The sequence below is a fragment of the Oryctolagus cuniculus genome, chromosome 16 (assembly GCF_051225735.1).
Source record: "Oryctolagus cuniculus isolate XC-2025 breed Fujian yellow rabbit chromosome 16, ASM5122573v1, whole genome shotgun sequence".
In the NCBI taxonomy this organism is placed as follows: domain Eukaryota; kingdom Metazoa; phylum Chordata; class Mammalia; order Lagomorpha; family Leporidae; genus Oryctolagus; species Oryctolagus cuniculus.
Window position 1 is genome coordinate 59,013,148 of NC_142882.1, and position 72,089 is coordinate 59,085,236.

Sequence of the window (72,089 nt, forward strand, 5' to 3'; positions counted from 1 at the left end):
GTAGTGTTTTCATAACACACATTTTCCATGAATTTTATGAAAGGGCCTCTTATTCTGTGACACTCTTGGCCAGCAGCTGACAGATAGGTTTTCTTTTTTTTCTTTTCTTTTCTCTCTCTCTCTCTTTTTTTTTTTTTTTTTTTTTTTTTTTTTTTTGGACAGGCAGAGTGGACAGTGAGAGAGAGAGAGAGAGACAGAGAGAAAGGTCTTCCTTTGCCGTTGGTTCACCCTCCAATGGCTGCTGCGGCCAGCACACCGCGCCGATCTGAAGCCAGGAGCCAGGTGCTTCTCCTGGTCTCTCATGCGGGTGCAGAGCCTAAGCACTTGGGCCATCCTCCACTGCCTTTCCGGGCCACAGCAGAGAGCTGGCCTGGAAGAGGAGCAACCGGGACAGAATCCGGCACCCCAACCGGGACTAGAACCCAATGTGCCGGCGCCGCAGGTAGAGGATTAGCCTATTGAGCCATGGCGCCGCCGACAGATAGGTTTTCACCTGTTTTTTATTTTCATGGGAATTTGCAGAGCTGGGACACATAATCTGAATCAGTAAACCTCTGTGAGGGACATGAAGAGACACACACACACAAAAAAAACCCCATGGAAGAGCCTGTGTTAGTGTACAGGACACAGACATATCTAAAGGCATGATTCAGTCAATCACTGTGACACGTCACCTCTGTGATGTGACCCAGTCACCATCTGTGCGCTGGAGATGGAGGCTTCTCACCTTCTTGATGTTTGGTATCATACAAATATACAAATCCATGGATCCTGAGCTCAAATAACGCTTTTCCACAGATCCTCAGATCTTTCAGCAAGAGCTGCCTTTCATGTGGTTGGATTGTCTCTGAGACCTGAGACTCTCTCCTGGGTGTTCGTTGAAGTCCCAGAAAGAGTTTTGCTCTCACTCCCACCTCCCTTGCTAAGACACAAGCTGAGCTTTACAGTTCAGAAGTTAAGCACATTAGAATATTTATTTAAAGGCAATTGCACTTCCTGCTCTTTCTGGGTAGCTGGGCTCACCATGTCACTAGACCCCCACAGGTGCATTCACATTAAGGTGGCCTAGCCTGCGGAGATACGGTCTCCCTGTGGTTAGCAAATGGTTTCCTCCATAAACCTTTTAGCTCCACAAGTTTGCAACCATTAATTCTTAAGGGTTTTGACAAATCTCCCCGGTTAAATATTAAATAATAAATATGGCCCGGATGGTAACAGCGCTTTGTGAGGTCTGTTTGAAGTGTCCTTTAAAATATTAAATTCAAATAAATGATTGAATCAGAACAAAGGCTATATCTTAAGACAAATTCAGCCAAGTCTCTTTAACCTTTGAGCTTTCGACATAGATTAGAAAGCCAGGGCAACACATGCTTTCATAGCAAATTGAAATGGGATTTTTGAAACAGTTCCTGCAAACACAGGTAACCCAAACCTAGGCTTGATCTGCCTTTGCCATTTTGGGAGAGAGATTTTTGCCATTCGTTGTTTGATAAGAATGGGATTTTTAAAAAATGCTTATGTTCAAAGAAGCAAATCCCTGAAAACACTAGCTTTGGGTGTTATGTTTATTCCTTGTCGATGTCTTCCATATGAAATCTGTTCTGCTTATAATGTCTACCACAGTTGGAGCCTTGAAAAAAATCTGTTTAGTATCTGCCCTTTGCACTCAGCTTATTTTGTTTGATGCTTCCCCTGAGCGATTTGTCTGTCAGCAGTCTTGTTTCTAAGCAGGGAGCCCTGGGGAAGGAGAGACTGGGGAGAACGCCTTGCATTTTAGAAGGTTCTGGACTCCCGACACTTGGCAGGACTTCAGGTAAAGGGTAAATGCAGGAGGAGGACTTGGCTTCCCCAGCTGTGGACAAAGCGTGGAAAGCAGGTCCTGCCTCTGCTCACTTCCACACCCTGTACAAGTGGGGCCATGCCTGCCAGCTTGCCTTCGGGTTTGACACCTTAATCTGATCCACCTGCCTCCATGATGCTGTAGGGTCTCTGGGAGCTCTTGATCCAAACTGCCTTGGACAGTGACTCTAAACCCCACGTTTCTCAGAAGTAAGGTGTGACACAGCTAGCCACAAGGTTTGCAGAATAAAGAAACCATGTCCGAGTGTATGATTGGCTTCATAAGGGCTGAGGAGTATGAGCAGGTCAAAGGCAGATGCCTGTCAAACAGTTCTTGAGTGAACACTTGGTGCATGCAAAGGCTTCAGGAACAAGAAATAGGGCCCCCCCCCCCAAATTTGCTGCAGGCCTTTGTGTCCATCAGGTGGGAGGATGCTCCAAGGAAGGCGGGGTCCTCTTTTGATACACACCCATCCCTGCTCCTCTGCCCCTGCATGCTCCACCTGCTGAACAGGCATTTTCCTGATGGCTCACATAGGAGAGGTAGAAATTACCCAAACTCATCAAGGGATCTTGAGATCTAGAAAGAGAAGCTGTCCTGGAAACTTGGGAATATGATGGTCATCTTCCCTTTACAAGAGAGAGCTGACATCTTATGGGGCTGCCCTTGATGGAGCCTCATTTGGAGCCCATTGCTGGCGTGTGCTGGGCTGAACTTCTCCTGGAACCAGGGACTGACTTGGGTGTGCACTTCCTTTCTGAACGGTGGCATTGTCCAAAGGCATGGCATTTGGTTTCTGCATGTCCATCTTGTTCGTGCCACTAGGGGTCCTCAGTGGTTTGCTCAGGACAGAGCAAAAGGCAGTTTTTGAGATAGAAACTGCCCAGAAAGAGGGTTCTTCTGAATTCTCTGTTTCAGGCTGTGTATTTGGGGCAAGTTAGGTGAGGACAACATGAAACAAAGTCAGGCCTATGTAGGGGTGTGTCAAGGAGGGGTTGCAGATGACTGCAGGGACTCCAGTCCCATGAGGCCTTCTCAGCAGGGTCCAGAGCTCCTCGCCTCTGGAGGGCTGGGCCGCAGATCCCCTGGCTCCACTGGCTCCCACCCTATGGAGTGACAGTGCATCTGAGGCTGATTGATGCCTTTTCCCACAGAGGGAAGGCCCTGGGACAGGCAGTGGGGACGCATGGTGCACACTCAAGGTGGATGAGTCTGAAATCAGATGTGGGCAGAGGGGGTATGAATCAAATATGTGAGTTACAGGGCTCAGTACACACATACACAAGTAGTCCTGTGTTGCTGAATGCTGAGGACATGTTCTGAGAACCGTGTCACTGAAGTGACTGCATTGTGGTGTCAATGTCACACCTGGACAGTACTCACACAAATTGAGACAGTCTCTGTGACCATCACTGCATATGTAGCCCATCACTGGCAGAAATAATATGCACACAGCTCATGGCTGTATACGTACATTTACCTGTGCAGACTGCCAGTTCATTTGATTCAAGTGATGTAAGGACCTCATGTTTTCTTCCCAGAACTCAGAAGAGCATGGAGTGTAATCTTGGTGACTGTGACTAATACAAGACTGTTACAAATGGCACTTGCTGTTACCTTGGGAGTGGGTGGGTATAGGGAATAGTGTAGCTCAAATACATCCACTACCAAAGAACAGCTCCCTCCACTGGGGGCCCTGAGTTGTAGAAGAGAGAGGATGTGTAGAAGAAAGGGACCCGCCACTGATGAGTCCTTTGGGAGCGATTTAGCAAATCCTCCAGATGTTAAGATCGTTCTGAAAGGGTGCTTGTTAAATGAATGGATGTAGTTGATAGGATTTCTCTTGACTTACCCGGGCAGGTGCAAGATCCTAGGAAGTTTTGAGATGGTTAATTGAAATGCCAATAGGCTGATAATCTTCTACAGCATAGACCTCACAGAGGGTGACTAGCACACATTCGGGTGTGTGTAAACCTTTTTTTTAAATATAATTGTTGCTACATTCCACAAAAAATAGGTATCCAAATGGAGATAAGTAAATTAATACATCTGTATTCAATGGATAAGAACTTGTTAACATACCTGTAGAGAAGATTTTTTCCCCTGGCAGAAAATGTTGTGAGTCTAAGAACAGAGCCAAATTTGAGTTGGTGGCCAGGGCACAGACATAGCCTCATTACAATAGATAAATGCCAGAGTGCTTCTTCCTTAGGGCCTGCCTTTACCCTGACAGTAGAATATCTTTGTGTTTCTACTTAAAGTTACATAAACTGGAAACTGAGACAGATTGCATTGAATTCTTATTAAGGTTTTTACAGAGTTTGCCAAAATCAGATCATCATTAGCCAAGTCCTGCTGAGCTTACTTCCCACTGGAGTTTGCAACCATGAGAAGGTACTTTAGGTCAAGGGAAGCACACACTCTGTGCTAAAATGTGCCCTCCTTGCTGTCTGCCTGGGCACATTTTCACTTAACATTCTCTCAGCTTTCACTAGGTTATTGTCACCTTCTCTGGGGCTGTGTGTCTGTCTCTCTGCTTCCAGGCCAAAATCCTTGCTGCTCCTTCCAAGGAGAGGGATCCTTTCAAGTCACAAATCTAAACTTATGTGGGAACTTCAAAAATTTATGGAAAAATGGAATTAACAGATGAGTTTATGCTGCTACAAAAAGTTTTGAAATCACACATAATTTTTTCATAATTATCATTTCCCATGAACTTTTGAAGACTTCTTGTATGTATGGATTTCAAATTATTTTGTACCAACATAAATTAATATTTAATTCATTTTCATGAACTTTTTGAAGTACCCTCATATCTATTACCATTTTGTCTAAAATTTTTCAATGGTTCCAATATTTTCAGAACAAGATTAAAACATAGTAACTCACAAAATCATGCCATGTTTCCTTTTCTAATCCTCGTATTTTTATGAGGCCAACCAACCATTGAACACCTGAAGGCTGTGCACTTCTTCATCTTCTGGCAAGTCTCTCCTCACCTGTACCAGCTCAACACTTTCTGGTCTCCCCTCCTTTCCTTTGTAAAGATTTATTTATTTATTTGAAAGTCAGAGTTACATAGAGAGAGGAGAGGCAGAGAGATATGTCTTCCATCCACTGATTCACTCCCCAATTGGCCGCAATGGCTGGAGCTACGCTGATCCAAAGACAGGAGCTTTTTCTGGGTCTCCCATGTGGGTTCAGGGGCCCGAGGACTTGGGCCATCTTCTACTGTTTTCCCAGGCCATAACAGAGAGCTGGATCGGAAGTGGAGTAGCCGGGACTCAAACCGGCGCCCATATGGGATGCCGGCACTTCAGGCACAGCGCCGGCCCCTGGTCTCCCCTCCTTCAGGGCAGAGATTTTGCCTTATTCATCTGTGACTGCCTACAACCAAGTCCATTGTTCAATAAACATGGAGTGTGCTCAGCTGAACCACATGTGAAATTTAAATTTTTTTTTTTTAATTTTTTTTTTTTTTTTTTTGACAGGCAGAGTGGACAGTGAGAGAGAGAGAGACAGAGAGAAAGGTCTTCCTTTGCCGTTGGTTCACCCTCCAATGGCCGCCGCGGCCGGCGCGCTGCGGCCGGCGCACCGCGCTGATCCGATGGCAGGAGCCAGGAGCCAGGTGCTTTTCCTGGTCTCCCATGGGGTGCAGGGCCCAAGCACCTGGGCCATCCTCCACATGTGAAATTTAAAAACAAAAACAAAACAAAACAAAAAAAAAACCTCTCTAAGAGCTGTTAGACCAAACTCTCTCATGGCAAAGAGAGGCGGGTGAATGCTGCAGGCACTGCTAAGAAAGCAAGTGACATAAATTCCCGACTCTTCCTGCACCAGATCTTCACCTTGAGTTTCAGCTATTTTGTTCAAACTGACTTATAAGAGCACCAGACCTAATATATATGAACTTGGGTGTTCATTTGGCACAGCAGTTAAGCCGCTGCTTGGAATGCCCACATTCCATATTGAAGTGTCTGGGTTCAAGTCCTGGCTCCACTTCCAATTCTTACTTCCTGCTAATGTGCACCCTGGTAGGCAACAGTGATGGCTCAAGTATTTGAGTTCCTTCTGTCCACATGGGAGACCTCCACTGAGTTCTGGCTTCTGGCTTCAGACTGGTCCCAGCCATTGTGGGCATTTGAGAAGTAAACCAGTGAATGGAAGAGCTCTGCCTGTCTCTTTCTGTCTGTAAGCCTTTCAAATAAACATAAACAAACAATACATGAATGAACTTTATGTGTTTATGCAAATACTGAGTGGTTCTTGGGTTTTGCACCATTTAAAATTGACAGGTACCCTTTATTATAAAGAATTGCACTTGGCTGGCTATCATGACATAACTATGTCTGTGTTCTATCTAGTGAACTGATGAACTGACACAGGCATTGCCTCTTTAACTTCCAGTATACTAACATTTGACCAGTTTTCAAAGCACAGAAGAAAACTGACCAGATTTTTGGTTGGATAGAATATCCTGACACCAAGTTCTTACAATTCCATGGATATAAAAATCAGTTGGCCTACAATTTAATTTGCTATTAAAAATACCTCTTCCCTCTGAAGAAGTAAAATTATCCTACTTCATCCCCACATTAAAAAGCAACACAGTCACTAAAACTGTTACATATTATATTTGTCTTGTATGAGAAGTTGAAGAGCACTTTGTGTTGAACTGTGTCACCAGCTGCAGTTTTCATTTCCATTATGGTGGCCTACAGCAGGAGACACTGCACTGAACTGCCTTTCTTGAGATGTCTCAGGCCCCGGTGGAAGGAACATCCATTAAGGAGCTCAGTAGATCCTCCTCTTCATCAGGGCACAAATAATACTAACACACCTTGACTCATTCATTCATTCATTCCATCCTAAAAAATAGGTATCAAAATTTATTTTTATTTCAAGCACACCATGACAAGGAACAATTTTCTCAGAGCTCATATGGTATGTTGATTATTTACTCTACCAAAGAGCCTTGTTCAAACTACCCTTGAGCCAGAGGCAGTAGGCAGGGGGCAGGCAGAAGTAGTTTCTATAAATGATGTTTGGAATAGCAGTCATCAGCAGTGTCAGGACTTGGGAGGCAAGTGAGGCATTCAACTCAGGCTCGATTTTAAGGGAGGCTTCACTATCCATGATGAACAAAATGTTAAAATTTATTTGATTTATTTTGATTACTGATTTTTGTGCTCCTTTAATTTTTATTTTTAATTTTATTTTTTGTTTCATTTTTAATTGGAAAAGTGACTGTATACATTGACAGGACACAGTGTGATGTTTTGATACATGTATACATAATGGAATGATCAAATCAAGCTAATCAACAAATTTGTTACTCTCACACACTTTCTTTTGTGGAACAAACATTTAAAATCTACCCTTTTGGTAATTTTGGAATATATAGTTGGACAGTGGATCTCAGCATAACTTACTCCTCCTAAGTGAAAGTTTATTCCCTCTGACCAGCCTGATCCCCTCCCTGCTTCCTCATGGCCTCCAGTACCCTCCGCTCCAATCCCTACTTCTGGGAGTTTGACTTCTTGGATTCCACATACAAGTGAGCTCATGCCATATGAGTCTTTATGTCTTTCAAGTGAGCTCATGCCATGATGTCTTTCAGTTTCATCCGGTAAAGTCACAAATGGCAGGATTTTGTTCTTTTTTTTAAGGCTCTGTATGTATATCCTTGTATTCCACATTTAAAAAATCCATTCATCTGTTGATGGTCATTTATAAGTACAGAGTAAGGGGCCGGTGCCGTGGCTCACTTGGTTAATCCTCTGCCTGCGGTGACGGCATCCCATATGGGTGCTGGGTTCTAGTCCCAGTTGCTCCTCTTCCAGTCTAGCTCCTGCTGTGGCCTGGGAAGGCAGTGGAGGATGGCCCAGGTGCTTGGGCCCCTGCACCTGCATGGGAAACCAGAAAGAAGCACCTGGCTCCTGGCTTCGGATTGGCATAGTTGTGGCTGTGGCGGCTATTTGGGGGTGAACCAACGGAAGGAAGACCTTTCTCTCTCTCTCACTAACTCTATCTGTCAAAAAAAATAAAATAAAATAAAAGGAAGTACAGAATAAGGCCGGTGCCGTGGCACAGTGGGTTAAAGTCCTGGCCTGAAGCGCTGGCATCCCATATGGGCGCCGGTTCTAGTCCCGGCTGCTCCACTTCTGATCCAGCTCTCTGCTATGACCTGGGAAAGCAGTAGGGGATGGCCCAAGTCCTTGGGCCCCTGCACCCATGTGGGAAGCCTGGAGAAAGCTCCTGCCATTGCGGCCATCTGGGGAGTGAACCAGCAGATGGAAGACCTCTCTGTTTCTACCTCTCTCTCTGTTTTCTACCTCTCTCTGTAACTCTGTCTTTCAAAGAAATAAAATCTTTAAATCTTTTAAAAAAAAAAGAAGTACAAAGAGTCGTAAGTACCTATTATGAACAGCCACTTGCTAACAAGTTTGATTAACCACATCCTTTAAACTTTACACCTGAGGCTGGTGTCTCATTCTTCTTTCCCAGTCCTGACCTTGCCAGCAGGCAGACCTTGGGACTGGCTGAAGATGGTGGAAACCCTGGGATGGCTTCTCTCTTCCTGATCTCCTGGGCTCCTGTTTGAATGAATTTTATCTATCCAGGAATAAAGCAATTTGTTCCACAATAAGAGTCTAGGCTTAATATGTCAAGAGAAAGAAGAGTGATTTAATTTACACTAATGAGCAAATGACTAGTGTCAGTTTTTTCCAAGGATCAGATTTAGGATAAAGATGATGAGCAAAGAGACCATGTAAATGTGTGTGCTCTAATGGGGAGAGCTGGCGGCAAATAAGACAGACACAGACTTGTTACAATCCAGGTCACTCCCAGGTGGCAGAAGTAGCCAATCTTCAGCTCACAGAGGCGGAGGCTAATCACTGCCACATTTTTGGAATAAATACAGATGCCCCTCAACTCACAATGGGGCTGCATTCCCCATACACCCATCGTAAGCTGAGTGTATCATACATTGAAAATGCACTTAACATGCTTGACCTACTAAATATCGCAGCTCAGGAACACAGCACACCATAGAGTGTTGGTTGCTTCCCCTCATGATTGTGGGCTGCTTGGGGATCCTGCCACATATCACTAGCACAGGAAGAAATCACAATTCAAACTTCAGAGCAAGGTTTCTACTGAGTGCCTATGACCTTTGCGCCATTACAAAGTCAAAAAATCCTGAGTTGAGTCGTCATCAGTCAGGCACTGTCTGTATATGTGATCTTCTTCAGGAGGGGTGCCATGAGCACACCTTTGTCTGTCCTTCATAATAAAGCCAGTTTCCGAGGACAAGAACAGAGAATTTTAGAGTTAATGGTGCATATCTGTCCATGACCAACCCTAGCTGTACTTAGAAATCAGAGCCCATCATACCATTTTGAAATCACAGTGTTGCCTTGAAGTGAAACTGATCAGCCTCAGATCTTTACCTTCAAAGAAATGCTAGTACTCTGTGTAAAACTCTCAGATTTTTGAAAGATAATTCCTTATAAATATAGTGATTATGCCCTTAAAAATTGAGTTTGTCATATTTGTCCCCACAAAATGTTTTTAAAATTTCATCTTATTGCCCCCATAGTTTGATCAAGAGAGTATTAAGGCAATCCAATTGTACATTGTTTATTCTAAATATACTGTATTTTAGGCAAACTGAAATGGACTTTTTTGTAATATCCAGCAACCCCGAACATACACACCAATGTCCAATGTTGGCCAAGTCAGGAAAGCTGAGCCCTTACCTCAAGACTAATACCCATCTAAATCCCAAGAATAAGTAGCTGACAAAGATAATTTTCATAGATTAACATTTTTCACCTGGGTTTTATATTTCTGGAAGAAATATACACTGCATTGGTTATGCATTGATCAAACTTTTATTGTGCCAGCTGTACTTCATAGACCTGAAAAAGTGATTCAAGCAAAACAAAAGAGAACATAAAAGCACAACTATAATGGTTTTAAATCCCAAAGAGGCAATTACAAGTTTGATTCCAGTGATGCAGCTGGACTCCATTGGAAAACTAAACACCTTATCCATATTAAGTAGTTATGAAGGCTACGGCTCAGGATGTAAATAATAAATTTGCACTGCAGTCAGATTTGCAAAGTACAGCCCTTTTAATAAGTGGAAAGAATATGGTAATAAATTTCACACTAATTCATGTGCAAAGGAGAATTTTAAAGAGTTCAAATGAGTTAAGACAGGTAAAGAATGTGAGGTATGAAATAACTAATCATTGGGATAAAACAAATGAAGAAAAATTAGAATGATGTGCACAGGATTGGACTGTAACTCTCACCACTTGGAGCTGGGTACAGCCTAATGCAGCCTTTTGTATGCATGATGTTTCTTTGCCTCTCTTTAAAAGAAAAATGAAAGTAAATGGGGCATTGTGCTGCTTCCCAAATTATTCACAAAAGCCTAGGACAAGACACTTATGGAACTGATTATTGCATGGTTTAGAATATCTCTCATCCCAAATTTTTATACCTAGAAATGAGAAAAGTGTGGTATCCATACAAAATTTCATCCTGCTTTAAGCAAGGAAGCTGGGCCCTTCCAAGCTCCCCTCTGAGTATTCCAAAGATGCTCATTAATTTATTAACCTGCCGAATGTTCAGCATTTATTACATCAGGTACCATAGGTGCAAACATCAGAACACACTGCCTTAAACCTCAAATGCCATGAATTAATGGGAAGATAAAAGGGAATATAATTAATCCCAGTAAAAAATACTAAGTACAGAAATTGAGAGTATGAGGTTGCATAGAGAAAATCTACTCCACTCTTCAAATTATTAAAGGACTTCAGACAAAATCTTACTAGAAGAATGACACTTGAGTAGTTTAAAAATAATATTAAGTTGTTTTTGTTACAAAATTTGCTGTTTGTAGCTAATTATCAAAGACTGCTCAATGTTGTCTGTTTCCTTGATGTGCCATTCACAAAAATTGAACCCAATTCTTACCAAGTGATGAGTACCTATGGCCTTTCAAATAAATAAATAAAAATTTATTAGAATAAAATATAAAATTGGATTCCTTCTTCATGCCAAATGTAATGTGAATTTAAGATTTAATATAACAAAGCAAAAATTTAAATGAAGCAAATACAGGGCAGTATGTTATAAAGTTGGAGTAGGAAAAATATTCTTTTCAAAAAATATTTATTTATTTGGAAGTCAGAGTTACAAAGAAAGACAGAGATCTTCTATCTGCTGGTTCACTCCCCAGATGGTCACAATGGCTGAGGTTAACCCAGGACAAAGCCAGGAGCCAGGGGTTTCATCTGGGTCTCCTACATAGGTGGAAGAGGTCCAAACACTTGGGCCATCTTCTGCTACTTTTCCCAGGCCATTAGCAGGGAACTGGATTGGAAATGGAGCAGCCAGGACACAGACCTTTGCCCATAAGGGCTGGCATTGCAGATGGAGGGCAGCTTTAACCTACTGCACCACAATGTTGGCCTCATGAAAAATATTCTTAATTCCTAAAAAAAGCCACAAGCCCTGTAGGAAAAATACAGACAATTTTCATATTAAAAGTTTAAAAAAATTATGAAAAGACAGCCACAGATTGCAGAAGATGTTTCTCACTTGTATAACCAATACCGGATTAACATCCAGAATATGTGGTATTTACAATTCATTTTAAGAAGAAAATTTAAAAATAGGAAAATGGGTAAAGAAATCAAAGAGTAAATAAACACACAAAAAGATGTTCAACCTGTTCAGTAATCAGGAAAACAAAAATAAGACTGCAGATTTCACACCTGTCAGACTGGCAAAGAGAGGAGAAGATTAACAAGAGCGTGAGAACACAGACATGTTCTTGTACTGTTGCTGGGGTTGTAAACTGGTAGAACCACTTTGAAAAGCAATGTGGCAAAATCTAGAAAGGGGGAAGATGAGCACACTTTGTGAGCAAGCAGTTCCACTTCTTGGCATAAATCCTAGAGAAACTCTCACATGTACACTTTTCATGTCCAAGGGGGACAGATCTTGGCTATGAAAGAGAGTGTCCATTAATAGAAGAATGGGTATATAAGTTGTGGCCTGTTTGTATAATAAGACACTGTACAGCATGAACAGTAATGAAATAGTAGATGATGTGTGAAAAGGGACGCTAACAAAAATGACAAGAGAAAGGAAATGTAAGAAGCTGACCCTGGAGCAGCCATGGATATGGGCTAGGCAGGGAGTGAACAAGGGAGCTAAGAGGCTTCCAGAAGTGTCATGCCATAGCCCTGTGTTGCTAAACCTCCATCTCCTTACACATGCCCACTTCCCTGTGATGTACCTGCACCCCTCATCATGTTGAAGACACCATGATGAACACCTGTATGTTGTGCTCCACGTGGAGATGCCACAAGACCCTCCCAGAGGTCACGACACACACAGAGCCCTGTCCAAACTCTGCCCTGTTTGTATATTCAGTTAGGGCCCTGCCCCATCCATGATAGAGGGGGCAACGAACTGGAGTGGGCCTGATTCTCCTCCCGAAGCTGCCCATATTCACTTTTGAGTGTGAACTATCTCTTTTATCTCTTTAAATGAATTCTGCTCCTATCCTTGCACTTTATCTATGTCTCTGCTTTGAATTTATCTCTTATTCCAAGACAAGAACTTGGGAATACATTCAGCTGGGGACCCCTACTATGCCCTCACAACAGAATTATCAGAAGGAATGGAAGTTCCAGGGGTTAGGATCTGGAGTTTGATGAATGCACAGGCAGGATATGAGCTACAGCTCACACAGAGAAAGGAAGCAAGACCCAAGCTCCATGTATAAAGCTTCCAGCTTCCAAGTCTTTCCTGTCCTCATCATTTGGAAAAACTCCATATACTGGCCTGTCAAAGTGACGGCAAAGGTTTCTTCTGAGAGGGAAGAAGGCAAGCGTTTGAAGTTTTATGCCTGAACCACTCCTGGAAGGGGTCATATGTAAATTAAAAACACAGGGAGAGGGGATTGCATTGCAGCATAACAAGTTAAGCTATTGTCTGCAATGCCAGCATCCCATATGGGAGCAGGATTGAGTCCCAGCTGCTCCATTTGTGATCCAGCTCCCTGCTAATAATCCTGGGAAAGCAGTAGAAGATGGCCCAATTCCATGGGCTCCTGCACCCATATGGGAGACCCGGATGAAGCTCCTGGCTCCTGGCTTCTGCCCTGGCCATCCCTGGCTATCGTGGCCATTGGAAAGTGAATCAGTGCATAGAAAAATCTCTCTCTCTCTTTCTCTCTCTCTCTCTGTAACTCTGCCTTTCAAATAAAATAAATCTGAATTTAAAAAAGAACTAAAAAAAAAAAAACACAGTGGGGAAACTCCATGTTGAACAAGCAACATATAAATTATCATTCCAGAGTGAGGAGGAAATCATGAGAATTTTAGTGAATGAGTCCGTTTACCAGTCACAGACACTCAGTGAAGGAGATACTATAGGCTGAACTTTAGAATGAAGGACACTGGAACCATAAAGACCCCGAAGAATGATGAAGTGGTGAGGGGAAATGTAAAGGTAAAGCTAAATGTAAAAATGACCATAAAACAAAACTCTAACAGTAACTAAATGAGAGATGGGATAGTTAAAAACAAACTAGAACATGAGGTTGGGATACCATGGAGAGCTGGGAATGAGAAATTGGATTTAAAGCTTCCCAAAGCCACAGATAAACAATGAGACATATCCCTGAGCTTCAGACTTCACAATGTGATGTAGACTTGTTAACTATGCCAGCAAGTCACAAATAATCTAAGCTCATTTGGCCCATTTGAATGTACTGTTTTATGTCATTATTCATTTTTATACAAACTTCCATATTGATATTAGAAACTAAGAGAGCGTCTCAGTCCATTTTGTGTTTCTAAAATAAAATACTTGAGATTGGGTATTTAAAAAAAAGTGGTTGATTTGCCTCCTGAATCTGGTGGCTGGAAAATTCAAATCATCACACTGGTATCTTGCATGGGCTGTGTCACAACATGGCAGTGGCATCGCCATTGTGGGAGTGTGTGCAAGAGTGCTCGCATAGTGATAGAGGAAGCAAGAGAGCAGAGAGGGGTGGGCTTGCTCTTTCATAGCCACCTGCCCTCTCGGGGACTGGTCCCCTTCTGCAAGCTCAGCAGGAGTCCTCCACAAGGGTGCTCTTGACTCAGTCATCTCCCGTTTTGTCTCACTGTCTCTCAATACTGTTGCACCTGGGACCAAGCTTCAGCGTAACAGTGACACATCACATCCAAACCAGAGAAGGAAGGCTATGAACACAGGAACTAAGGTTTCAACCCAAAATGTAAATCCAAGGAAAGAATTAATAAGCTAGTGAAAGGGAGAACAAAAATTAATATACGGAAGATAAATATGCAGAGAATTAATGAAATCAACAAAAACCCAGTTCTGAGAAAATGAGAAAAAAGGGAAAGAAATAAATAATACTACAAAGGCAGAAAGGCCATGATCACAATGTAAATAGGTATATCATAAGAGAATATCTTGAAAATATTTATGACAATAAAGGCATTTAAAAATTGTAGACAAATTTGGAAAATTTGAAAAATCACTAATCAGCTTGAAATTTTTAGGAAACTCATATTCTCAAAGGATTTACATCTTAACTTTTTGAGAGACAGCAACTCATTTTGATTAATACTCATCAAAGGCACCATACCCAGCCCTATCTAGAGTCAAGGGAAGGAAAACAATTATTTTATCCAGTTGTTCCAGAAACCAAAACAAGAGGAAGAGTGCCTCCCCCCTCTTGTCTCTATTAGTCTGCAACAATTCTAAATTTGTGTGATATAAAATATATCAAAATTTATAAAGCAAAAATAAGATAAATAAAGCTAACCAGGGCAAGGCTACATTAACCTGTTCATTGAACAGGCTCAACTTATTTATATAGACAGTATTTGCTAAAAGAAGGCAGGTGTCCCAGGTTTGAAGATAAGGGTAAAAAAAGTCTGTCACATTACTTCAACAGTGCTGGGATGTTACACGTGGAGATATGATCCTTTCAGAATTTTTAATCATGGGTTTTTTGGACATCTGAAAGCAGAGCCCTATTACCACTGAGGACAACATGGAGGTGGGGGCTGAGAAGTGAAGGGCATTCAGGGAGGTGGAACTAATTTTCTCTTCAATCTCTTTGTGTACAGGTTGTCAGGTTATACCTAGAATCTACACAGTTTTCCATACTCATATTTGTCCATGCTTTGTCATGTTTGACTTACAAATCCACATACACTTTTTTTTTTTTTTTTTTGGACAGGCAGAGTTAAACAGTGAGAGAGAGAGAAAAGTCTTCCTTTTCTGTTGGTTTACCCCTCAAGTGGCTGCTAAGGCTGGTGTGCTGCGGCCGGTGCGCTGTGCTGATCCTAAGCCAGGAGCCAGATGCTTCCTCCTAGTCTCCCATGCGGGTGCAGGGCCCAAGCACTTGGGCCATCCTCCACCACACCCCCGGGCCACAGCAGAGAGCTGAACTGGAAGAGGAGCAACCGGGACAGAATCCGGCACCCCGACCGGGACTAGAACCCAGGGTGCTGGTGCCACAGGCGGAGGATTCGCCAAGTGAGCCGCGGCGCCAGCCCACGTACACTATTACACTTGCCTAGTCATTCCCAAACACCGGGTAGAATGATTGTTCTTTGCTGTCACACTTAGGGTCTTCTGGGCCATGGAATTAACATTTACAACGGTTTCTACTCTATCAGGCAACATCCAGCAATGACACCTCATATCCTATGGACAGCTAATTGTCTAATAAAACTAAAATATCAAGAAAAACCCTTTCCTGCCATTATTGTATACTACTGCCTTTTGAAAATACACATTGCAGGTGTGCATGCATTGAGCTAATGAAAACCTTGGGGACTTTCAGACTCAGAAAGCTACTTCCTGAAGTATTATCTAGTGTAGTTAAGACTAAAGTATTATCTAGTGTAGTTAAGACCGGTCTGTAGGAATCAAAAGTTGCTAACAAATACCACAAGCTCCGAGACAGAATAAATTATTTTACCATGTCTCCTTTCTTCAGTACTGCTTGGAAGTAGTGTAGGAGCTTTAAACTCAGGCAAGGAGTCTGCCCTTCAGCCCATCTCCATGCATGAGAAACTTGCCTGATGCGTGCTATCCCTGGAAAGTACAGTCTAGCCATCAAGAGGTTTGTTCTTGGAGTATAGAAGACCTGAGTGCAAATCTTGACTCTGCCGTTCACTGGTTGTGAGCTGTTGCATGAGGCATTGAACTCTGAGGCTCAGTTTCCCTCATGTGTAATGAGAGGAAATTATTTCCATTCCAAAGGGTCCTTGGTTAGAATAACTCCTGTGAAATCCAGGGCTGGCAAGCAGTGAGTTCAAAGTCAGGTAGGTGTTACTATCTAGAGCTCCCCTGCGGGGCCTGGATGAAGGCTTTCCTGGGGAGGAGAGGTGTCTGAGGTCAATTCGAGGTAGTGCTTTAGGGCACAGGTGGTTCTGTCTACAGCATGGTGATTGTCACACAGCCTTCTGGCTGCTGCTTAAGTCTCAAGAAGAGACTTGTTTACAACCCATTGTACCAAGAAGGGGAGAGGGAGGGAGGGAGAAAAAGAGAGAGAGAGAGAAACACTCACATGCACTGGCTCACTCAAATCCCTGCCACATTTGGCAAGGTCAAAGGAAGTAGGCAGAATTCAATCCAAGTCTCCCACATGAATGTCAAGGACCTATCTACTGAAGCTATCTGCTATCTCCCAGGAACTGTGTTAACAAGAAGCTAAGATTGGGAGCAGAACTGGGACTCTAACCCAGGTCCTCTGATACGGGATGGGGCATCCCAAACAACATCTTAACCACTGGCCCAAGATCCACCTACACCATTTATTTTTTTCCCCTTCCCTATATTTGTCTCTCATCTATGTCATTCTTAGTATATGACTGGCCACCTAATGTAAGTCATAGGTCACTTAATGATGGAGACACATTCTCAGAAATGTGTTTTCAGCTGATTTTATTGTTGTACAAACATCACAGAGTGTAAGATGACTGTGTCACTAGGAAATACGATTCTATGGGACTGAAATGTTATGCAATGCATGGCTATGTTTGGATTTAGCATTAGTTGGGCTTTGCCCAACTTTTATAGGGTATAACACATAGAATAGACCTTTTGTACTTTTGTGTCGTCTTTTTTGTCTTCCATTATCCAGAATTTCTCCTTGGATATCTCTACCCAAACCTTCTTATTTTTTGTGTAATGCTTACTGTTTGCTATAGTTGTTGCTGATGTATGTCTAATCACCTGCTATCTTCTTTTTTAAAAATATTTATTTATTTATTTGAAATTCAGAGTTACACAGCAAGAAGGAGAGGCAGAGAGAGAAAGAGAGAGCGAGGTCTTCCATCTGCTGGTTCACTCCCCAATTGGCTGCAATGGCTGGAGCTATGCTGATCTGAAGCCAGGAGCCAGGAGTTTCCTCTGGGTCTCCCACATGGGTGCAGGGGCCCAAGGATTTGGGCCATCTTCCACTGCTTTCCCAGACCATAGCAGAGAGCTATAAATAAATAAATAAATCAGAAGTGGAGCAGCCGGGACTCAAACTGGTGCCCATATTGGATGCCAGCACTGCAGGCAGCAGCTTTACCTGCTACGCCACAGCGTCGGCCCCGTCATATGCTATTTTCTTTTGTTTGGCTCACCAATATATGTTCTATTTTTTCACCTTTTATTTAATAAATATAAATTTCCAAAGTACACCTTTTGAATTATAGCGGCTTTTCCCCCCATAACCACCCTCCTTCCTGCAACATCCCATCTCCCACTCCTTCTCCCATCCCATTCTTCATCATGATTCATTTTCAATTATCTTTATATATAAAAGATCAACTTTGTATATACTAAGTAAAGATTTCAACAGACTGCACCCACACAAACACACAAAATATAAAGTACTGTTGGAATAGTAGTTTTACCGTTAATTCACATAGTACAACACATTAAGGACAGAGGTCCTACATGGGGAGCAGGTGCACAGTGACTCCCGTAACATCAGTAATCACCCGAGGCTCTTGTCATGAACTGCCAAGGCTATGGGAGCCTCTTGAGTTTACCAATTCTGATCTCATTTAGACAAATCCATAGTCAAAGTGGAAGTTCTCTCCTACCTTCAGATAAAGGTACCTCCTTCTTTGATGGCCCATTCTTTCCACTGAGATCTCACTCACAGAGATCTTTCATGTAGGTCATTTTTTTTTCTGCCACAGTGTCTTGGCTTTCCATGCCTGCGAAACTCTCATGGGCTTTTAGCCAGATGCGAATGCCTTAAGGGCTGATTCTGAGGCCAGAGTCACATGCTGTTTTCTTAACCATGACGGCTTTGCAGATCTAACAGTCAACATCAGCTCTAATGGAGTGAGGCTTTTGCATCCACTGTTCACTTCTCTTCCCTGCTGATGTAGTCTTGAAAATCATTGTAAGAGTTGTGGCACAGCAGGTTAAGGATTAAGCCACCATTTGGGGCCCTACATCCCATATAGAAGTGTCTGGGATGAAGTCCTGTCACCACTTGCACTCCAGCTTTCTGCTTATGTGCACTCAATAAGGGCATCAGGCGACAGCTCTCTCTTCCATTCATAAATTTATATTTTAATTTCATTTTCTATGAAATTTAAAAAATTCTTATTTTTATTTATTTGAAAGGTAGAGATACAGAGAGAGAGATAGAGAGACAGACAGACAGACAGAGACACAGACAGAGTGAGATCTTCCATCTGCTAGTTCCTTTCTCAAATGCCCAGGCCAGGATAAAGTCAGGAGTCGGGAACTGCATCCAGGTCTCCTACATGTGTGGCAGGGACCCAACTACTTCAGCCATCACAGGCTGCCTCCCAGGGTGCATGTTAGTAGGAAGCTTGACAGGCATCAGAAATGTTGGAACTCAAACCAGGCACCCTGCAAGAAGTTTGAATTTGGAGTGGAAATGAGGCCCAAACCCATGGGCAAGGCACTATTTTACATATTTTATTTTACATATTGTCTTATTAATGGGATTCAGGCAACAGAGTCAGTTTTTTAGGTTTATTTATTTATTTGAAAGTCAGAGTTACAGAGAGAGAGAGAGTGAGACAAACACATACACACACAGATACAGAGATCTTCCATCCAGCAGTTCACTCCCCTATTGGCCATAATGGCCAGGGCTGGGCCAGGCCAAAGCCATGATCTGGGAGCTTTATCCTGGTCACTCTAATTCTTAACCATTCTTTCTATTTACTTTATTTTTATTAGTGTTGTTTTAAGTAGAAAAATCATAATTTATATGTATTTATGTGCAAATATGATGTATTGATCTATGTACACAACTTGTAAAGATTGAATTGAGCTCATTAACATATCCATCATCTGATGTATTATCCACCTATTTTTGTGGTGAGACATTTGAAATTTTTTCTCAACAAATTTGAAATATACAATATATTATGGTGGTCACTCTGATGCATGTTACATCTGAAAAACTTATTCCAGCTGTCTACCTGAGAGTATGTGTCCTTTCACAATATTATATGAGACATTCTTTACATTAAACCATAAACTTGAACTACTCAAGCTGAACTAGCAGTATTACTATTATTCCTTTGCTTTCTTTCTCACCAAGGTTTTCTGTCTTTTAAGGTATCTTTTGAAATTCTTAAAGAAACAGAATTTTAAAAATCAATTTGTGCATGCAGTGCATTTAGGAATGTATTTGGAAATGAAAAGTCATGCAGATAATTATCAAGGGTCACAGATCTGAAGATGATTATAAAAACACCACCTCATGACTATGATGCAGCAAGTGAGAGCAGCTGGTGAGGGAGAGACATTTGTTTTCCTTTCCTGCTTGAAATCTAAGGATATTTATTTATCTATTGACTTGTTTGTTCATTTATAGCCAGACTGAGAATTTTCATTCAAATTTGTGGTATTTAATTTAGGAATTGGATGGGTGGGATCACAAAATAATCACAGTCTTTAAAAGCAAATTTCCCTTTGTCAGACGACCAAATTAACTGGCGTGAATGAATGACAAATTGTGAAACAGTTGATGACACCAGTTGCCAAATAGAGCTCCATTCAGATAATAACTTAGTGTTCAACACATTTGAGCACAGATTATATGAAGTCTTTATTTAGCCAAAGCAGAGATCAAGATTGTTATCCTACTTTTATTTTCTTGAGGATAATGCGATTATTATAATAATTTGACAATAGTGGTGTGAACAGCTTCTGGGCTCCGCTCTCTAGGAAGTGCATGCATTTTGCCTGTGAATGATAGGACTGTATGGTAGAACACGATGCAAGGTTAGAGGCCCTTCCTTCTCTCTTCTCTGCTGGTGTTTGTTCCTATTTCCTTTTCAAGACCCATTGTGGGACAAATGGTGAACGCAAAAGTAAAGTGATGTTTGCAAGGCTGCGCAGTGAAGGCAGAGCCAGCTTCTAGGATTCTCCACTTTTCTGGTTTTTTCATTAAAAAATAGCTAGAGGTTAAAGGTTTTATTCAATTGATGTTTTTTAAAGGAAGATCTAGGGAAGAAATAACTTACCAGCAGGATTGAAGTTTATAGAAGAGATTGTAGTTTATATAGGGTATGTGGCTGTTGTGTGTTCTAGGTTGTTGTCTTCTGTCTTTTTAAATTTATAATAGTTTTAAATTTACAAAACAAAAATTGTGAAGTCATGCAAAGAATTCTCATATATTCCACACCCAGATTCCCCTATTATTAATACCTCATATCAGTGTATTTGTCCCAATCTAGAAACCAATCCACCTTTCCCTATTGTTAGCATCTCATATTAAAATCTATCTGCCACAACTGATGGACCACATACAGCTTCCACTCCTTTCATCCCTCCAGCCCCTCCCAGCCACTAATAATCAACACTCTGTGTTCAGACTTTTTAAGAACTCCCACATATGAGGGAGAACGTGCAGTATTTGCCTTTCTGTGTCTGGCTTATCTCACATAGGGTCCTCTAGTTGTCCCAACTTTGTTGTGAACAAGCTGTCATTTTTTGTGACTGAACAGTATTCCATTGTGAATGTATACTGCATTTTCTTTATCCATCCATCTGATGGATGGATCTTGGTTAATTCCATTCTTGGCTATTGTGAACAGTTCTTATTCTTTCAGTGATGATCAATTGCTTCCTTGTGTTTTCTAGATATTTCTCATGCCTCATAAGTACATAATCCCTTGTAAATATACACCAATGGTGATACTTTGGGGCTAGTCGGTGCTGTCAGTGCTTATTCCTGAAGAAGAAAGAGTGGGATGTGATCACTGCTTCCGCCTGTTGGCCTCTGCCTTTATGCTATTGGAGACTTTTGCTTACCATAGTCCTGATAATTCAAGCGAAGCAGCTTTGTTAGAAATGTCTGCAATATGGCAGTTCACACAGCAGATTTGAGTGGTTAAAGGAGAGCAGGAACATACGTGGTGGATCAGCCCCTTAGCATTGAGAGGAAGGCCACCACTGGGCTTCAGCCAGCTCCGCCTAAAGCTACCTCCACCTGACAGCAAGAAGCAACAATGGTGAAAACCATCTGCCATTCATAAAGAGTCTGGCCATGTATGGAAAGGGTTCTCTTTTATTCTCTTTTATTACCTAGGAATTTCTTTGATTCATTTTTCTTTTTAAAACATGGGTGCATGTTTTCCCCATTTTGCAAGATGAGTATATGCTTTTTCCCATTTGGCTGTTACTTCCATGGACTATATTAATTTCTTTTTTTACTATTATTATTTATTTGACAGTAGAGTTATAGACAGAGAGAAAGGTCTTCCTTCCATTGGTTCACCCTGCAAATGGCCATTACAGCTGGCACTGTGCCAATCCGAAGCCAGGAGCCAGGTGGCTCCTCCTGGTCTCCCATGTGGGTGCAGGGGCCCAAGCACCTGGGCCATCCTCCACTGTCCTCCTGGGCCACAGCAGAGAGCTGGACTGGAAGAGGAGCAACCGGGACTAGAACCTGGTGCCCATATGGGATGCGGGCACCACAGGCAGAGGATTAATCAAGTGAGCCACAGTGCCAGCCCCAGTCTATATTAATTTCAAAATGTTAAATCACCCTTAAGTTTCTGGCTGAACTAATTTTTTGGCTAAGGTTTGGAGACTCATAATTGTTATTTTTATTTAGGATTTTTAAAGTCCATATTAGCAAGTAATATTTACTTTCAACATTCATGGAACTATAATTTAAGATTGTGTTTTAGTGTCAAAGTTTTGCTAACTTATATCACTAAGGGATTTTCATGTCTTACTATGCACTAGAATTTTAAATTACAAAAAATTTCTGTACATATATAGTCTTGCTTACGAAACCACCTGAGCTGAGGAATATGTTTTTGATTTTGTCCATAACTGTTGATATATTCAAATCTTCCTGTTTTCCAGTTAGATTTGCCAATTTACATTTTCCTAGAAAATTATTCATTTCATCTGTATCTTCAAATTGTTTCAAAGATAACAGTGTAAATATTATCATAATATTATATTAATGTTCATTAATAGATGTTAAAGTAAAGCAAAAATAAAGAGATCAAGCCCAAAGAATCCCTGAGCAGATAAAGCCATCAGGGTGTAAGAAGTTACCTCAACCTTACTTGATTTGTAAACATAAGGAAAAACTAACTTGATCTATTTTTTATATATGAATATATTAAAGAAAAACAGAGTTTGAGCTCATCCTGTCAGAATCAGCCAAAACTTATCACTACACAACTAGCAACTTTCCTATGGTTTTATGTAAGCAATCTAGTGCATTCTTGGTTTTCTTCTATGCTCCTTCTGGAAAAATCTCCCCGTTGTTCCTTTTGGTAGAACTCCTGAACCACTCTTGGTTTGGAGCTGTCTGCCTTACTTGTGAATTGTTTGCTTAAAAAAACTCTTTAAAAATTTTATTATGCCTCCATTTACTTTTTTTTTTTTGACAGGCAGAGTGGACAGTGAGAGAGAGACAGAGAGAAAGGTCTTCCTTTGCCGTTGGTTCACCCTCCAATGGCCGCCGCGGCTGGCGCGCTGCGGCCGGCGCACCGCGCTGATCCGATGGCAGGAGCCAGGAGCCAGGTGCTTTTCCTGGTCTCCCATGGGGTGCAGGGCCCAAGCACCTGGGCCATCCTCCACTGCACTCCCTGGCCACAGCAGAGGGCTGGCCTGGAAGAGGGGCAACCGGGACAGAATCCAGCGCCCCGACCGGGACTAGAACCCGGTGTGCCGGCGCCGCTAGGCGGAGGATTAGCCTAGTGAGCCGCGGCGCCGGCTCCATTTACTTTTAACAGTTGCTATATTTTCTTATCTATTCTAATTCTAAATGTTGTATACTTATATTTTTATTTTTCATTATTTTTACAAATGTTAGAATCACTCATTTCATTGGTCTTTGCAAAGAAAAAGCCATAGGATTAATTTGTTAATTCTGTTGCTTTGTTTAGCTTTTCGCTGTTACCTATGCTATTCTTAATGTTGTGCTTTCCATACTTTACTAGACACCCATAGTTTAATACCAGCACTCAGGAATCTGAGTACATTTCTTTGGCTACATCAAATTCTAAATTCTTCCAAGATTTTCTAGCATTGTAATCCATTTCAAAAATATCTTTTGTTTTAATTTCCTCATTGATTCATATTATTTGAGTGGTTTTTTTAACTTCCAAGTAATTCTTTATTGTCTTATAAGTTTTTTTCATTGCTTTTATGCTTTTAAGTGAGCATGAAAATAAATCTTTATTTCATTTTTACCCACCAATAAGAGAAAGTTAGGTTCACAGTTTTAGCTCTTGACAAAGTGAACTAGGAGGCAAACTTACACCCATCATATACAATTAAGTTTTTTGCATAATAACCAAAATGAATTATTTTTGACTATTGAGATTTTTATTTGTGGACTATTTTGTGATTTTCTTTTTATTGTCCAAGGGAATTGGAAGGAAGATATATTCACTGCTGGTACCCAATTTAATATATATCTAATTTTTTTGTAAAATGAAAATACAGTGTCTTTTTTCTTGTAATACTAGAGATACGTGGCTGTTTTAATAAAATTCAAGTACTATAGAATAGCATATTATATAAAGATGCACCCATTTTAAATTATCCGTGAAAAACATATTGTAGACATCTTTACATTTCTTTAAAAGTCTGTAACTATCACTTAGCATTCCATTACATGGATAGTTATGGTTTATTTGACCATTTAATGCTCTATTACTTACATCATGTGTTTTGACTAACTTTCCCCAAATGAAATTATTTAGGCCAAAGGAAAAGCATATTTACTATTTTGTAACATGTTACCAAGGTATCCTCCACAGTTTGCTCTTCCATACTCTTTTTTTTTTTTTTTTTTTGACAGGCAGAGTGGACAGTGAGAGAGAGAGACAGAGAGAAAGGTCTTCCTTTGCGGTTGGTTCACCCTCCAATGGCCGCCGCGGCCGGCGCGCTGTAGCCAGTGCACCACGCCTATCCGAAGCCAGGAGCCAGGTGCTTCTCCTGGTCTCCCATGGGGTGCAGGGCCCAAGCACTTGGGCCATCCTCCACTGCACTCCCTGGCCACAGCAGAGAGCTGGCCTGGAAGAGGGGCAACCGGGACAGAATCCGGTGCCCCAACCGGGACTAGAACCCGGTGTGCCGGCGCCGCAAAGTGGAGGATTAGCCTACTGAGCCGCGGCGCCGGCCTTCCATACTCTTACTGTAGTAGTTAGGGGTGGCACTGGGATTTGGCTGCTGAGACAGGAAAGCAGGCAGGCAGCTTTGGGCTCCATGCTGATTAGACGCCCAGCATCCGCTGTGTCTGCTCTGCACTCAGGCAGCTGTCCCGGGCCCTCCCATTGATCAAGATGGGCTCCTGGACCTTCAGTTGCCATGCAAGCTGAGGGCACAGGAAGAGAAGTGAAACAGGCAGAGCGCTGCTGCTCCAGCTGAGGGACTCCGGGGAGTCAACTCCCCCCAGATTCCACAAGTACTTGTGTCCCTGCCATCCACATGGGTGGACTGGATGGCCTTCCAGGCTCTCGGCTTCCAGCTGGTCCAGCCCAGGTTGTTGAAGGCATTTAGGGGAGTGAATCAGTAGATGGGCGTTCTCTCTCTCTCTTGAATAAATAAAAATACATTTAAGTATATTAGCATATAATTATTTTGTTTCTTCTAATGTTTATTGTTAATGGACTCACTGTGTGTGCCCCAGCCCTTTCATATAAGTGTATTCCAGCTCTAATCCCCAATGTAACTGCATTGAGAACTAGCGCTTTGAGAAGACAATAAAGGGTAAGTGAAGTAATAAGGGGAGGCCCTAATCTGAGAGGAGGGATGTGCTTATATGAAGAGAAAGAGACACCAGAGTTCTCTCTGTCATTCGTCCTGCTCTGTCTAGCGTTGCTTTCCTTCTACATGCCCTGGGATCTTCTTTAGCAATATTCATTTATATGTACTTTGGTTTCACCTTTTTTCTCCTTTATGTTTTCCTTCTTCTTTCTTCCTCCTATGTTCCTTGACTTCAGAGAGAACATAGGAAGACTAACTGTTCCCAAGTGCATTAGCAGAAATCTAGATTGGAAGTGGAGCAGTCAAGACTTGAACAACTGGCTGTCTGATGAGGGGATGAAAGTGTCCCAAGCAGTGGCTTAACCTGCTGCTTTGCAATGCTTGCCCCTAGCGTCAGTCTTGCTGGGTGTCTGTCCTGTCTGCATGGTAGACAGTTTGCTCATACATGTGTCAATCATCTTGGACACCAAGATACAGTTACTTTTCAGGCTAAGCTTTGTTGCTATGATAAGTTGTTATCCATGTTGAACTTTAGCTGCAAACCAGGTGCTGTTTGTATGGAAAGTCTCTATTAGATGGGACATAAAATCCTGTCATTGCTGCTGCTTCTGACTGTAATGAGTAATTTCATTTAATAATTATTTTGATTTTCCTTCTGCGTGGATTTTCCCTGAGAGGTTAGGCTCATTGGGAGAATTCATTCTCTCAGGTTGTTAAGGTTCCAGTTAGTGCTCTGCAGCTATAGTTAATTAAAATACACTCAAGGTCCCTAAAAATGAAATTTCTTATATCTCAAGTGGAATTTGAGGATCTTACTGAGTAGACCCAGGCATGAACATTCACAAGCCTGGGTCTTTCTGAAGGCTCACATTTTCTGTTTTTAAACTCCAGCTGGTGAGGTAGCTTGTGAATGAGGGCATGAAAAAGTGGATATTTCATTTCCACTTTTATAGTCTAAATTTTTTTGTTGATCTAACAGTATTATCTGGTAATAATATCTGAGAAGAGAGTGATGGATAGCAAAAAGGAGATGTATTCTTTATTTTAATTAAAATGCTAACATAAGGCATGATCATTGAGTGATTGCATTACAAAACAGCTACTTGTTCTGCCATAGTTAAGTGTGATTTGATGCGTCCATTAGAAGCCTCTGTTCTCAGGGGTTTATATCTTGGCCAAAATAGTCCCTTCAGGCTCAAACTTGGCAGACATCTCAGCCTAATTATAGTCATTTTCCTTTTTGGATTAAGAAAACGGAATTATTATAGTGCTTTAATCCCACCCACCCTCACAATTGTAAAAGTTTTTTATTTATATCCACACGAATTGTGGGCCCTGGATCTTTTTAAATAAAACGGCAACTTAGCAAGAACCAAATGGTTTCTTTAGTTGCTGTGAGCTCCTTGACCCAGTGATTCCATGAACAGGGATACATCCTAACCCTAGCCGTCGCAACAAGGCATCAAGGAAATCATTGAATTCACAATGAGCTGTGTGGGTGGTGGAGAAGGCTGGTGCTAGGGGTTTTGCTGTCTTCAGTAAGTAGGTGAGCTGGGTCATCTGTTTCCAGGTCTCAGGGCCACAGACATCATCACATTCCCTTCTGGACTTCAGGCTGCTTGCCTGGAGTCATCCCACCACACACTCAGCCACCCTCTTCATTTGTCTTTACCCACCAACGGAGCAGACAAAATCCAAAGGAGATAGGGGTGATGAAAGGGGTCTCTGCTACCATAGGAGAGATCTTTGGTTAGCATTTTCTCTGCAGGTGTTTGTTGAGCCATCCTCTTGGAGACTTTGAGTAGGTTCATTCACCTTGCTGGCATCCAGAGTCACTCCATGGCTGGCTTGCTTGCTCCCCCAAATTATCAACCTATTCATTTGCCAGCTACTGGGAACATTGACAGCTATGGGGATATTCAGATTTTCATCATAGCTGTTGTGATAGGTGAGATTTGATTTAAAATTTTTCATCCCTTTTATGTCCCCTCTTTCATGTTATTATTTGGAGCATGTCATATCCTTTTTCAAGTGAAAGTATTGTGGACAGTGGATAGAATGTTCTTTGCAATATTTAGTTGGTTTCCCTGACTAAAGCCACCATCTACAATTTGCAACGTTTTGTGAAGAAACAAGTGAGGCTTCTGCAATTTATCGCCTGGAATTCCCTGAGATCTGGCTTATAAATCTATCTAGATATAAATCATAAATATGCAATAGGCAGACTGATACTGAATGCAGCATCATAATATAAATAGGCTACATGGAGGGCTTTTTTTAAGAGCTGGTAAAAAAAATGTCCTCAATTTTGTATACAGCGAAGTTCATGAAAGAATGTGAAATCAAAATGTTGAAGATGCTAGAAAGTAAATTTTGCTGAATCAGTTCCTTCCACGAGGCTGGCATGAATGAGTCACACTATATAAAGGGAGAAGAAACTCAAGCCCATCCTTAGCTGTCAAGGATTTCATTTCCTTAGAAGGTTTGGTATTTGTGTGAGTACGGTGAATAAATAAGATATGTTAGTGGTACCTAAAAATGAAGCCTACAGCAATTAAATTAAAGCTGAAGAGGGTTTGAATGGTAAAACTGAATACATTTTAATTGGACATAATTCTATTGAAGACTATTAAATTACCACCCTGGAACAGAAACACAAACAATGTGATAATGAGCTACAGAACCAAAATTTAGAGCAGATAAACTGAAAAAAATTACAGGTACCTTGGTGTAGGAAATTCACAGTGCTGATGATATGAAAATATGAATTATTTATATCTTCTTTAAATGTAGAATGTAAATTTGTTTGGAATTAATTTCTGTTGGGAAATCACTGCTCAGTAAACATAGTTGTCTCTTAGGGTGAGAGTTTTCCTTCTAAATGTTGCTATTATTATTATTTTATTGTTGTTGTCATGTGGGGAAGAAGAAAAGATGGAAAATATTCAGAGTTTAAGACTGCAAATTACAATTACACTGTGAAATTGTTTTTTATTTCTAAGAAACACATAATGTGTGCAGTTCCAAGTGATTTTACCCCAAACTCTTCAAAGAATAGCCAAACTGAGTGTTATGGACTGAATTATAACCTCTAAATTTATATACTGAAACCCTCATCCCCAATGTGACTATACGTGGAGATAGGGTCTTTAGAGGGTACTTAGAAATTAAATGAAGTTATGAGAGTGCAGTCCTAATCTAATAGACGTGTGGCCTTATGTAAAGAGGCTCCTGGTGGGACACAGAGGAAAGCCATGCGGCCATGATCATCTGCAAGCCAGAAAAAGATCATCGCTAGAAATGCAGTTGACTAATACATTGACTTGGGATTTTCTGCCTCTGGACTTCGGAGAAATAAGTTTCTGTTGTTTAAAGCACCTAGTCTATGGTGCTTTGCTGTGGCTGCCAGAGCAGATTAAGACAGAATCTGGCACGGGAAACAGGCTGATGCTGTAACAGACACCTAAAACATGTGGACGTGGCATTGGAACGGGGTGACGGGTAGAAGCTGAAAGAGTTTGTGCTAGGAAACAACAGGTTGTTGTGCAGAGACTGCTGGTAGGTACATGGATGTCAGGATAATGCTGATGAGGGCTAAGAAATAAAGCAGGAGAGCTGCAGAGAAAGTGTTTAGTACACAGATGAACAGAATGTTGGTAGAAAGGTGGACTTCCTGGTGAGGAATCAGGTGGAAGTAAGTCACAAGTTACCGTGAACTACGGAAGAGGTGATACTTGTACAGTGGTGAGGAACTTGCCTGAATTGTGTTTTAGTGTTTTGTGGGAGGCAGAACTTGTGAGCGATATCACTGGACATTTAGCTGAGATTTCTTTTTTTTTCTTTTTTTCTTTTTGACAGGCAGAGTGGACAGTGAGAGAGAGAGACAGAGAGAAAGGTCTTCCTTTGCCATTGGTTCACCCTCCAATGGCCACCGTGGCCGGCGCGCTGTGGCCGGTGCATAGCGCTGATCTGAAGCTGGGAGCCAGGTGTTTCTCTTGGTCTCCCATGCGGGTGCAGGGCCCAAGCACTTGGGCCATCCTGCTGAGGAGATTTCTAAGCACAGTATCAGAGATGTGGCATAAGTCCTCCTTACTATTTAAGCAAAATGCAAGATGAGAGAGAGGAGTCAGGAATTGTTAAACACAAAGGAACAAAAACTTAAATCCACCCATATTGTAAAAAATAGGAAAGCTGGTTCCAAAGCAAACATTAGGGGATTAACTGATTTGATAAAGAGGTCATGACTAGGACTCGTGGACTTAATCAGCCATTTTTGCAGAAGGCAGGAACAGAGATGGGGTCATGTTGGCAATGTACTGCCAGTTTGAACTAAAGGGGTAGAGAGAGAGGCAGAGTGAAGGAAAACTGAGACTTCTGGATCCTACAGGACTAGACTATGGGGCTATTTTGCTGTGAACCTGTGCAACTGTTCAAGAAAAGGGGATAATGACCCTGAAGGTGGTTTAAAGGTCCTCAGGGATGACCACTCCCACCACTGGCTCAGGAGTAAGACTATTTCCTCCTTGTTTCCTTTCGGAGGGCCAGAATATCTGCTCCTAGTGCTCTGGTGGCAGGGCTGCCCTTGCAGAGAGCTTCATGGTCAGGACCCTCGTGGACAGAAGAGACATTGGCCACCCCACTGAGCCACCAAGATGGTGTTGCCACCCTAGTGCGGCTGCACCAGGATGTGGTACTAGGTGTGATAGGAAGCATCACAGCAGACAGGACTATCCTCAAGCCCACACATCTAAAGGAACTTGTCTCATTGGGCTTTGGACTCTGTTGGAAGCTTTCGTCCCTTTCTTCCTTCCAGTTTCTCACACTGGGAATGGGAATGTTCATCCTATGCTAGTTCCACCAGTGCACTGCAGAAGCACTTAACTTGCTTGGCTTCATAGGTTCATAACTGGAGAAGAGTTCTGCCTTGGGATGAATCATACTTTTGATATGTCTCACTCATATCTGATTTAGATGATATTTAGATGAGAGTTTGGCCTTTAGACTTTAAAGTTGATGCTGGACCTATTGAATGGGGAAAAGTTGGAAGCATTTCCACTGAAATCTGGCACCAGGCAGGGATGCCCACTCTCACCACTGCTATTTAACATAGTTCTGGAAGTTTTGGCCAGAGCCATCAGACAAGAAAAAGAAATCAAAGGAATACAAATCAAGAAGGAAGAAGTCAAACTATCCCTCTTTGCAGACGATATGATTCTGTACTTAGAGGATCCAAAGAACTCTACTAAGAGACTATTGGAACTCATAGAGGAGTTTGGCAAAGTGGCAGGATATAAAATCAATGCACAAAAATCAACAGCCTTTGTATACACAAGCAATGCCATGACTGAGAAAGAGCTGCTAAGATCAATCCCATTCACAATAGCTACAAAAACAATCAGATACCTTGGAATAAACTTAACCAAGGACGTTAAAGATCTCTCTGATGAAAACTACAAAACCTTAAAGAAAGAAATAGAAGAGGATACCAAAAAATGGAAAAATCTTCCATGCTCATGGATTGGAAGAATCAACATCATCAAAATGTCCATTCTCCCAAAAGCAATTTATAGATTCAATGCAATCCCAATCAAGATACCAAAGACATTCTTCGCAGATCTAGAAAAAATGATGCTGAAATTCATATGGAGGCACAAGAGACCTCGAATAGCTAAAGCAATCTTGTACAACAAAAACAAAGCCGGAGGCATCACAATACCAGACTTCAGGACATACTACAGGGCAGTTGTAATCAAAACAGCATGGTACTGGTACAGAAACAGATGGATAGACCAATGGAACAGAATTGAAACACCAGAAATCAACCCAAACATCTACAGCCAACTTATATTTGATCAAGGATCTAAAACTAATTCCTGGAGCAAGGGCAGTCTATTCAATAAATGGTGCTGGGAAAACTGGATTTCCACGTGCAGAAGCATGAAACAAGACCCCTACCTTACACCTTACACAAAAATCCACTCAACGTGGATTAAAGACCTAAATCTACGTCCTGACACCATTAAGTTATTAGAGAACATTGGAGAAACCCTTCAAGATATTGGCACAGGCAAAGAATTTCTGGAAAAGACCCGGGAGGCACAGACAGTCAAAGCCAAAATCAACTATTGGGATTGCATCAAATTGAGAAGTTTCTGTACTGCAAAAGAAACAGTCAGGAGAGTGAAGAGACAACCGACAGAATGGGAAAAAATATTTGCAAACTATGCAACAGATAAAGGGTTAATAACCAGAATCTACAAAGAGATCAAGAAACTCCACAAAAACAAAACCAACAACCCACTTAAGAGATGGGCTAAGGACTTCAACAGACATTTTTCAAAAGAGGAAATCCAAATGGCCAACAGGCACATGAAAAAATGTTCAAGGTCACTAGCAATCAGGGAAATGCAAATCAAAACCACAATGAGGTTTCACCTCACCCCGGTTAGAATGGCTCACATACAGAAATCTACCAACAACAGATGCTGGCGAGGATGTGGGGGAAAAGGGACACTAACCCACTGTTGGTGGGAATGCAAACTGGTCAAGCCACTATGGAAATCAGTCTGGAGATTCCTCAGAAACCTGAATATAACCCTACCGTTCGACCCAGCCATCCCACTCCTTGGAATTTACCCAAAGGAGTTTAAATTGATAAACAAAAAAGCGGTCTGCACCCTAATGTTTATTGCAGCACAATTCACAATAGCCAAGACTTGGAACCAACCTAAATGCCCATCAACGGTAGACTGGATAAAGAAATTATGGGATATGTATTCTTTAGAGTACTATACCGCAGTAAGAAACAACGAAATCCAGTCATTTGCAACAAAATGGAGGAATCTGGAACACATCATGCTGAGTGAAGTAAGCCAGTCCCAAAGGGACAAATACCATATGTTCTCCCTGATCGGTGACAACTGACTGAACACCAAAAAGGAAACCTCCTGAAGTGAAATGGACACTATGAGAAATGGTGACTTGATCAGCATAGCCCTGACTGCTAATGGACAACTTAATACATTATCCCTCATAGTATTTTTTTTTGTCTGTTCTACTTAATATGACTGGTTTAATTCTGTAATTATCACACAGTTATTCTTAAGTGTTGAAAATTAACTGAAATGTGATCCCTGTTAAACATAAGAGTGGGAATAAGAGAGGGAAGAGATGTATAATTTGGGGCATGCTCGGGCTGACTTGCCCCAATTGGTAGAGTTGGAAACATACCAGGGGATTCCAATTCAATCCCATCAAGGTGGCATGTGCCAATGCCATCTCACTACTCCAAGTGATCAATTTCTGTTCACAATTGATCATAATGAAAGGACTAAGAGTCAAAGGGAGCACATAAACAAGTCTAGTATCTGCTAACAGCAACCGATAGAATAAATAAAGGGGAGAGTGATCCAACATGGGAAGTGAGATACTCAGCAGACTCATAGAATGGCGGATGTCCTAAATAGCACTCTGGCCTCAGAATCAGCCCTAAAGGCACTCGGATCTGGCTGAAAAGCCCATGAGAGTATTTCAGGCATGGAAAGCCAAGACACTCTGGCAAAAAGATCTCTGTGAGTGAGATCCCAGTGGAAAGAACAGGTCTTCAAAGAGGGAGGTGCCTTTCTCTGAAGGGAGGAGAGAACCTCCACTTTGACTATGACCGTGTCTGAACAAGATAAGAGTCGGAGAACTCAAGGGGCTTCCATAGCCTTGGAAACTCATAACTGGTGCATAGGGAGATTACTGATGCCATAAACAGGAGTGTCAATTGGTAAAGTCAACAACAGGAGTCACTGTGCACTTACTCCTCATGTAGGATCTCTGTCCTTAACGTGCTGTACACTGAGGCTTAATGCTATAACGAGTACTCAAACAGTATATTTCACTTTGTGTTTCTATGGGGGTGCAAACGACTGAAATCTTTGCTTAATGTACACTAAACTGATCTTCTGTAAAAAAAAAAAAAAAAAAAAAAAAGAAAGAAATTATCAATTCCCAACTTGACTCTCACTGGGATTAAACATGACAATAGGTCTGATCTGATTTCATCATCATTTAAAAAAAATCATCTATTATTTTTCACTTTATGTTTCTGTGTGGGAGCAAACTGTTGAAATCCTTACTTAAGGTATACTAAGCTGATCTTCTGTATATTAAGATAATCGAAAATGAATCTTGATGTGAATGGAAGGGGAGAGGGAGTGGGAAAGGGGAGGGTTGTGGGTGGGAGGGACGGTATGGGGGCTGGGGAAGCCATTGTAACCCATGAGTCGTACTTTGGAAATTTATATTCATTAAATAAAAGATAAAAAATAAAAAAAAGAAAAAAAAAGAAAGTAAATGTTAGCTTGTGAACGAAAAGCACAATAAATATAACTGCCTTTATTGATAAAAAAAAAAAAAGACCTTGGGGGGCTCTTGGAATGGAGCAAATGCATTTTGCATGTCATAAAGGAATGAATGGGGGAAGGGACATAATGCTATGGACCGGCCAGTGTCCCCTCCAAAATCTGTATGTTGAAGCCCTGTGTGAGTATGTTTGGAGACAGGATCTTTAGAAAATACATAAGAGTAGATGACATCATAAGGGAGGAACTCTAGCCTGGTAGGAATGGCGGCTTCATAAGAAGAGGATCTAAGAGAGATTGTCCTCTCTCCTCAAGAACACAGAGCAAAAGGCCCTGTGACAATGCAGTCAGAAGGCTGTCTATAAGGAAGGCAGAGGACCCTTACCAGAAACCAGCCCTGATGGTACCTTGATCTTGAACCATGAGAACTGGATTTTGGTTGCTTATCTATGGTGTTTTTTATGCATCGTGAGTAGTGTAAGATACTGAGTAAGTAGAGTTTACATGTAAGTTGAATTTGAATAATATTTTCCTATTTACTGTTGTTCATACACTAAAGACCAGAAAGATTTTTCTAGTTTCAAGCCTCTGAACTACGTGCACATTAAATATCAGTGGGCACCACCCCTCTGCTCCTGTTGTTTACCAACTCCTTTTGAATGTCTAGTGTTATTGCATCTGACTGGAAAATCAATGCAGATTTGCTGTTTTGAGAAAGATCATACTCAGTCCAGCACCTCCAATAAAAACATCTACATTTAAACATTTTCTGATAGTCACATTAAGAAAGATGAAAATAATTTTATAAAATATTTTCTTTTTTATTTATTTTTTGACAGGCAGAGTGGACAGTGAGAGAGAGAGACAGAGAGAAAGGTCTCCCTTTGCCGTTTGTTCACCCTCCAATGGCCGCTATGGCTGGCATGCTGTGGCCGGCGCACCACGCCAATCCGAAGCCAGGAGCCAGGTGCTTCTCCTGGTCTCCCATGCGGGTGCAAGGCCCAAGCACTTGGGCCATCTTCCACCACACCCCCGGGCCACAGAAGAGAGCTGGACTGGAAGAGGGGCAACAGGGACAGAACCGGCACCCCGACTGGGACAAGAAGAATTGTATGTTACTGTACCAATGTAATTGAGGTAATCAGCACTTGGTAAATATTTGTATGAAAGACAGGGGCAAAGGAGGGAGGGTAGAAGGGGGAAACTATCAGAGGGACCATGGAGGGGGAGAAAAGAGGGAAAGGATGGGAAGGAGGGAGGGAAGGCAAGAAAGGAAGGGAAGAAAAGGATGGAGGAAGGGAGGGAGGGGCAGAGTGAAGGAGGAAGGAAAGAAGGAAGGAAGGAGGGAGGGAAGCAGGGAGGTAAGAAAGAAGGAGGGAAGGAGGAAGGAGGGAATGAACAAAGGAAAGAAGGAAAGAAGTAGGGAGGGAGGAAGGGAGGGAGGGAGGGAAGGAGGGAAGGAGGGAGGGAGACAGACAAGCGGGAAGGCCCTTCATGACTCCCCTCAGCCAGCTGTCCTTGTGAACAGCTAACCAGAAAATGGTGACGTGACTGAGATATCTGCAAAGCTTAATTCTTCATTATTAAATTATTTTTGTGTATTTGGTGGAGACTTTCCTCATTTAAACACACTAAGGCATTAGCAAAAATTGGTTGATTGATCTATTTTATCCTCTTATTGACTAGACAAGAGCAAGCCTCAATGAAACCCAGCCCAGAGGAGGAAACCTGGGAAGGGGCAGGGACTAGTGGGCTCTGGATCAAGGGGTGGCTGTGCAGTTTTCAGGCAATCATGGAGCTGCCAGGATCCAAAGGATTGGGACAAATGTTTCCTACTAACCAATTTTGCATTATTTGTGTGTGTATGTTTTAAATAATCCTTGATTGTCTGACCTCACTTCCTAACATTCAGGAATGATATAGAGCTTCAAGCCACAAGAATGTGTGTGGTTAGGCTTAGGGTCTGCCCCCAAGCAGTGCCAGGGTTACGTGTTGTCTAGAGGAGGGCAAGTGCCCCTCCCCTTGGCTGATCTTCTCTCATGGGGTCTGGGCATTGTGCAAAGTGTGCCCTCCACTCCCTGTCCATGATACTTTGCCACGGGTGGAACTGAAGGTGAAAGGAAGACAGGAAGTGCTGGCATGGGCCAGGAGATAGGAAGGGAGGAAACTGGGGAGCAAGGCTGGTATCTTGGAAGGGAAGAGATTTACCTCCCCAGGAAGCCCAGCACCGGGTACCCCAGCCTGCCAGCTTACCCGCCTCACTTCCTCCTGGGACCTGCTCATCTTCTCTTTCCTGCTTTCTCCCTCTCCACTTGATTCTGCCCAGCAGCATTCGCAGCTGCTCAGTGGCTTTTCTCCACAACACAGTGCCCAGGCATTGCCTGTGGGTCGTTGGCACAGGTTCCTAGTCACATGGCTCAAAGCATTTGCCTATTCAAACTGAGCTGAGACAGTGTAGGCAGCACAGCATGGCGATTCAAAGGAGGCTCTGGGGCCCTTTGACCTGGGTCCAATTCTCAACTTGACCCTTATTAGCTTTGTTTCTTTGAGTTAGTTAACAACCACTTGGTTTTCTCAACTTTGAATACTGGGAAAGAACAGTTTCTCTCTCATAGAGTAGATGTCAAGATTAAATGAATTTGTACATGGAAGAATTTAGAATAGAGCCTGACAAATCAGAAGTACTGCATAAGCGTTCACTTTTCCACTGTACTGAAAAATAGTTCCTGGAAATACACATTTCCAGGTCATTTTCATTTCTACTAATCTCTGTGTGTTCAGTCCTGTACTTCAGGCATCACAAACATATTGCTATATTTTAAATAAATTGTTAATTAATTGATTCTTCTTTTTTTTTTGACCGGCAGAGTTATAGACAGAGAAAGAGAGAGACAGAGAAAAAGGTCTTCCTTCCGTTGGTTCACCCCCCAAATGGCTGCTACGGCCGGCACACTGTGCCGAGCTGAAGCCAGGGGCCAGGTGCTTCTTCCTGGTCTCCCATGCGGGTGCAGGGGCCCAGGCACTTGGGCCATCCTCCACTGCCTTCCCGGACCACAGCATAGAGCTGGACTGGAAGAGGAACAACCGGGACTAGAACCCAGCACCCATATGGGATGCCGGTGCCACAGGCGGAGGATTAACCAAGTGAGCCACGGCGCCGGCTGATTCTTGCTTCTTAATAGATACTGGTATCTGCCAAGTCATGGCTGTTCTGAGCAAGGGGGAGAATTCGCAGCATTGTTTGGAATCATGTGCATCCTGAGTTCAAATGCTGGTTATACCAGTTTTCAGGTGTGACATGCTATGGAAGCACTGAAACTTTCTCATTTGTTTAGTGGGCATAGTTTTGTAGCAAAGAGTAAATGAGATGGGTTGTAGCCCAATGCCTGGTCCCTGGTAAGAACTTAATGAATGCAAGCTATTCTTGATCCCTTGTTACACCATGATGAGGTCTTAGAGTCTCTGTCTCTGAATGCAGAATTAGAACTGAAGACTGATTTTAGAAATTGTAGCTTCTGGAGTGTGGTGGGCAAGGCTTGGATGCAGGGTACTGATTTGCTCTGGCCTCTGGGACTTCACTTAGCCTCCTCCTCCTGCCTGCTCACCCTGGGAACTCTCTGAATATCCCTGCTGAGGTTAAAATTGCTTTTGTACGCAAGGAACTCAAGGATGGCTCTAGAATTCCTAGTGTCTGAGTTGGTTGGCACCCCAGCAACCACCCACCCATCTCCAATTCACAGGAGTGGAAACTGAACAAAAAAAGAAAGCAATAGGTTTGACTAAATCATAGTTAACAGTAGTGGAACTAAGACTAAAACTCAGGTCTTCCCCCTCTCTATCCATTGATCTTAATTCAGCCATGCCTGTCTGAACTGATGCTACAAGGCCTTGATAATCCTTATCAAAATAACATCTAAGAAAAGAACATATAAACTACATATGTGACCGATTAAGGATTTCACCTTCAGAAGGGGCAGGAATCTGGATGCATAAACTTCTTTAATTAACATCTTGGGTGCTCAGGTGTCATTCACTCCTCTACTCCATCCTAGCATATAGCAGAGCTATGTTCTGCAATGGTTGAGAATAAAGATTCTGGGGGCTGGCATTTGGCATAGCAGTTAAGATGCCAACTAGGACAGCCACAGCCCATATCAGAGTGCCTGTGTTTGAGTCCCATCTCCACTTCCAATTCCAGCTTCCTGCTAATAGGTGCTGTGGGAAGCAGCAGGTGATGGCTCAAGTGCTTGGATCCCTGTGGGAGATTTGGATTGAATTCCAGCTCCTGGCTTTGGACTGATCCCGCCCCAGCTGTTGTGGCCATTTGGAGAGTGAACCAGCAGATGAGAGCACTCTATCTTTGCCTCTCAAATAAAGGAAAATTGATCACTACACTTATTTTGTGGAGGCCTAGAGACCATCATGCACTAACTGTGAGGTCCTATGCATGTAAATGCTCTGTGAATCGGTTTTCCCAATGTATAAAACAAGAAGGAAGGTGATACCTACCTCATCGAGTGGCTGAAGGGATTTAACAATTCAATTAAAAAACATAGTAGAATCCGCTATATGTGAGATATTTAATACAAGCCAATGCTTATGGGTGGATAAAATCTCCTCATAATGAATTTCAGAGGATGAAGATGTTTATTACTTCATATTCCCTTCTAGTAAGAAATTGCTTCTGTCTAGAACACCTTCCCTTCTTCCCTTTGAGAATACGGATAGGTGGCATATGTAATGGAATTGAGTTCTATAGGCCAAAAGGCAGTAAGTGCTGTCTCTCAGAACACTGTGAGCCTCACACTCTAAAAGTACCTGGAGGGCAGTGTTCTGGGGCCTTTGTCACTAGTGTGGGGCTTCTGGAGCCAATCAGAGATGAATGGAGTGTAAGTCCCCCTGCTATCTCCTTGCATCCTGACCCCTCCTGCCCCCCCAAGTAAGCACCCCTTTTTGGCTCCACACTGAACTTTTCAAAGCTCCCCCAGCTCACCAAACCCTAAATCTGAACACCCCTGGGCTCCCCAGCATTTTGTTTTGAGGTGTCGTGCTACCATCATACATGCATTGTGTCTCTCTTTCATGCCAAAGGTGGGCTGCCTCTGGGCAGGGACCCATCTTCTTCACTTTTGTGACCCCTGCCCTCAGCACATGCCCTGGCACACAGTAAGTGCCCAGGCAGATGAAAGGTGAGTGAATGAGTGACCCTGCCTGCATCTGACCGCCATTCTTGCCATTACAACTCCAATGCACTTTCCCTTCTGCGTGTGGAGTCTGGAGCCCAATTAGGCTTCCAAATATAAATTCTGTCTTTTAATTAAGAACTGCAGAGAAATATATATATGTGAACGTGGGCTTATTTTTAACTTTGGATGCCTGCTCTCTTTCTACCTGTGCCTGTTTTTGAGACCCTGGCCTCCCCTGGGATTGTGGATGGGAAAGCAAAGATGGGCATATTTTTATCTGACATTATTTTGGAGCACTGCTTTCCTGTTTGCTGCTGTTTCCTTTCCATGGGCCATTAGCAGTTTCCAAAGGCAATATCCTTTCACTGTCACACTATGCCATGGGGGGCCATTGCAACAACTTCAGAGTAGGGCATTAAGTGCAATTCTGGATGAGAGTCAGCACATAACCAAATAAAAATAATAAAGGGAAAGCGAGTCGGAGCCATTTGGAACGCTGTCCTGTGCTGAATTCATTTGCAGCCTCGCAGAAACCTACCCATCACCAGTGATCAACCCTGAGCCCGACCGTCCTTATTTAATTGTAAAGTATTTCATATCCTCAGAAACAGCCCAGCTCATTTGCTTTTCCTTTTTTGGAGATCGTCTTGGTGGAATGCTGAGATTCTAATCTGTGGGAGAAGAAGAAAATGCAGGTTTTCATTTCAGCAAGCAAAACAAAAATAAATAAATAAAAAAGGTGCACTTCTTGTAGCTTCTTTTCTCTCCTTAAAATGAGCATTTAGGGGGCCTTTTTGGAAATTCTTCTAAAATAGGTGCTCAGGGGAGAGGAAGGCAGAAAAGCTATTAGGCTTCAGTGCCTAATACTGCGTGAGTCATGTCACCCTACTCCTGGCCTCTAGGTTGGGGGTAGTTTCAGAAATGAACCAGGGGAAGCCAAACATAGGAATTTGCCTCCAGGCTAAGGTCCCTGCGGGACCACCAGATTGAAAGAAAATTTCTTTCTGGTGGAAAGGGACCCCTGAAGCTAAATTCCAGGACAATTCTTGGGTTCAGCCATGCTGGGACAAGTCATCACTACGCCCTACATCATCACACCCCTAACTTGTTTGACATCACAGTAACCTGTGGTTGGTGTGTGTGTGTGAGTGTGTGAGTGTTCCAGAGTCCCTGAGACCTCTCACCTAGAAATTTTAACTTAATCCATCTGGGGTGGGTAATGTGAGTCCATATTCTAAGAAGTGGTTCTCAATAAACCTTACAAATTAGGAAACATGGCCCTAATTTATTTATCTATTTTCATAATAAAATTCTATTGAAACCAATTTTGTGTAGAGGGTGGTGTCCTAGTGACTACAGGGACAAAACAAAAACAGACACGGACCTTGAATTCCAGGAGTCCACAACTAGAAGGGTTTGGTTTTGAGTTTGCTCTTTTGTCATTGGCTTTTCTAGAACTTAGTGTTGCAAATAAATAAATACTAGTGGTGCATTCAATACTCAACCAGCCCAGAAATGCTTGTCAAGTGTTCACACAAGACACTGTCCCTTTCATCCAAGAAGGTCGTTTCTCAGTGCCTATCCTTCAGTTCAGTCCATTACAGGATGGGTATATTAGAAGACGACCATTAAAAATATAGCCTCCTGCATCTATATAACTATACAATGTGATATAAAAATAATAGCCAATATTTACCACACACTTATGTGTCTAGCATTGTGCTACTTAACATTTCTCTAAGCTCCTTTTAAGAAAAATTATTTTCTTTATTTGAAAGAGTGAAAAAGACAGAGGAGAGAGATCTTATATCTACTAGTTTACTCTCCAAATAGCCGCTATGGTCTGGGGCTGGACTGGACTGTCAGGAACCCAGAACTCCATTCGGATTCCCAACATGGGTCGCAAGAACTGAAGTACCTGGGCCATCTTCCACTGCTTTCCAAGGTGCATTAAGAGGGAGCTGGGTCAGAACAGATCAGCTGGGACTTGAACCTGCACTCTGATATGGGATGCTGGGGTTGCAAGTGGTGGCTTAACCCACTGTGTCACAACACCAGCCCCAATTTTAAGCTTCTTTGAATTAAGGACAGTTTTGCTTGATGTGTTCACTGTTATCACCCCAGCTCCTAGGACAGAGCCTTGCACTTACTAACTGCTCAATAGATAGTTGTTACTTAAATGATTGACTATGTTACTAGTTCTCTGAACTAAATACTTCAGCTGTGCTAAACATTGGATGGAGACTAAGAGAACTGGTATGTCTTTCAAGCTCCCTGAAAAACTCTGAAGGTTGGTTAGGTTTGGGATGCAGAAGATGTGGACCAGACTCTCCAGTGGATATTTAAATCCTCTGGGCAACATTCACACTTAGGATTTGCTCAGCTCTATTGGAATATTCCAAAGAAATCTACTACTACTCCTTATGGCAGCTCATATACAGCCAGCACCAAAGTCTAACTGCTCTAATTATTGTAATGTTATTTCTTGTAATAAAAATAACTATATCTCTTCCTCACTTCTACTGACTATTTCTATTTTCCCTCCAAGAAAAACACCATGCCCACCACACTCAGCTGTCTGTCACTGTAGATAACGAAAATTCAGGATCACACAATTCTCAAGGCATGCATGGATCCAGCTAGATGCAGAGGGAATGACTAACCTGTGGCCTGGTCACATTTGAGAGGCTGGAGTCTAGAACTGCTTGGAAGTAGCACAGGGTCCTGAGTTTGGGAAGAGTGTGGGCTCATTTGGATACACTTAGATTTGAAGCTTGACTCTGAAGTACTACTTATGTGACCTTGTGGGAGTTACTCAGATTCTGAATTTTTGTTTTCCTATGTGTCAAAGGGGAATAACAATCTATCATAGCATTGTGAGTGTAACACATAACAGCTAACATTACCATCACACAAACGTGAAAAATCAAAGCTATCACTTACCATGTGCTTACAATGTGTCCTCTAAACTCCTTTAGGATCAGTAACTGCTTTGTACATTATTGTATGCTCAGCCTTCAGGACAATATATAACATGTAGTAGTTGCTCAGTATGTCTTAAATAAGTGAATGAACTCATTATTAGCTTATCTCACCTTCAAAACAGGTCTATTTTTTAAAGACTTATTTATTTACTTGAAAGTCAGAGTTACACACAGAGAGAGGAGAGGCAGAGAGAGAGAGAGAGAGAGAGGTCTTCCATCTGCTGGTTCATTCCCCAGATGGCTGCAACGGCCAGAGTTGCACCAATCCGAAGCCAGGAGCCAGGAGCCAGGAGCCAGGAGCCAGGAGCCAGGAGCCAGGAGCCAGGAGCCAGGAGCTTCTTCCGGGTCTCCCATGCGGGTGCAGGAGCCCAAGGACTTGGGCCGTCTTCTACTGCTTTTCCAGGCCACAGCAGAGAACTGGATTGGAAGTGGAACAGCCAGGACTCGAACTGACACCCACATGGGATGCCAGCACTGCAGGCAGCGCCTTTACCTGCCACGCCACAGTGCCGGCCCCAACACAGTTCTTTGAAATCAATGTTTCTAGTAACCCTATTTCACACATAAGTAAACTAACCAGTTATTTGATTCATCAGTAAGCAAAGGAACTGGGACTTAAATGCAGACACAGTCCTGTGCTCTCTACCAACACTGCCATGTATTGATAACAATACATATAGGGGGAGGCAGTGGGTGCAGTGGTTAAGACGTTGTTTGGGATGCCAGCCAGGCTTGAGCCATGGCTTCATTCTGATTCCAGCTTCCTGTGAACGCATGCCATGGGAAGCAACAGGTGATGACTGAAGTACCTGGGTCCCTGCCAGCCACATGGGAGTTCTGAATGGAATTCCTGCAGCCCAGCTTTTGCATGGCCTGACCCTGGCTGTTTTGGGCATCTGGCAAGTGAATCAGCAGATAGGAGATCTGTCTCTCTATCTCAATCTCTCTGTCTTTAAAAATCAATCATTATGTTTATATCCTCAGAGGGTGCATTAATTCAATTTTGACATGAGATTTCAACCCTATCATTTCTCTATCCTGTGGTTCACAAGTTTGTGTGTTTAGAAGCTGAGAGCCAGCGGAACAGGGCAGCTTTCTTGTATTTTTAATGTTTGTTTTGTTTATTTTTTACCTACTTTGAAGGGAGGGAGGGAGAGAGAGATAGAGAGAGAGAGAGACATCTTCCATCTGCTGGTTTACTCCCCAAATGCCCACAAAAGCCAGGGCTGGGCCGGGCCGAAGCCAGGAGCCCAGAACTCCATCTGAGTTTTCCATATGGGTGGCAGGGGCCCAAGTGCTTGAGAGGTCACCTGCTGCTTCCCAGTTTGTATCAGCAGGAAGCTGGATCAGAAGCAGAGTAGCTGGCACTCCCATATGGGATGCAAGTGTCCCAAGTGGTGCCTTAACCCAGTGCGCCACAACGCGCACCCCAGAGCAACCTTCTTTTTGTCCTGTTTCTGGTGGCCTCGCTGCCTGCTTTGTGAGAGACCATGCTTCATGCAGGGCCTTTGGTTGTCTTTTCCTCCCATTGAACAGTCACTGGGAAAAGCAGCACTCTAAAACTGCTGGACTGAAAATGAAATATGCAATGGCTTCAGGCTATGTTTTGCCTTTGCTGGGAAGCACTGCCATGATAATTGTTTCTACAAAAAGAAACTACAACTCTGGCAAAAAGAAAAAAAAATCAAACCCTCTGTTTGCTCGAACCTATCATAAACCATTGCTGGTAATTATAGAAGCTGATTGTGTGACAGTGTAGTTTAACTTAATTGGCAATTTTTTTTAAAGCTGCAACACAATAAAAATAGTAAAGAACGAATCAGGTTCTAGAGACGGAACATTTAGCTTTGGTGAAATGTCAGAGATCTGCACGTACTGCCAAAGGTGTGGGATCGTGACTCTCTGTTGTCAGCTCTGTTATTTAAACCCTTCTTCGTTAGGCTTTAAATCTTCTTTCCTGCATGCACAGATCTGGCGTGGGTTGTAGCCTACTGCCGCTAAGCAGGGCTTTAAATGGTTGTAGGCATAAATGGGCCCCATTAACCAATTTACAAATATAAGACTCCTGTGTCTGGATGAGATGGCTTGTGCAAAAGAAACTAGCTACGTCCCATTACAATTTAAGTATAATTGCCTCTTTTGGGGGTTCATTTTGTTTGATTAAAAAAATTGATTACGCCTTTATCTCTTTCTCCATCGCTGAGAGCACTCACTCTTGTTTCCCTCCCTCAGTGTCTTCCATCATCTAGTTGATCTTCATGTTCATCATCTCTTATCATCATCATCATCATCATCATCAGATCATCTTAATAATAATTGCAATAATAGCTAGCATCAGCCAAATACTAGGCCAAGGACTTTGAATACATTCTCTCATTTAATCTGCACAACAATTTAAAAAGTCACCCATTAGAAAGTGACAAAGCTTCGATCTACATCCCTGTCTGTGTAGCACAAGGGCATGTACTTTTATCCATGACTCTTTCTGTCACTCAGATAGATTTGCCTACAATGGACCCTTATCTTTGGGACAGAGCTTTGCTCCGATTCATCGCCAAATCAGAAAATAGAGCAAAACCTCAGGGCCACCATCTAGTGGGGCTGGAAACCGGCCTCACTACCTGTATCTAGATGTTAGGAATGACCCTAGGGGGCCTGTGACCTTCCAGGTGGCCGTCTTCCACCAAAAATCCCCTTACCCACGGCTTCTCTGGCCAGGAGCTCTGGCCCCCTTTTCTGCCCAGCCTGCCAGGTCTCCTCGAGGTTGGATCCCTTCCATGAATACCAGCCCACTATCCAGGGCCAGAGAGAACCCACCATCTCGCCCTGCTCTCATCAGTCACCTTCCCCAGGGCTTGATTCCCACTCCTAGCACCTTCGAGTGACAGTGACACTGGGTATTGAGCTGCTTTAGTGACTTCCTCTTAAATCAAAACCACAGTGTGGTGCTGATTGTTGGGATCTGTGGCGTGCTCTTTGTAGACATTGTTTTAAGCACTGCGCACTCTAACTGCCCTCATGACAGCCCTTGGAGGTAGGTGCATTGCCTTTTCCCTTCTCTAGATTAGGAAATGAGGTCAACAGAGGTTAGCTGACTTACTCGATGTCATACAGCCAGAACATGGCAAAGATAGATGCACACCCCAAACCAGCAAGCTTAATTATGCTGCTATGGCATGCTGTCAAACAGTGCTGCAAACGACTTAAGGAACCAAACATTTGAAATGCTTCATATAAACACAATAGCTTGCAGGATAATTGATTTATGAAAAACTATTTCAACTTCTAACTGATCATATAACTTAAAAATGGTAATGGTTAATATAAAATTGAGTTTCCTGGAACCTAGATACCATCAGGGTCAAGAGTACTGCCTATAATCTAATTACTTTTCAGAATACACTTACCTGCTCTTGAATAACTGGAATGCAATGATGATCCCAAGCCACATTGTTTTACTACTGAACTGAGTTGAGTCCATTTGCCCACACACCTGGGAATATGAAACACCAAAGCCATGGCCTTTTGCAGACAGAAAATTTATTGTGAGGCAATGAAGCAAGGAGTTAGGAGCGATACTCAGACCTGACTCTTCGCACAACCTTTATAAAAGATTTGGGAAGACAGCAAGGACTGGAGAAGGCCCATGAGTGGTAACTGATAAACAAAGAAGAGGTCTTGGTTCTTCTGCATAAGTGTGGGTCAGCTGCATGTCTATTTAAAAATTGTGCATTAAAAAATATGGTGGCCTTAGTATTGCTTAGTCATGGCTGATTTTAGCCCCAAATGTCATTAGTTCACCCAGTAGTCTGTGGTGCACATGCTATTTGCTGTCCAGTGGCTCTGTCTGCTTTTTATCAACTTTTTCTAGGAGTCCCAACAAAGTACTTTGCTGCTGTGCAGGACAAGTTCAAGGTTTTTATCAGTTCTCTGTTTCTTAATCTTGCAGATATGGATTCATTTGCACATGCTGGTTTTTCATATAAGATAAAAATCACATTACTACATATATTTGTATGTGACTCATTAACACTCAAATGTACTATTGGTTTTCATGTTTTTTTTTTTTTTAAGATTTATTTATTTGAAAGGCAGAGCTACACAGAGAGAGGAGAGGCAGAGAGAGAGAGAGAGAGAGAGAGAGGTCCTCTGATAGTTCACTCCCTAACTGGCTCCAATGGCCAGTGCTGCACCGATCCGAAGCCAGGAGCCACGAGCTTCTTCTGGGTCTCCCACATGGGTGCAGGGGCCCAAGGACCTGGGCCATCCTCCACCGCTTTCCCAGACCACAGCAGAGAGCTGGTTAGGAAGTAGAGCAGCTGGGTCTCAAACCGGCGCCCACATGGGATGCTGGCGCTTCAGGCCAGGGCATTAACCCATTGCGCCACAGTGCTGGCCCCTCATATGTGTTTTTGATATGGTTCCAGTTCCAAGTAGTTGACAAGAGCAACAGATTTTTACATGTTTACATGTTTTGTATTTGATATATTCAACAATATGTAGGTGAGAAAATTGTTTTGATAAGACACATATTTCTGATGGTGTATGTAAAGTATTTTTTAGTAAAATCATAAAGAATTCTTCAAAATTATACTCTAGTGTGGTTGGTTGTGGAAAGTCATTGATGAAATGGAGGAAGGAGCTAAAGTCAGAACAAGACTGGCTCCTTTTGCAAATGAACTGTGAATGAGGGGTAGGCAGCAAATAAGAAAAGGAAATTCAGTTTATGGCTCAGATGAAGAGAGGGCAGGTCTTCCTCTCACAGAAGGGGCTGACTTGAGCTGTAAGTTCAAGGACATGGTGCCTGCTTAGAGACCATCAGCAGCTAATTTAATCATAAAAGTATCCTATGGTGGACTTGCTTTGAGAAGAGACTGGAAAGAAGTGGAGTAGAGAAAAAATAACAAATGCTTCTCCAGACAGAAGCCCCAGGAACTGCAACTTCACTGAAGAACATCAACAATCTCTTAGGAAAACAGACGGAGCCAGGAAGGGACAATGCCCTTCCCTGGTGCGAAGGGCTGAGATGGAAGCAAGGGCTGCCACATCAGGAATGAGTGACATGAGGCCGAGGCCAAGAAGCCACATCAGGAATGAGTGACATGAGGGCGAGGCCAAGAAGCCAGGGCAGCCTTTGGAGAATATACTGAAACCTCTCTATGGCACAGTCAAAAGCATCCTTCAGTTAAGTCTCCAAAGTCCCTTTAGCTTCTAGATAAGAAGAGGTTAGAGCAAAGTGGGACAATGAGGGAGTGAGAGCCCTCACATAGAACCTGTGGTGCCTAGGTAGGGCTGGGTGAACCTGCCTCTGTGGTTTTAGAGTGAATTCATTGATTCTGTGTATGTCCATTTTCATATATAATGGAAACTTTCACAATTATTAAACTTTCAGTTTAGGGAAGTGTTTAGATTTCTCACTCTGGAAACTACAGCCATCTAGGATGTCACCTCTTGTGGTACAAGAAACAGATGTAGAACTTGAACTAGTTTTGAGACACTGGGGAGTGGAGGTTGCCATGATGCTCAAAGTATCTGGTTATGGAGGCAGGATTGGAAAGAAGAACAGAGAGAGGGGCCTATGCTAGGATAATGGATGGACAGACAGAATAGGAACCCTTTATTTTGCCCAACTCAGGACATGTTTTGGGGACACATGGGCCTGTGCTGGGGAGGGAGGCTGTACATATGTGAGTAGACCTCCTATGCTGTGCCTGGGAACAAGGGGGATATTGTGTTTTGGGGCCTGGATCTTGCTCAGTGCAGGTTCATCCATCCCCCTGTGCCTGCAGATGGCAAGTGATAGGGTGGTGCAGTGGCTGTGGCTGAATCTGAGTTCCAGACCCTCTGTGCTATGGGCTGTGCAAAGGATTCCATCCAGCTGTGTCCCTGGGTCACTAAGAGCACCACATGGCTTCACCACTCAGCATTCCTCTGGGGAGGAGGCATTCTTCCTCATTCTGGGGTGATTCGATCGTACGATCCGGGAAAGAAATGAGGCTGATGGAGGAGAACTTGTAAAAAATATATGAACCATTTGAAGCATACAAAATATAGATAATAAAATAATAATTACATAACCAATGTTCAGCTTTAACAAACATTGAAGGCTTGTCATATTTACTTCAAATTAAAAACTGAAGCCACTCTTGCAGCTGAAGTTTCATACTTTGAATCCATTTGTGTTCACTTTCTCCTTCCTTTTCTCCTCTTCCACAGGTGGTATAAACCTCTCCGTCCAGGTGTTCACAAGTTTACTACTCATGTAGGCGTCCTCTGTGATAGAACGTACTGATGTATTTAAAATGTAAATAAATGTTATCATAGTCTATGTGTCCTTCAATTTCACCCAACATTAATTTTTTAAAGTTATCCATTATATACAGTAGAATTAGATCCAGCTCATTTATTTTAATTTCTCTCTGTCTCCTTACATGTATATGTCTCTATGTGGATAGATACAAGAGACTCAAGTATTTTAATTTATCCATTTTTCTATTAAGGAGAATTTGATTTGTTTCTAATTTTTCACATTATCGCATTTAATTCTTAAATTAGAGTTTATTTTTATATAATGTGTGAGATAGATTTCCACATGTCACAGTGTCACTATGGGAGGAAAGGGAACATCTTGCCCTTCACTGCTTTGTAATGTCTCCTGTTTTCCATCTGAAGTGTTCATGGACCTCTAGTCTGCTTTTAACCAATCCAGCATTCCATTAATGTTTGTGTCTATCTCTTTACCAATACACTATTATTTTATTTATTAGGGGTTCATAGCAAGATTTGATATCTGACATGCTAATACTTTCACCTTTATTTTTCAAAATTAAAAACCTGTGATTTAGATCCTGAGATTATGTTTTGAGTTTCTTTATTTGAATCAAAAACCAAATGCAAGCTTACTCTGATCCCAAGCTGAGAAATGGGGATTTATCATCTGCTGTCTGTATTCAGTCCTCAAGACAGTATTTTAGGACTTACAGTGTTTTTCCTATCTTAGAGATGATGGAAAAAACAAATGATGACCTTAAGTAACTGTCTGCATTAAGACATTCAGAAAGCGGTGGTGCTAATTAAAGATATTTTCTGCCAGATCACTTAGTACTGCTCATGAAGCCCCCTGAGAAGTGGTCGCTTCCTTCCTTTGGGCAATATAAATTATCTCTATATTTTCTTCTCTGGAGTGTGGGAAACGTAGATTCAAATTTGTACTTAATAATTTAGCTGAGAAATCCTTTATGAGTCAGGTGTCTGCATTCCTTTTGTTTTCTCCATTTTTTAGTATGTTATCTGATTTGCTTCTTTCCTGTCTTGAGTTTTAAATATTTATTCCTAACGGATTGGGTTAATGCATATAGGTTTTATGGATAACTATAAATAATTTAAAATAAAAAATATAGAATGGGGCAGGTGCTAAGTCTCATGATCAGATGTCTTTATCCCACATTGTAGTACCTCGGTTCATACTCAGCTTCTCTCCTGATTCCAGCTTCTCGCTAATGCAGACTCTCTGAAGCAGGGGTAATGGCTCACGTGATTACGTCCCTCCCACTCACCTGGGAGACTTGGAGTGAGTTCCTGGCTTCTGTCTTTTGGTCTGGCCCAGGCTTTGTGGGCATTTGGGAAATGAACCAGCAGAGAGAAGCACATTTCTCTCTCTCTCTCTCTCTCTCTCTCTCTCTCTCTCTCCTCTATCTAAAAAAATAAATATTTTTAAGAATACAGGAAGATATATTATTTATATTGTGGAAATGCTTTTCATGCTGTGATGTACATCTGGGTCATCAGGAATCAGGAAACAGATTCTTAATCGACAGGTTTGGGATGGGACCTGAGACTGCATCTCTCGCTTGCTCCCCAGTGATGTCTATGCTGCTGATTCAGGGCCACACTTTGTGGCGCAAGGTTCTGCTCTGTAGGTGGGAAGAGACTGAGCAATCAGATCCCCAGCATTCCCTGGAGGAGAGATGGAGGCCCATGGCAGACTGAGAACCATGCTGACAGGTCACAGATCTTCTGTGTCTTGAAGAACAACTTGGACACAGAAGTGTTCAGCCCCCTTCATCCAGGACAGGCCTTTTTCTGGCTAAGGAGGACTGTATGGGTCGTGGGGGTGTTCTTCCTTTCTGATGGTCCTCATCCTTGGACACACATTTGAATCACCAGGGCAGCTTTTAAAACTATAGTCAAGCCATACTTCAGTTCAATTAAATCAGCTTTTCTTGGGGCAAGACTGTAAGAATTTTTAAGTTTCCCAACTGTTTCTAAGATGTAAGTGGGATGGAGAATTGCAGCGTTGTAAGCAGGGAGCCCAATGGTCCCTGTGACCAGTTCTCAGGAGGATTCTGTTGTCCCAGCAGACGGTCCTGAGAAGGTCCCTGGTCAGCACCTTCAAGACCTCCTTCAAGAACAGTGGAACAGGCCAGGAACTGGTTAGAACTCTTGTGGCCATTGGGTCATTGCTTTCCAAACCATAAGGGTGCTTCAATGAGCTCATGGGAAAATGGAATTCAGATAAGTTTATTTTGTTGCATAAAATGGAAGTACGTGCATAACTCTTTTCAAACTTCATGAAAAAGGCTGGCACCGCAGCTCACTAGGCTAATCCTCCACCTGTGGCACTGGTACTCTGGGTTCTGGTCCCAGTTGGGGCGCTGGTCTGTCCAGGTTGCTCCTCTTCCAGTCCAGCTCTCTACTGTGGCCCTGGAAGGCAGTGGAGGATGGCCCAAGTGCTTGGGCCCTGCACCCACTTGAGAGACCAGGAAGAAGCACCTGGCTCCTGGCTTTGGATCCGCACAGTGCACCGGCCGTAGCAGCCATTTGGGGGGTGAACCAACGGAAGGAAGACCATTCTCTCTGTCTCTCTCTCTCACTGTCTAACTCTGCCTGTCCAAAAACAAGCAAAACAAAACAAACAAAAAACAAAAAAACAAAAACAAAAACAAAAAAAAAACACCACTTCATGAAAAACAAAACAAAAAAAACCTGGGGCCGGCGCTGTGGTGCAGGGGGTTAATGCCCTGGCCTGAAGCGCCGGCATCCCATATGGGTGCCAGTTCTAGTCCTGACTGCTCCTCTTCTGAACCAGCTCTCTGCTATGGCCTGGGATAGCAGTAGAAGACGGCCCAAGTCTTTGGACCCCTGCACCCATGTGAGAGACCCAGAAGAAGCTCCTGGCTCTTGGCTTCAGATTGGTGCAGCTCCAGCCATTGCGGCCATCTGGGGAGTGAACCAACGGATGCAACACCTTTCTGTCTCTACCTCCCTTTGTAACTCTGTCTTTCAAATAAATAAAATAAATCTTTAAAAAGATCTTTGTGAAATACATGCATTATGAATAAAATCTATCCATGGGTTTCAATTTTGGGTTTTGCACTAAAGTGAACTTTTAATTACATTTTCCACAAACATTTTGTCAACGCTTGTACTATCATACCTCTGAAATCCTTCCCGCATCCCCACTGGGATACACTATCAGATTGCTTTTTTGGGAAAATTTCCTATTTTAAGATCCAAGCACAAGTTAGAGAGTAAACATCTTAGACAGTAATTTTTTCTGCATTTTAAAATAATCAATGACAGGCCAAATTTATTGCCAGCTTTATATGCCTCAATATGTATCTTCATTTCTTTGTTATTATTTTTCATGTTTAAATTAATTTTTCTAGACTGCAACTTTGAAGCTTTCTTTCTAATCATATTATTTTATGGAGTAAAGTACAGTATAAAATCCACATGACCCTGGGGCTGACTCCCAGTTCCAATAAATATCAACTGCATGTTAAGGGGCAAGGGTTTTCTACATGTGAAAAAGCCAGGATACCCAAGTCATGACTCCTCTGCTTCTTTTTTTTTTAACTTTTATTTAACAAATACAAATTTCCAAAGTGCATCTTATGGAATACAATGGCTTCCGCCCCCCATAACTTCCCTCCCACCCGCAACCCTCCCCTTTCCCGCTCCCTCTCCCCTTCCATTCACATCAAGAATAATTTCAATTCTCTTTATATACAGAAGATCAGTTTAGCATATATTAAGTAAAGATTTCAACAGTTTGCACCCACACAGAAACACAAAGCGAAAAATACTGTTTGAGTACTAGTTATCATTAAATCACAATGTACAGCACATTAAGGACAGAGATCCTACATGAGGAGTAAGTGCACAGTGACTCCTGTTGTTGACTTAACAAATTGACACTCTTGTTTATGGCATCAGTAATCACCCTAGGCTCTTGTCATGAGCTACCAAGGCTATGGAAGCTTTTTGAGTTCACCAACTCTGATCATATTCCTCTGCTTCTGATCCAGGTCCCTGCTAATGTACACCCTGGGAGGCAGCAGGAGCTGGCTCGAGTACTTGGGTCCCTGCCACCCATGTGGGATGGGATTCTTGGCTCCTGGATTTGGCTTTCCCAGTCTTGGTTGTTGCAGAAATCTGGGGAGTGAACCAGCAGGTAGAAGATCTCTGTATCTATATCTATATAGATATATATCTATATATCAATATTTATATCCATCAATATATATCTGTCAGTCTCTCTCTGCCTTTTGAGTAAAATAAAAATAAATAAAAATTTTTAAATAAAACATAAAAAAATCTAGGACAAGATTTATTTCACATGGTTGTTATATGAGTTAAAAGAGCCTAGTTAATGGGAACATGGAACGGAATTTCTTCCATTGCATAGAAACTCATGTCTTCCTCCCTCCTTCCTTCTTTCCCAATTTAGAAAGAAGTTGCAGTATATACTCTCATATAATTGATACCCCTCCTTCTCCTAAAAGTGATTTGAGGAGACTGGAAGGAACCATATAAAGCCAATGTACAAACAAATATTTCATGGAAAGTTTGTGCCTGAATGAGATCCTTCTTGCGGAGAGATAACTGTCACACTCTGCCATTAAGAAGTGATGTGTTCTCCATAATCTTAATTCAAATGAGTAAGTTTTGAACAGAAGAATTGCCACTAAAATTCCTAATGAAACATAGCAATTACTTTCTTATTTTTTTCTTTTCTTAATTTTTTTCTCTCAAGCTGAAGTCTGTGAATCCAAAGAAATGAAACACCAATACATTTGCCACCTTTTTTTTTTAATTCCAGGGTTCCTTCCAAAATTGGAAAATATTATTATAAGTACAGGCAAAGGTTTAGATTTATTGTTTTAAAGAAAAGCTCATTCTTGTTTCATTAGAATATTTCTTAGTAGTAGGTTTTTTTTTTCTTTCTGGAGAGTCTAAGTTCACCTATTATGGCTTTAGAATGCCAATCACAAGGAACTTTGGATTGTAGTTGTGAAATGATGAGAGAACATTACCTGTTCTCAGAAAGCCTTCGATCTGAGCCACAATGGGGATCATCTTGAATATTTTTACTTGATTTCATGAGTTCCTCCCTTATTTCCCTCCACTGTTTGAGAAAGTATTGAATAATATATTTAATATTTAAGCTAATGCAATGTTTTGTGTGGCTTTATGGCCCTCTCTGTAATAATTAGAAGCTTAGGAATAAGAGCCAGTGTATTGTATACAGGGAATGCAAATTCCAGTAGTCACTGGGCCATTTAAAAGAAGAGGGGATGTGGCACACATTTGTTCTGAAGCATGAAAAATCAGTAGTCACACAAAGAAAGCAACAGAAGTTCATTTTTCTTTCAACATGGGGTCCATAGTTTATTGTTTTTTTCTCTTGATACAGATAAATATTCATCTGTCTAAAGAAAAACACCAATATAAGCATACCAAGAAATGGCAGATGCCATGTGACCTTTGGTCATGGAGACAGCAAGCAATGGCAAAGATTGGGGCACACACAGAATATATTCAATTGTGAACATGTGGGAATGGAGCCTAGAGTTGCCAGGACTTTTGTTTTCAAGAGAAATGGAAGCCTGATTTCTGTATTGCAATGTCCTAATTTTTTAAACTATATTTTATAAAAAAAAAAAAACTTATAAACCATGATTTCCAAACAAATTCAGCTAGGAGACCACAGCTTTCTGTGACTGCTTGGGGAAAAAAGTAAAGCAGAAGCTCAATGGGGAAGGAATTTTGGTGAAATGTCTAATAAGAAGAACAGCTCCTTTCTGGAAAGAGTTGCTAACTTTTCAAGGGAAAGGTGAGATGTGTGTGTGTGTGTGTGTGTTGGAGTGTGTAGACCACAGGCCTCTCAGTAAATCTATTAGACTGAAGAGACACTGTATGTAGTATAGGACACTTCTCTGCTGGAATGTTGAGGATTAAGGATGTGTTTAGAGCAGGTAGGGAAGAGAACAGCATGGTGGTCACCAGACTGGATGGCATAGTTTTCAGGCTTCCAGAGAAAATATCAGGGCATAAGAGGGCATGGTATGCCAAGTAAAGGCTAGTGAGACAGTGCTGGTGTCAAAGATAAACTGTGTTTGTGGAGATGGATTTTCAATAATTGCAAAGGTAAAATAGGACAATTCTCCTCCAAATGGGCCAGGTGGATGCTCCCTAAGACTGTGCCTCCTACTCATTCCTCACCTATTACACCTTGCTTCTCCCAACCCCTCCCTCTCCCAGCATTCCCCTCTCTCTGGATGAGCAGAGAAAGAGCCTCAAAGGCTCACCCTGGCCCCTCCATGCTGGCTCCTGGCTGGCACCTCCTTCCCACCAGTCACCTCCTTCCTCCTGAAGGCCAGTGCCTCTCCCACTCTTGGTGAATCCTGAATGTGTTCTATGTGTGCTTCTTTTTTCAAAGCAGGCACTTTCCCCCAGTGTGAGAGAAGGAAGATGAATTTGTATTCACACTGTTTTGTGGAGTTCTACAATGTGTTTTGGGGGGATACAATTCAAACACTAAAATAATCCATTTCATGCATATTAATTGATTTTTACATGAAAACAATTCCCATTTGCATGCAAGCTTTGGCAAGTTTCGCGTCTGGGGAAGATGTTATAAACAGTAGTGGGGGAGAAATGAAACCAAACATTGCACTGAGTTGGCAGAGCTCGGGTGGCGCACATGCTCACACATGTTTGTCTCACTGTTAGTGGCAGGAGACCACTGGTCCTCCTGCCCATTGCAGGCCACTCCTCCCCTGTAGTCCTCTGGAGCCTCAACTCTGGTTCCTCGGGTTTGACCCTGAGCCTCTTCTTTCTCTGGGAAGCCTCTCTCCTAGGTAAGTCCTTATATCTTGTAGAACTAAAAATTATGTTGCACTCTCACAAATTCATTTGCATCTAATTGATACTCCACTATTGACACAGAAACCTCACCTGCAAATGACTGAAACAGAAGTTCATTTATTGGCTCACAGATCACAAACAAACAAAAGCAGACACGCTTGCTGGAGACTGTCGCTCTGCTGCATGGTGTCCCTTCCTTGTCTGTCCTGGTCCTGCCACACGGGCAAGGGGCATCTCCTGGCACATGCAGTCCCCGGCCTTGGAGTCTTCCGCCTCAATGTCCAGAGCAAGCAGGAAGGACAATTCCTAGATCCCAGCTCACAAAATAGGAAAGCTTTCCCCGGAGTCCCCAGGAAAGGTTTCTCAGTTGAAATTGGGAGCTGTCCATTCCTGAGTCTATCCTTTCAAGGCACAAATCCATGTCTCCCATCTCTGAATCTTCACATGGCAAGCACACGGGATGACCTTGAAGAGCTTAGACCAGTACTTCTCAGCTGTGTTACATTTTCACCTGCTTTAAAAATACTGAATATTTGTATTAATCCCTGTATTAAAAATGAAATAAAATCCCTAGTGAATTAAATTTAGCTACATATTTTACTTAAAAAAATTGGTATAATATCCCAAGTGTAATGTGAAAGACAAATACAAGGTGTTTCTAATGAAATAATATTTCAGTTTGCAAATGGCTAGGCCTGATGGTGCCAGAACTTTACCACTCCAGCTGTGCTGTGTGTATCAGCAGAGTTCATGCCAGCCAGGAGTTTGTTAGAAAAGAGAAGATGGACTTGGAGAATGCAAATCTGCATTGTAACATCCCCCAGTGACTCATGGGCACATTAAAGTTCAAGATTTGCTGTGTTGAGCTGGAAGACATAGCCAGACATCTCTCCCTATTTGTGGAATCACGGTGACTATGACAGAGACAAATGTCACTGATATCCATGTGTTGTGTCAGCAACACAAACACCCATTGGTGTTATGACTTTTGGAAGTGAACAACTGTTGAAATTAGAAAGAAACAAAGAAGACTGTACTCTCAATTTGCATTAGAGTTGCATTCCTAGAAATACAAAGTATACCAAATGACAAACTGTCATTTTGCCTTGTGTTACATGTCCAATTAAATTAGGTCTTTAGGCTTGTATAACCATAAATAGATTTTACCTGGTTCAGGTTTGCCTTTTAAAAAAACAGAAGATAGGATGTTTGAAAATATTACTGTGGCTGCTGTAGTGTAACAGGTTAAGCTAACACCTGTGATGTCAGCATCCCATGTGGACACCGATTGGTTTCCCGGCTGCTCCATTTCCATCCAACTCCCTGCTAATGGCCTGGGAATGCAGTGGAAGATGGCCCAAATGCTTGGGTAAACCAGCAGATAGAATATTCCCTCTCTCTATCTCTACCCTCTCTCCCTGCCTTTCAAATAAATAAATAACTAATGCAGACAAGGGACAATTTCTCAGGATACTTTCCCCCATCCCTTTTCTGTTATATCTCCAGCCTCCCACTGTAAATAGCACTAACTTGAGGGTGGAGAATTAAGCTTTTCTAAATGGGCAAAGGTCAGGTTTTGTTCAGATCAGTTCTTAAAGGGCCTGTTGCAAGTTTCCAAGGATTTTATACAGAGGACAGGCCATGTATCACATGGGGCAACCATTCACAGGAATGAATGAGTAGAATGTGTTCTGGCGTTACCTGTTGAAGTTAGTGGTGTCACTTGTTAAGATGAATGTGTGCAGATGTGTCTGCCATGGTGATAACAACAGGTATAGGGATCATGTCATTTTTGTTCACTTCTGTATTTCCCCATCCCCTAGCCTAATTGTCAAGTTTAGTAGACATCAGAATTACTCAGAAGGCTTTTTAAGCTACAGATGGCTGGGTCTCACCTTCCAGAGTCTGATTCAATAGCTCAGGGTAGGCCCGAGAATTTATATTTATAACAAGCATCCAGATAATGTGTCTTAAATTCTCTAAGGTCCAGAAGTCACACATGGAGTATCACTGACCAAATAAGTATGTGTAAGTGAAGGTCGTATCCTATCAATGAGTCCGTCAACAAATACTGAGCAGGTGCTCTAGCACCAGGTGTGGTAGTCAAGTCAGACACCATCCCTGCCCTCAGGAAGCAGCTTTCAGGTGGGGGAAGATGAGAGGAAACTCTATGTTGAGATGTCTAGGAGAAAACAGTCGGCATACTCAAAATGAGTAACTGGAGAAAGACAAATGAAGAAGAACTGTTTATAGTGGTGTAGGCCAAATTCAAAGAACCACAGGCTGGTGAGGCACTCAAGCACTAGCTAGTGCAGCAAGGCTTTTCCACCCCAAGGCCTGACAGGACAGGAAAAGTGGTAACAGTAGCCCTGGGAGCCTGGATGGAGCTGGGCTGGGACCTCAGGGAGAAGCTGTCCTGCAGGAACGGCCTGGTAGAAGACAGATACACACAGCCTTCATCTGCCACTCGCTCCACTTGCCTCCTTGCTGGCTCCCATGTAGGGTTGTCTGATAAAATATAGAATATCCAGTGAGATCTGAACTTAGATAAATAAAAAATACCTTTTAAAGTATCAGTTCAACATTTGGACTTACTTACATGAAAAAAAATCCTTATTTATCTGAAATTTCAAACTGAGTTCCCTACATTTTTGTTCTTGTTTTTGCTAAAGCTGGCAGCCTTATCTACACAGGCAAATCTAACCAGAAGTCAGGAAGCAGGGCATAGAGAGGGCTGAGGCTGATAAAATCTCAGAGGACATGGAGCAAGGTGGAGACGGTGATGTCTACCCAGGTTCTTTGGCTCACTTGCACACAGAAATTGCCAGGAGGCCAACGTGCAACCCAGACAAGGTGTGTTGGAGGCTTACACTCAGCACAAGGGAGACAGCACAAACTGCCTCTCTGATGAGAGCTGAGCAGGGGTTTTTAATCAGGTTGGGGTGGTGTGGCCATGCCCTCTTCATCTCTGGCTTGTCTGCCCTATACACACACAGTCCTTCATTTGCACACACCATGCTCAAAATGGTGATGTTTCTCAAATATTGGTCATACCGGGTGATTCTGGGCAAGTACACCAGTTGGAGAAGTCTCTAATGGGCAGTGAGGAGTCTCTTGGGGTTGGTGTCTGCTTGCTCCTTGCTTCTGATTGGGTTGGAGCTGGAACTGGAGCTGGATACACAGGCAGGTCAGGAGATGGACACAGGTCAGGGGGGTTGGGCTTGGTTTTGTGAGTTCAGTTGCCATCCTATCTTATTAGGAGTTTTGGAATAATGTGGGATTTTCAAAATTGGAACATAATGGCATGTTTCCTAATCCAGTGAAGTGTGTGTGTGTGTGTGTGTGTGAGAGAGAGAGAGAGAGAGAGAGAGAGAGAGAGAGAGATAACGAGCAAAGATGGCATATGGCATATGTGGGTCTTTACAGTGATATCAAACTGGACAAAATGTTCCCGTCTATTTTGTACTCATCTACTACTCACTCTCACCTTCCTGCTCCAAGAACAACAGCCAGCTTTCTGTTTCTTGATACTGTTATGGGGATTTAGGGTCCCCAGGTGTTTTATTCCAAGTTCTGCCTCCATGTAAGATAAGATTTCAGAGCAGGGACATAGATAAAGTGCAAAAATGGAAGCAGGAATTTTTACAGAGCTAGAGGGTCACATTCAGATATGAATAAAAGCAGCCCCATGAGGAGAGACATGTACCCCACCCAGTTAAGTGGTTCTCTTTAATGGGTAGGGGGCGGTGCCCTGCTTGAATATACAGATGGGTGCAGTTTGGCAGTGTTCAGTGGTCATGGTGACCTCTAGGAAGGTTTTCATGGTATCTCCATGTGGAGCTCATGTACCCCTGTTAATGACATCTACTTCATTGTGGAGATGCAGGTGCATCACAGGAAAGGATGTGTGCTGAACTGGCGTGTATGGAGGTAGAGAGAGTGGGGCAGTGTTATTAGACAAAGACTGTTAGCGCCCTCTCAGCTCCTTTGTTCCTCACTGACTCTCTGCCTAGCCCATAGCACTTCCACTTGCTAAGCAGAAATGTTCAAAAGTGGTCCTGAAAGCTTACTCAGGGCTACCTGGACAATGCATTAATTGGGACACACTGGTTCTGGCAGAAGGCACTTTCCTCAAACAGTTTTTTGGGGTGCTTAGGTCTTCCTCCCCCTGGTAGGAGGAGGCTACAGAATTCTCATGGATCCAGAGATCTCCAACTAATGTCTGTAAATGCCTGGCACCTTAAATCCCACCTATCTGACTCTAAGCAGTGTTTCTTTCCCCCACAGAATTTACCCTTGTTAGTAGTCAAGGTGGATCCATTCCCTTGGAGTGATACCAATTGCAGATGTCAGATAAGCAATGGGATATTTTGGTGTCCATTTGCAGGGAAAGGTCATGCATAGAGCTATTACATTGGGAGTTATGAGTGGTTGTTTCCTAGTCATGTGGGTAAAATATCTTAATGTTGAAGGGAAGGGAGGCTAAGAGAGAAATTCCAGTTCCAGCGGCTGGAGGAAAATGGATAGAAAAGAAGCCAGCAAATGGATTGAGAAGAGACTGTCAGGGAAGAAGGAAAATAAAAGAAGCACATGGAGTTTTGAATACCAAGAGAAAAAGGTGAAGATGCAGAGGTTAATTAGTATTCATTTTATGGAGGGAAAATTGCAATATGTATCAATGTGTTAAATATAATCATGCTTTCTATTAAGTAATTCAGCTCTTGGCAATCTAGCTGATAGAATTATAAAACTGGTGGAACAAGATTTATGAAGAAGTGATTTTCGTTGAAGCATTATTTCATAATGGCCAAAGATTATGCATGACATAAATGTCCAAAAATAGGGGATTAGTTAAATAAATTGTGACACAGCCATACAATTGAATATTATGAAACCATTAAATTATGTTTATGAAGAGCTTTTAATGAGCTGAAAAATGTTTGTAAGATGAAATAATGTTGAGAGAAAAATAGCATGCAAAATTTTATATACAGTATGATCTTAATTATTAATCATACATAATGATCAGAAAAAATGCTAGAAAGAAATATACTAAAATGAAGGTGGATATGTGGACAGCAGCTAAGACACTGCTTGGGATGTCTGCATCCCACATCAAAGTGCCTGGGATGTGTCCTAGCTCCATTTCCAATCCAGCTTCCTGCTAATGCATACCCTGGTTGGTAGCAAATGATGACTCAGGTAGTTGGGTCCTTGCCATCCACATGGGAGACCTCGATTGATTCCAGGCTCTTGGCTTTGGCTTGACCCAGGACTAGATGTTGCAGGCATTTGAGGAGTGAACCAGTGGATGGAAGATCTCTCTCTCTGTCTCTGTCTCTGTCTCTGTCTCTGTCTCTCTCTGCCTTTCAAATGAAAATAGAAATATATGTATAAATATTTTAAAGATTTATTTATTTATTTGAAAGGCAGAGTTACATAGAGAAGGACACACACACATACACACACAGAGACTGAGAGAGACAGAGAGAGAGAGAGAGAGAGAGAGAACTTCTTATTCATTATTTTATTTCTCAAATGGCCACAATGGCCAAGGCTGGGAAGACCAAAGCCAGGAGCCTGGAACTCCATCTGGGTTTCCCTTGTGGTTGCAGGGGCCCAGGTACTCAGGCCATCTTCCATTGCTTTTCCAGATACATTAGCAGGGAGCTGGATCAGAAGTGGAGCAGCTGAAACTCAAAACTGGCAGCCATTTGGGATATTGACATCACAGGAAGCCTAAACTCACTGTACCACAATGCTGGCCCATATATAAATATTTTTAAAAGTTGTTTATTTTGGTGAAAAAAAACTTTGAAATTCAGCCATACTTTTTCCATAATACACATTTTTCATGAACTTTCTGAAGTCTCTTTGTATACATGAATTTCAAAGTTTTTTGCACCAAAATAAACTTCTTTTGGTCCCATTTTACAGGAGTTTTTGGAAGTACCCTCATATTATATCCACATTGAAAGCTTCTTGCCCATTCCATATCTCCCTGATGATTCGTGATGCTTCCAGAGATGTCATGGTGGAACAGCCATGGCCTTCTACAATGCACTGGTTGCATCACCAGTGTCAAGAGCTTACTCACGTCCAGCACCATGGCTCACTAGGCTAATCCTCTGCCTGCAGCGCCGGTACTCCGGGTTCTAGTCCTGGATGGGGCACCGGTTCTGTCCCTGTTGCTCTTCTTCCAGTCCAGCTCTCTGCTGTGGCCTGGGAAGGCAGTGGAGGATGGCCCAAGTGCTTGGGCCCTGCACCCACATGGGAGACCAGGAAGAAGCACCTGACTCCTGGCTTCGGATTGGCGCAGCGCCGGCCACCATGACCATTTAGGGGGTGAACCAATGGAAGGAAGACTTCTCTCTCTCTCTCTCTCTTTCACTGTCCAATCTGCCTGTCAAAAAAAAAAAAAAAAAAAAAAAAAAAAAAAAGCTTACTCATGAGGCCAGCTGGTGTTGTGTCTGTCATCACACCCAACTCCTGGGTGTTCTTTAGTAGCCTGCTCAGTTTCGAACCTAGCCTCAAAAGTTCGAGCCTGGCAAACGTGAGTTCATAGTATTATTCTAATATTTACTTGCTACATGACTTCAGCCATGTTAATCATTTTTCTGAGCCTTAATTGCTTCATTTATAAAACAATCCTAATAATAACTGCTTCTTACGGCTTTATGGATGGCGTTGACTCATATAAATGCATTGGCAGAATTGATTACACATAAGGGAATTCATAAATCTTAGTTTTTCTTTCTTTGCGATGGTTTGAATATGATTTGGCTCACAAACTCATGTAGGGTGTTAAGTCTCAAAAGTAATGTTAATGGTACTAAGCAGATAGAAGTAATCCAATTATGGAAATTAGAGTTGGGGGGTGCTTAAGTCATTGGTGGTATGCTGTCAAGAGGTAGTTCTCACAAGAAGATGGCTATCATTCCTGAATTTGGGCCTGCCTCTCAGCTCACCATGTGACCCTTCATCCACACAGCCCATCATTTCCGTATGCCACCATGATCAGATACAAAACAAATGGGGCCACCCATTCTTGGACTCGGACCTCTAAAACTATGAACTAACTTTAAAAAGTTAAGCTGTTTCAGGTATTTTGTTATAGTATAATAAGCTGACTAATATGCTTTTTATGTTCCTCCTTTCCTTTCTATATTCTGCAGATGTTGGTCTCTTTTTCACAACTTCTCTGGCTTCTTCTATCTGAAATGTAACACGTTACTTCTCTAAAAGTTCAAATCTTACTCATACTAAATGACACTTAAGTCATAAGCTTCATATGAACTTCTTCCCTGAAATATATCTTCTTCCCCTGAACATTTATAGAACCAATTATTCCTTCGTTTTCAAACTCATCAATTTATAATTTGTGATTCTTCTTTGTATTTATGATTCATTTTTCTTGATGGAAACTGGGCTCCTTGAGAGCATGAATGAATATGTGAGGTCTTGTAAAGTACTCATATATCTTAATTTTAAATAAAAAGGAGAGAATGATCCAACATGGGAAGCAGGCCGAATAGCAGACCCATAGAATGACAAATGCCCTAAACAGCCCTCTGGCCTCCGAATCAGCCTTTAAGGCATTTGGATCTGGGTAAAAAGCCCATGAGAGCATTTCAGGTATGGAAAGCCAAGACACTGTGGCAAAAAAAAAAAAAAAAAATGACCTACATGAAAGATCTCTGTGAGTTAGATTCTGGTGGAAAGAAGGGGCCATCAAAGAAGGAGGTATCTTTCTCTGAAGGGAGGAGAAAACTTCACTTTGATTATGGCCTTGCCTAAATAATGTCAGAATTTGTGGACTCAAGAGGCTTTCATAGCCTTGGCAGCTCATGACAAGAGCCTCGGGTGATCACTGACGTCATAAATAAGAGTGTCAATTGTTAAATCACCAACAGGAGTCACTGTGCACTTGTTCCTCATTTAGGACCTCTGAACTTTATGAGTTGTACTATGAGAATTAGTGGTAAAACTAGTCTTCAAAACAGTACTTTATATTTTGTATGTCTGTGTGGCCGCAAACCGTTGAAATCTTTACTTAGTATAAAGTTGATCTTCTGTATATAATTAAAAATGAATCTTCATAAAGAATGGGATGGGAGAGGGAGTAGGAAGTAGGATGGTTGGGGGGTGAGAGGGTGGGTATGGGAGGAAGAACTGCTGTAATCCAAACATACCTATGAAATTTATATTTATTAAATAAAAGCTTTCTATAAAAAATGAGTGCACTGAGACACAGAGACATGAACTGGATATTCCAAGGTCTTAGGTTCAGTTAGAGGCAGACCAAGACTAGCATTAGATTTCTTTCCTGTGTTTTCCATTGGTTCACACTGATGGAAGTGGTTGAAATACAAGTAGACTCTTTCCTGGAATTCTCCATCCAGGGCTCCCTTAACCTGAAGTCATTTGAGCAACAGCTTGGGACTTGAACTATGAGCTCTAGTTGGATTGCATTCATTGTTTCTGAGTTGTGATTCTCTTTGGCCTTTTCACTAATGTAGCCCAGTAAAATATTTTTATCCTCCTACTCCTTACTGGTCCCTTCTTTACTTTAATTAAACGAACTATGATGGAGGGATAAGAATTATCCCCTAACCCACTTTAAGGACTGGAGGATGAGACAATCCTCAAATTTGACCACTTTCCTAAGTGTCCAGACCTTGGACAAAGACCTGCTCTTGAGCTAGGTATTGTTCTGTTTTCCTCTTTGTGGTCAGCTGATGTCTTCCATGTTTTCTCTTTTTCCATGGAAAGAATTCTTCCCCAGACTGAGCCAAAATCTCATCTGTGTAACATTTGTCCATCAGATACCTTATCAATTATTTACAGTTTACGATCCAAATACTGCTGCAATTTTTGTTTTCAATCCAAGGTTTCTGCCTTCCTTAGAAAGGTCCTTTAATTAATTGGCATGTAAATGAGATGTCAATGATAGGGGTTTACCAAGGGCTTCACATGGTTCTCAAAGACTTTCTCATCTCATTTTCAAGGCAATTTGCATACTTTCACTCATAGTTCTCCTTGCATTTTTCTTTGAAGAAGTCCCTTATGCCCGTGGGTTTTCTGTGTATACAACTCCCTTGACCTAAACTTGTGCTTTACTTTCCCCTGAGCAATGACATCGCCTTAGGCAAAAATGACAAATTTACATCACTGATGAGGATCCTGAAAGGCTTAGGGAGTGTCTTGGGTACTGGTATGAATTTATCTAGAGTTAGGGTTGAACATTCTGTCATCTTCAGTGACTCCTTGCACAAATTAAAGCAAAAAGTCCACTCTTCTATGTAGGAAGAAATAATAATTCTTCCTTATTAAAGATCATTTCTTTTTGCTATGCTAATTAAATTTAGATGGATCTGATAAAGAGTGGGATATTTTTTCTTCTTCACTCTATTTAAATGCTGATAAATAGTGATGTTCTCATGAAAGATGAGTTGCTCTACCTCTTGATCTAAATTTTGGTCACATTCTATTTGTTGAGGGAGAATTAAGATAGTCACCTTTTTGCGCAGTTGAGTTTGGTTTGTCTGGTTGTCACTTCTTATAAAGCAAGGATTGTGTAATTGTGAGCATTTAGATGCCTGAAGTGTTTTTCCTTCATTCTTTTATTCAGAAAACAAATGCTAGCTGAATGACATTACATGGTAGACATTGTTCTGGTTTCTAATAAAGGTCAAAGTGTCTGCTGATAAGAATTTGATGGTTTGCATGAACCCTCTGATGTAGTAGGGGGATAGAGTAGGGTGTAGAGCTGAGAAATGTGGATGGAAGAGGGAGAGGACAAGTTTCATTCATCTGTTTATGAATCTCCAGTTTTCTCAACAGCTGCCCAACTGTAGCTGAGGAAACCCAATGTTCTAAGATGTGAAAAGGTGTTTGTGAAAAGGAAGTTCATGTTGTAAACAGTGACAAAAGAAGTAGCTTAACAACTCATCCTAAACTACTAGACTTACTTGGAAAAACAGTCATAAGTGAGGCACCAAAAAACCAGACTTCTCCCTAGCCTCCATCCCTTGGATGGATGAAGAAGATGCACTTCATTATTAAATTATCAGAGAGAAAGTAGTCTGGTCAGGCATAACTCAGGATGGGGAGGGTGCCAATGTTTTCTAAGCATAAAAGCAGTAAAGATTGTTAGTTCTTAAGAAAGAATCAAAGCTGGATTAATGAGAGAGAGATGGATCTTGAGTATACGCTTGAAAACAAGGACGTGGTAATAGGAGTTAATTCCACTGATCACCAAATGTGTCTGGTTGTAGATTCTCTAAATCTTGTTACCCAAGTCATAGCCTTGGAGCATCGGCACCAGCATTACCTGGGATCATGATGGAAACACAGAATCCCAGTTCCCACCCAGGCCTACAAAGTCACGATAGTATTAAAATAGCGTTTCCATGGTAGTCTGAGGAGCACTGTCCTGGGAGCCTTTGCTCCCTCCAGGCACACGTATGCACACAGCATCAGTGGCACCAGAGCTCATGCATCCTTGAGAAGCAGGTATTCAGCACCTGCAGGTACTAAGTGTGTAATGCCGCTGGAGATTCCGGTGATGGCTGAGCTTTCACTGATTTTGTACGGAGGATCGGTGGGTTCTGATTGACCAGAATTGGACTCTAGATGGAGCAGGATTTAAAAGGAGAGGGATCTGAGATGCAAAATAGAATGTTTGGCAAAGAAACAATGGCAAATGGAACACTCTCTGAAAGCCTAGAAGAGAATATTTGAGAGGCCTCTCCTCCAAAGACCCAGGAGATGCTTTGCCTTGGTACAGAGTGCACACAAAGAAGACATAGAGAAAGATAATGCTGAATTCTTTTTTTTTTTTTTTTTTTTTTTTTGACAGGCAGAGTGGATAGTGAGAGAGAGAGACAGAGAAAAAGGTCTTCCTTTTGCCGTTGGTTCACCCTCCAATGGCCGCCGCGGCCTGCGCGCTGCGGCCGGCGCACCACGCTGATCCGATGGCAGGAGACAGGTGCTTCTCCTGGTCTCCCATGGGGTGCAGGGCCCAAGCACTTGGGCCATCCTCCACTGCACTCCCGGGCCACAGCAGAGAGCTGGCCTGGAAGAGGGGCAACCGGGACAGAATCCGGCGCCCCGACCGGGATAGAACCCGGTGTGCCGCCACCGCAAGGCGGAGGATTAGCCTAGTGAGCCGCGGCGCCGGCCAGATAATGCTGAATTCTCCCACTCTAGTTTACTCTGCCGAAATGGAAACAATCTTTGAACCCTTTAGTAAAACGTTGCCTGCAGAGATAGTCTTCAAACTTCTAAATGTTTTGACTTGCAATTCACAGTAAGAAGTGTGTTACACATATTCAGTTATAACTGAAAAGCTGCATAAAACAGTACTGTCTCTCCCTATGATGAACTCTGACATTCTATTTTATCATGTTTCATTTTTAAGCAAATCTCAATGTGACCTACTAACTTGATTTCATGGTCTGCCCTGGACCACAGTTAGAAATACACCAGTACAGTGTGTTTTCTCTTGGAGGAAAGGGGATGGTAATACAGAAATTAGTTAGAAAAGGGTATCCCTTCTTCTCGGGTCTTCAGTGAGATCAAGACTATCTATCTTTGGTGTAGATAATTCAATTGTCCTGGAGAATACAGCCCACAGAAAATGCAGTCAGTCCCCTCTGCTGCCTCTGTAGCTAATATCTGTAGACACTTTCCAAAGGTGAGAAGCAGCAGCAGTAGTCAATGCTTCCCAGTACGTTACAGTGACTGGGCATACAGCAAACTATGACATTTGTATAATCATGATGGCAAATAAGTCTTTCCTTCATTGTGCATCAAGAGCTCAAATGCCTCCGTGTTGCTTAACTAAAGCTAATGACTGACTTTGCAACTAATCAGACTTATGTTTAACTTAACAGATAAATCATGCTTGTTTGATAATTCCTGAAACTGACCTTGAGAAAGCTGGCTGAAGTTGCAGAGTAATCTGGACTTTCCCAGCCAGGGTGACCAGAGGATTGGATTTATGACTGTGAGCTGAAAGTAACCTCTGTGACTCTCACTAGGCCCATATCACCTGGCCAGAGGCCAGCATGCAGCTGGCCCTATCCTTCGCTCCCCTTGTTTCTGATCTCTGGTCACTTCCCCCTTTCTGTTCCTTCTAAAGCTCTCCTTCTAACCTGAGAATTTAAGATCATCTTGGTAACAATGATGTTTGTCTCCCAAGACTGCTGGCATCCTAAATAAATATGATTTCCTTGCGTCCTTTGCTGTCTCATAAGTATTGGCCTTTGAGCAATGAGCAGCTCAATCTTGTTTCTGCTGACAATACAACCAAACACTGAAGTAAGAAAAAGTACCACATTGTCTACGACATGGGCTTTATAGGAGAAAGGTTCTGAGAGACTCCCAAGAGCAAGCCAGGTTGCTTTTGTTAACAAAAGCTATAGGCAGAGGGACAGGAAAAGACATCAGAAAGACTAACATGAGTGAGGGGGAGAAACAACAGTAGGCAGAGGGCTTTTGATAATGAGAAGAGATTTGGAAGTCTGCTGTGCAGTTAAGGTTTTTGTAAAATATGGAGATTCCTGTAGTTCCTAGAAACTCCATGAAAACTTTCAGAAAATAGACATGCTACCCTTTAAACCTTTTCTAGATGTATGTGTTATGTACGTGTGTGAATGTACATATATGTGTGTTTCCAAGCATGTGTGTGTGTTTTGTGTATGATGAATTTGAGTGAGTTACAAATACATTTCTGTGGGTTTGGTTTATACTTGCATTTGCATGCAAGACTTCATGTCTTTCCCTATGAACATTCTCTCAGCAAGGTCAAAGTGGGCTGGTGAACCATGTCATCTTTGTGTGTTTAAAACTTCTATATGACCCTGTAATTTCATGAATAAAATACTATCAGTGTTGGGCTGAGATCTGTCAGTGGCCCAGAGGGTCTAATCTCACCCAGGTCAAATCCTTACAGAGAAATATTAATTTTTTTTTTCATTTCTACAAATCCAAAAGAAACTCAGAGAATGTTTATAGAATGGAAGCCCTCACTACCCCATAAAATTAAGTTTCTACAGAACTTCAGTTGGTTAAAAAGCTCTAGGATAAGAATGGAGGATGGAGCAATGCTTGAATGGAACTTTTGGGGGACAATTCCATGCCACAGCATGAAGTTGAACAAGCCTAGCTCTCCCTAAAGTCTCAGTGGGTTGAGATTCTTGAAAACCATCATGTTACAGAAGTCCAAGTTATCAAAAGGAAACAATTTATTGGCCTTTTCTTGAACACTTTTGAGGATTTGATGAACCCTCTAACCCTCCTCCTGGGAAAGGGGTCCCTTCTCTCAGCAGGTAAAGGATGAAGTAGCACATGACTTCCACCAGGGGGCAGTAAAAGCTGCATTGTTGCTAGGGCAGTCTATGGGAGTAAGGTGTTCTGAGTCAAGCTGAGGAAGAAAGAAGATCCCCAAGGCCAGGGACAACCGCTGAGCGCTCACCTTGCTGGATCTGAGAAGTGGTGGTTTCGCAGCCTTCTGTTAGGAAGCCCAGGCAAACTCCCACCAGGATCACATCCTTCTTTTAACATACTGTAGCAGTAAGTCAAATGGAATGTACATGCAAAGTGAGAGCTTTAGTACCTGCAGCACTCTGTGCTGGTAGCTAAGGGAAACAGACAACAGGCAAATCAGGACTTAGACTAGAAAACTATGACCAACTTCATGAACATTATCCTCTGTCTGCCTACTGATAATTGAGAATTGTATTTCTCTTGTCTCAGATGTCATAATCTTCCAAACCAATGTTTTTGCAAAACCAAGCTCTGTCCATCTTGCTCCTCTGCCTCCAGACCATCCTACTGCTTTCATTAGTTCAGTCCTCCTTGCTGTCCAATTTCTAGTTACAATTCAATCAAAATTAAGGGCTCAGCTCAAAATTTTTAAGGTCTCACCCAACTTTATTTTTCCATGATTGTTAAGTTTCCATCTCTACCATCTTTCAGTTGCGTGACAAGGTCAGCTCCTGTCAGGCTGGCAGCCTGACAATCAGCCATGGTGGGAGTATTTATGCCACAGGAATTGGTAGATCATGTAACTCAGCGTGCTTTTGTCCCTGGAGAGCAGTTGTTAAACTGGTCTCATAAGGGTTCTTATAACTCAAGTTCTGATACATGTCACTATTTGAATATCTCACGGCCATCTCAAACTCTCCTGACAAAAACCAAAACGTAAGTCTCTGACTTGTTTCCGTCTCCCTTTTCTAATTTCTCTTTTGAGAAAAAACTTCATATTTTTCCATCAGCTGTGCATTAAATTTTGATAAAATTTTTTATCTCTCTGTACCTATTGGGACTAGGCAAAGTATATTTTGGGGGGAGGGAAGTGGCTATTTTTTCCCTCAGAAACCTTTTATTTAAGGAATAAAACTTCATACATTTTGCAATTACAACTTTAGGAACATGGTGATTCTTCACACTGTACTCACCTTCCCACAGACTCTCCCAGCCCCCTTCCTCCTCTATCTCCTATTCCCATTCTTTTTTTTTTTTTTACTAATATCTATTTTCAATCAACTTTATACACATATGATTAATTCTATGCTAAGTAATAACAAATAGTATGAAAAATAAATTGTTCCTCAACACTTGAGAAAAGGGCTGTTCAAAGTCATTCTCAAAGTGTCAATTTAATTTCTATGGATTGCATTTTAGATGCTCTATTAGTTATCACAGGTCAGGGAGAACATATGGTATTTGTCCTTTTGGGACAGGCTTATTTTACTAAGTATGATGTTTTCCAGTTTCATCCATTTTATTGCAAACAATTGGATATCTTTTTAACCACTGTGTAGTATTCCATGGTGTACATATTCCATAATTTCTTTATCCAGTCTTCAGTTGACAGACATCTGTGTTGTTTCCATATCTTAGCTATTGTGAATTGAGCTGCAATAAACATAGAGGTACAGATAACTCTCATCTGCTGATTTAATTTCCCTTCGGTAAATTCCAAGGAGTGGGATGGCTGGATCATATGGTAGGTCTATAATCAGATTTCTGAGGTATTTCCATACTGTCTTCCACTGGCTGTACCAGTTTACATTCCCACCAACAGTGGATTAGGGTACCTTTTCCCCAACATCCTGGCAAGCATTTGTTGTTTGTTGATTTCTGTATGTAAACCGTTCTCATGGGGGTGAGGTGAAACCTCATTGTTGTTTTGATTTTCATTTCCCTGATGGCTAGTGATCCTGAGCACTTTTTCATGTGTCTGTTGGCCATTTAGATTTCCTTTTTTAAAAATGCCCTTTTAAGTCCTTTGCCTATTTCTTAACTGTGTTGTTTGTTTTTCATTATTGAGTTTCTTGAACTCTTTATATATTCTGTTTATTAATCCTTTATCAGTTGCAAAATTTGCAAATAATTTCTCCCATTCTGTCAGTTGCCTCTTCACTTTGCTTAGTGTTGCTTTTGCAGTGCAGAAGCTTTTCAATTTGATGTAACCCCATTTGTCAATTTTGGCTTTGATTGCCTGTGCCTCTGGGGTCTTTCCAAGAACTCTTTGCTTATGCCAATGTCTTGTAGGGTTTCCCCAATGTTCTCTAATAATTTCATGGCATCAGGTCACAGATTTAGGTCTTCAATCCATTTGGAGTGGATTTTTGTGTAAGGTTTAAAGTTCAGGTCTTATTTCATAAAAACGTGTTTTTTTAAGATTTATTTTTTTATTTGAGAAGCAGAGTTACAGACAGAGAGAGGGAGAGACAGACAGAGGTCTTCTATCTGATGGTTCACTCCCCAAATGGCCGATCTGAACCCAGTAGCCAGGAGCTTCTCCTGGGTCTCCCACGTGGGTGTAGGGGTGTTCTTGGGGCATCTTCCATTGCTTTCCCAGGACATCAGTAGGGAGCTGGAGCAGAAATGGAGCAGCTGGGACTCGAACTAGTGCCCATATAGGATGCCAGAGCTGCAGGCAGAGGCCTATTAAGCCACAGTGCCTACCCCTATGCAAAGTCTTAATGGTTATTCCTTTGAGTAACCACTTTTTCTTCACTTCCCTTGTCAATCTTCATCATGTAAGACCAAGAGGCTCCTCTCCTATTTTTTGTTTCTCTTCTACTCAATTCTCTAAGTGGCAACAAAACTCTTAAATTCTGTCTTCACTGCTAGGCATTTGGCTTAGTAGTTAAGACACCTTCATCCCATAATGAGAGTGCCTGGGTTCAAGTCTTGGCTCCATTCTTTTTATTTTTCATTTATTTATTTATTTTTATTTTTGACAGGCAGAGTGGATAGTGAGAGAGAGCGAGACAGCGAGAAAGGTCTTCCTTTTTGCCGTTGGTTCACCCTCCAATGGCCACCACGGCTGGCATGCTGCAGCCGGCGCATCGCGCTGATCCGAAGCCAGGAGCCAGGTGCTTCTCCTGGTCTCCCATGCGGGTGTAGGGCCCAAGCACTTGGGCCATCCTCCACTGCACTCCCTGGCCACAGCAGAGAGCTGGCCTAGAAGAGGGGCAACTGGGACAGAATCCGGCGCCCTAACCAGGACTAGAACCCGGTGTGCTGGCACCGCAGGTGGAGGATTAGCCTATTGAGCCACGGCGCCGGCCTTGGCTCCATTCTTGATGTCAGCTTCCTGGTAGGTGCAGCATGTGATGGCTCAAGTGGTTGGGTTCCTGTCACTTGCATAGAAAACCTGGATTCCTGACTCCCAGCTTTGGTTTTTTCCAGACACAGTCATTGCAGGGCATTTGGGGAGTGAATCAGCAAGCTGGAGCTCTCTCTGTCTCTATCTATCTATCTATCTATCCATCCATCCTTCCATCCATACATCCATCCATCATCATCATCATCTCTGCCCCTCAATTAGTAAAAAAAAATCCTGTCTTCATCTTTCCTCCCCCCGAACAAAACCTTTCATGGCTCACTCTTTGCTCATGGTTCATGTCTAACACCCTCTGACTGATTCATATAATCTCCATTAGCCTGGCTCCATGTCAGCCAGCTCACATGTTTTCTTACCCTGCCCTATCCTTCTGCTGCAACAATTCTTCCTGTCATCTCACATAAGCCTCATTTCCCAAACTGTTCTCTCAAGGACCCAGAACACCACTGCCTACAGCCATAGGAAAGAAAGAAAGGTTGTAGCAGCTGCCGGCACATCAGATTAACCTTCCAGGTTTAACCTTGCTGTGGCCACTCTGAACCATTCCTGGACTCCCATAGGCTTCCCTCTTTGCTCATCTAACCCAGCTCCACACTTGTTCGAACTCCTTTGGGTATGCTAACCTGATTCTGACCTCTT